This window comes from Carassius auratus, chromosome 19 (genome assembly GCF_003368295.1).
Source record: "Carassius auratus strain Wakin chromosome 19, ASM336829v1, whole genome shotgun sequence".
Classification (NCBI taxonomy): Eukaryota; Metazoa; Chordata; class Actinopteri; order Cypriniformes; family Cyprinidae; genus Carassius; species Carassius auratus.
Window position 1 is genome coordinate 18,507,877 of NC_039261.1, and position 72,089 is coordinate 18,579,965.

The 72,089-nt window shown below is 37.6% G+C and overlaps 3 protein-coding genes and 1 non-coding gene across 5 annotated transcripts; 3 read left to right on the forward strand and 1 right to left on the reverse strand.

The window, feature by feature from the left end:
* Positions 1-20,311: 20,311 nt before the first annotated feature.
* Positions 20,312-24,158, forward strand: nrm (nurim). The gene is made up of 4 exons (XM_026289311.1): positions 20,312-20,510; positions 20,966-21,159; positions 21,605-21,781; positions 22,196-24,158. The coding sequence occupies exons 1-4, from the start codon at positions 20,360-20,362 to the stop codon at positions 22,499-22,501; spliced, it is 828 nt and encodes a 275-aa protein (XP_026145096.1). The 5' UTR covers positions 20,312-20,359; the 3' UTR covers positions 22,502-24,158.
* Positions 20,856-20,928, forward strand: trnak-cuu (transfer RNA lysine (anticodon CUU)). The gene has a single exon. It is a non-coding gene; the product is annotated as a tRNA-Lys (tRNA).
* Positions 24,159-24,496: 338 nt separating the features above from the next.
* Positions 24,497-35,382, forward strand: ppp1r18 (protein phosphatase 1, regulatory subunit 18). The gene is made up of 4 exons (XM_026289309.1): positions 24,497-24,913; positions 25,592-29,245; positions 33,640-33,844; positions 34,679-35,382. The coding sequence occupies exons 2-4, from the start codon at positions 25,679-25,681 to the stop codon at positions 34,705-34,707; spliced, it is 3,801 nt and encodes a 1,266-aa protein (XP_026145094.1). The 5' UTR covers positions 24,497-24,913; positions 25,592-25,678; the 3' UTR covers positions 34,708-35,382.
* An 18,440-nt stretch (positions 35,383-53,822) lies between these two features.
* On the reverse strand, positions 53,823-59,419 carry eomesa (eomesodermin homolog a). Of its 2 annotated transcripts, none has more exons than XM_026289312.1 (7): positions 59,038-59,419; positions 57,672-58,520; positions 57,314-57,468; positions 56,512-56,633; positions 55,834-55,992; positions 55,682-55,743; positions 53,823-54,976 (listed from the first exon to the last, which is right to left on the reverse strand). In XM_026289312.1, exons 2-7 carry the CDS (start codon positions 58,391-58,393, stop codon positions 54,208-54,210), a joined length of 1,989 nt encoding a protein of 662 aa, XP_026145097.1. In that variant the 5' UTR covers positions 58,394-58,520; positions 59,038-59,419; the 3' UTR covers positions 53,823-54,207. The 2 variants fall into 2 exon arrangements, with proteins under 2 accessions (XP_026145097.1, XP_026145098.1); XM_026289313.1 differs by having other exon boundaries at positions 57,672-58,535.
* Positions 59,420-72,089: the final 12,670 nt, after the last annotated feature.

Genomic DNA, 72,089 nt, shown 5'->3' on the forward strand with positions numbered 1-72,089 from the left:
GATTTTTTTTATTTTTTTTTATTATTTTTTTTTGGAGTGGATCCCAGGCCTTTCTTTTTATCACTCCAGTACTCAGAAAATAACTGTCAGATAAAAAGGAATAATATATTTTGAATCAGACAAACCCCACTGTTAAATCTTTCAGTACATGCTAATGGGATTTCTGCCTCATTTGGTTATAGTTATTGAAGTATACAGATACAAGTAGATAGTGTAATAATGTAGCTGGAAAAGTGAGATCATCTTATTGCTGTATATGTTTGTCTTTCATTCATTTATCATCTCTGTTTTCTAGGCTGGACGTCTCTGAAGCGTCTGAACCAAATCACCCGCTCCCAGTGTGTCAGTCTTGTGTTCACATTGGTGATTCTGATCAGTGGGTTCAGCTGGAGCCATCAGTCTGTACAGATGAAGGAGGCTCAGAGTTCAGGATCAGCACTCCGGCGGGTCGATTCGAGTGCAGCAGGACCAGATTGCGATGGGTCTGTGCTGGTGATGTCACTCTACAGTACCGTGCAGTGGATGGACGTTTCCTCAGTGCAGAGCTGGAGAGGCTTCAGTGTGAGAGAATTGGACCTGTGATTGATGTGACCGTGATCTCAGGGAAACTGGAGGAGGCCCATCTGCCTCATTACGCCTGTTTAGCAGAGTCAGACCCCTCTCTTAAAGATGATATAAAGGTCCTCAGTGTTGAAGAAGAGGGAATGTCCTTGGAATCAGTGGAGCTGACTCGTTTTCATGCTAAAATACTCCAACCACATTTTTCTCCTAAAACCGTGCTAATGAGACTAGGGATAGCAGTGAAAGTGCACTGTGATCTACTGATATTCATGACAAACAAAGACCCCATCATCCTCCATCTGTATTTTTTCCCAGTAGATTCAGTTTTTGAAGAAAAAATTAAAAAAGAGAGAAAAATGAGTAATCAAATAAATCTTTCAAGACCTGAAACCCCATTACAGATGAATAAACAACACAGTCTTGAGGTTCCTGGTGCTTTTGTCCAACCCAAAGAGATCAAGATAAGAGGAGACATCAAGCCAAACTTTTTTGAGGTCATACTTTCTGTGGCCAATGACATCGATATGACTCTCAGTCGAGTGGATGATGAGAAATCAGTCTGGACTGCAAAAATTTGCAAAGCTTTGTTTCAAACTGGACAAAAGAATAAGTCACCACAAGTAGCTGTCAACTTTGATAAGGTTCAGTTTTTTGATGAAAATTGGTGTGACTTTATTAAACACATTAAGAATGTGAACGCCATTGCAGACAAACTGCGTCAGAAGAAAATAATTCATGAAGAATTATATACTGAAATCACACTTCCGACTTCAACCAGTGAAGCCAGCATGAGGAAGATCTGTATCGTGGTGCGTAAAGGTAGTGACACTGTAAAAAAAATGTTCATCTCCATTCTTCTGGCTGAAGAACCCAATCTTTTAAGTCACCTGCCTTCACCTGATTCTTAACCTTTTTGCTTGATGATTCTGTTGTGTTTTACATTATTTTGGAAACTCAGGCGACCAATGTACTCAAAAGCTCACCCTATTATGTGGACACTAAATAATGTAAAATATTTCACGGTTTATTTCTATACATATTTTGTCAGTGTTACTGTATCATCCACTTTCTAGGTACATTTATAGTCTTATCTACTTTTATAAAATAAATGTGACATTAAAAAAAAAAGTTTTGTCATGCCTATAGTTAACTGGAAGGTAACTATTGGTAGTAGCAATGTTTTTTAAATAAATACAAATAAACCTGCAGCTTTGTATCAAAAGATCAGTCATTGCAGTGACTATGATAAAAGAAATACATCCTAAACTAAACCTACCTTTAAAATCCTTACAAATGCAAATCTAGAAAGAGCTTAAATCTAATAAAATATTTTTTAAATGTTATTTACAAATACTTTTTTTCCCCCAGATTTGCTTAGTACAGTTGTACACAAAATGCCATTCATAATCAAGTAGCAGACAGGACACAGTTCATTCTGATGGCATGTTACCCGACCAACATCATGTGTGTTTTACCAGCGTGAGGTTTGCAACACTTGTGTGTATGAGAAAGAGTTAATTTCTGAATATCCACGGGTGGAGGGCAGAGGAGGGGTACACCTTTGATCATCCAGATAAGACCCCTGAGAGATACAGAAAAGAAAGTGAGATGAATGGCTTTAAACAAATTGACTCTCTTTCCTACAGTTGCTGTTTTGCATTTTTCCCACCACTCGTTTTTTCTACTCTGAGTAATTCAAACACATGTTCTCACCTGAAACTTGACGAGTATGTTAAAGAACTGGTCGTCAGGTTCGGTAGCAGGCACGTGCAGAAGTGGGGGCTTTTCAAAATTATTCAAAAGTGCCCCTCTCAGACAAATCGCAATAATATTGTGTTCAATGAAACAAAATGCATTTGAATTATAATTAATAGTGATGATAATAATAATTCCTTCCATTTATATAGCGCTTTTCTAGGCACTTAAGTTTGTCAACAGAAGGAAAATAAATAAATATTTCAAATTAATCAATAATAATAAATCAAATATTTTGCTAATAAGATAAAGATATCACTGACCTTAAAATTGCAACTTCCCACTCGATTAACTTTCTAAATTGCTTTGAAGGCCAGATTCGTTACTCCACCTGTGTCTCACATTGATCGTTTTCATACAGACGCTAAACATTCTTATGATGATCACTCATTTGATGATCTCATAGCTGACTATGGTTATGATTATATATCACTACGAGTCTCTCTCTTGATAAAGTGGTGCTCTTTTCTCTTGCTCATCCTCTCCCTTGCCCAGAGGTGAACCAAGGTGAATTGTGGGCCCCTGAAAAATAAAAGATGAGGCTCTTCTAAGAGAATTCAGATTCTCTTTTAGATTACAGTACAAGCAATGTTTGCTGGTGTTCTTGCATGGCTTTGACTAACAGATGTCGCTAGCGTGCCATCACTCTTGTGTTGTGCATTCGCCAAGTTTTTTTGTGGATTAAGTTATTATTACTATTACATTATTATTGAGAAAGTTTATCATATCGAGATAATTCATAAATATGAGAAGGTTTTTTATTATTATGACTTACAGAATCGTATTTTTGGAAATGGCTTCCGTACTCTGGTGATGCAGTACGAGAAAAAAAAAAAAAAACTCTTTTCCTCCACTTCTTGCTTTTTCCCGCTTCTAGCCGTCAAAAGTCCTCTTCATGTTTAAATTAGCAAATGCACGAGTAAACGCTGTGCCAGTTTGAAACCGGCGGCTGACGCATCACGAGAAAAAAACAAGCACATCCAGCGTGATGCGAGAGGGGTCCCCCTAGGGCAGGGATCCTCAGATCTGGACCTTGAGATCCACTTTCCAGCAGAGTTTAGATCTAACCCTAATCAAACACACATGAGCATGCTAATCAATGCCAACCTATGTATTTGGGATCATTAGAAAATCACAGGCAGGTGACTTTGACCAGGGTTGGAGCTAAACTCTGCAGTGCATTGGACCTTCAGGGTAAGATTTGAGGAAGGGGGCCCTATGGGGGATGCAGATTCAGCTGCCGAGGACCGCAATTGCCTGCCTTGCCTGCACTATTTTGTTGTGTTCACAACATTGCACTGATGACTGCTTTTCTAATCTCTGTGAATACAAGGCGGGATTTTCAAAGCGTTTGGCCATAAAAGATGGTTCATTACCAACGTTATTTGGACCAACAAGCATCTCCGAATCACAACCTGTAAGTATGATTATGAAGTTATGTGTTTGTTTTCTCCCGAGCGTCTTATCAGTATATCGCGCTAGCACTATATGTTAATGCTAACGCATTGTTTACCATGAAGTTGTGTGCTCAGTTTGGTTATGTACGTGCTTACATGAGTATGAAAATGTTAGTGTGTGCCATCTTTTTTATTACTTGGATGAATGATAAAAGACGTGTAGATATGATGTTTTTCCCTTACGAAAATTAACCATGGTTTTAGTGTGATAAAGTGTAGTAACCGTGGTTTTTGTGGTGCATTGATTACTATAATCAAAACCAATCAAAACTGACTATGTCAGTTGACCAATCAGAACACAGTATGCTACCGAAAGGTGGGGTTTAAGGAAACTGAATCTTTTGAACAGCTTCGCGCGAACCGTTTGGGGATCTCTGAGAATTTAGGTAATTTTAAAATGATATTTTGACAAAATGACAATGTTTTTTAACCTTGCATGGATTTAAACCTGTTGTACCGGACTTATAAACAGTGATAGGAAGCTTAGAATTTTCATCTTACTTTAATGAGTGCTGTCTCTGTGCTGTGATGCGGTTGAAAACCAGATTGAAAATTGTCCAGGTATCCATTTGAGTTTAAGTTTTTGTTCAGCTGATTAAAAACTACGTTTTCTATCATTTTGCCTATAAAAGCAAGATTAGATATTGGTCTAAAATTGCTCAAAATGGTGTTATCAAGATTGCTCTTTTTCAGGAGTGGCTTAACAACTGCAGTTTTTAAGGAGTTTGGAAATGTCCCAGAGAGAAGTGAGGTGTTCACCACTTCTAAAAGATCTGCTTCTAAGCAGTTAAGCACACTTTTGAAAAAAGATGTGGGAAGTGTGTCAAGATAGCAGGTTGACGATTTTAGGTGCTGCACTATGTCTTCCATTTTTCCATGTCTTCCAATTTTGCTATCAATTGCTTAAAAAATAGACATAGTATCTTTTTGATATTTTGGCCGAATCTGTCTGACCTCTGCATTACATGAGGGTGTGCTAATCGCCTTCCTGATATTGATGATCTTCTCAGAAAAGAAGGAAGCAAACTCATTGTATTTGCTGTCTGAGAGCATTTCACTGGGAATCTGACTTGGGGGGGGGGGGGGGGGGGGGGGTTGTCAGTCTCTCAACAGTGGCAAAAAGAGTATGAGTGTTATTTAAGTTACTGTTTATAAGGTTTGAGAAGAAATTCTGTCTAGCTGTGGCTAATTTCACATTAAAAGCATGAAGGCTGTCTTTATAGATGCTATAGTGAATTTCAAGTTTTGTCTTCCTCCACATCCGCTCTGCTTTTCTGCATTGTCTTTTCATAGTCTGAACTGCTGTTGATCTTCTCCAAACTGATTTCTGTCTGTTTGTTTTCTTACTGACTATTATTGGTGCAATATCATCAATAACATTCTTAACTTTTGAGTTGAAGGAATCAAGGAGAATATCAACAGAGTCTGCAGAAATGCTTGGTGTTAAAGATATAGCCTCCATAAATAGTACACTTGTGTTCTCGTTAATGCATCTCCTTCTGACAGAGACCGATCTAGATTCAGTTGTAGCAGACATCAAAATATCAAAGAAAATACAGAAGTGATCAGATAGTGCTACGTCCTTAGTAACAATGGATGAAATGTTTAGACCCCTACTGATGATTAGATCCAGAGTGTGTCCACCTTTGTGTGTGGGTCCATGCACATGCTGAGTCAAGTCAAAAGTGTTTAGAACCGTTATCATTTCTTTTGTAGTTTTGTTTTCTGCATTATCTATGTGAATATTAAAATCCCCTGCAATTGCAAAACAGTCAAACTCTGAGGAAATTATTGATAACATTTCTGTGACCTCTTCAACAAAGACTGGAGAGTATTTTGGAGGCCTGTAAATAATAATAAACAGAATGCGTGGGGCACCTTTCAGCACAATCCCTAGATATTCAGAAGACAAGTACTGACCAAATGACACTTGCTTGCATTGATAGACATCTTTAAATAGAGCAGCTACACCTCCACCTCTCCTAACAGTCCTGCAGACACTCATGTAAGTGAAGTTAGGAGGGGCTGCTTCATTAAGGATTGTTGCACTGCAGCTGTCTTCTAGCCATGTTTCATTTAGAAACATAAAATCCAGATTGTTTGTGGTTATAAAGTCATTGATTAGAAATGATTTATTTTTTAGTGAGCGAATGTTTAAAGATGCTAACTTGATGGCAGTGCTTTGTGTCTTTACATCAATCTTAGTTTGATGCATAATAGGCCGCAGATTAGATGAGTTTGCCCTTCGGCTTGAGAAGGCCTTAGACTTTCTATCACGTGATAAAACTGAAATAGAGAAAGCTACAGGCACACTGGGTTCCCGCTTGTTCTGTAAGCATTTGTGAATGTTTCTGTTATTATAGCGGGGACCCGACACATATCACTGAGAGCTGCTATCAGTTGTTTTTGGTTCACCTTAATCAGATTTAGGGTTTGGGCCCTGGCGTTGTGGCAGCGGTCGAAGAGCTCTCGCAGGAACAGGGACCACAGGCTCTGGTGGTTGTGAGGCCCGCCGTTTTTTTCTTTATATCTGTGGGCTTGCAGCAAATGAGTGAGAGAGTTTAGTTAGGAGGCCATCCGGTTAAATCCGGTTAGAGAGTTTGACTCCTAATCCTAGGTTTGTGGGTTCGAATCTCGGGCCAGCAATACCATGACTTACACTGTAGGTGCCCTTGAGCAAGGCATCGAATCCCCAACTGCTCCCCGGGTGCCGCAGCATAAATGACTGCCCACTGCTCCGGGTGTGTGTTCACAGTGTGTGTGTGTGTGTGTGTGTGTTCACTGCTCTGTGTGTGTGCACTTTGCATGGGTTAAATGCAGAGCACGAATTCTGAATATGGGTCACAATCCTATCGCATTTATGACAAATAACATCACAAAACCCATGGTGATCCTGCTGACAAAAAACAATAGAAACCAGAGAAATTCAAATGATTTCCACTACGAATACCATTACAAACCATCAACTTTTCTCCATTAAATAATGTTTTTTCCTGTAGTGTGTTTTGGGGCATGTGTGTTTCCTGGGATTTTACTAAAGTGCTATAGGCCACATGCTCTATCCACAAGTGCCCTACGCCCCATGATGTTGGGACATGACACTCATTCATTCAACAGTTGACAGTCAGACATTCAAAATTTAGCAATCCAAACTTGCTAACGATGTGGGAACACAACTTCAGCGAACTTAAAAATGGTGAAATAACAGTTATTTTACCAGAGTATGTGAGCAGAGTGGAACGGTGTGATTTTGACTGGAGCCAGGAATTTTTTTAAAGTCGGAGTGTCATGGTTTTCACTCGCTCCAAGAGCACTCCACCACCACTCCATCAGGAGTTAAATTCATGCCAACGGCCCATTATATAAATGCATATTTAGCAAGAATTCACGTTAAACATATTTAGCTTGATACCGAGGGATCTCTCAAATCAGAAGGTTATAATGACAGCAATAGCTGAGCGGAAAGTGATAATTTTCAACAGTATGTGAGCGGAGTGGGGCGGCAACAATTTCCCCTCCACGCTCAGAGCATTTAAAAATCACTCTGCTCCAGCTCTGCTATGCTCTGGGTTCACCATTTGCCGGTCCGCTCCACTCCATGCTCACTGATACCAAAAACACCGCTCCGCCTTCGCTCCGTGGCTAAAGTACAGGTGAATCTCAGTAAATTTGAATGTCGTGGAAAAGTTAATTTCAGTAATTCAACTCAAATTGTGAAACTTGTGTATTAAATAAATTCAATGCACACAAGTAGTGTGTTTAAGTAGTGTGTGTTTAAGTAGTTTAAGTCTTTGGTTCTTTTAAATGTGATGATTTTGGATGATTTTTACAAAATTAAGGTAAGGGTATAATTTTGTTGCGTAAAAATAGGATTTGAAGAAAGATTTGGTGTTTAATTTGAAGGTGAATACGTACACAAACAAACACAGACTAATAATAAAACTAACATTAAATACGAACTTATGCATCACGTTGATTGAGGCCTTAAAAGATGTAAGAAATAAGAAAGCAGAAAGTATAACATTTTTCAATCCTTTTCTTTTGGAAATGTTTTGTAAGTTATCCCCTGTCCCCCCTGAGTTCCTTTGATGCTGTTATGAATGTAATCAATAATAGTTGAATACACTAGTTACCATCTATTTAAAACAAAAGCAGTACACATTTACAATTAGTAATAGATACTGAACACACAATGTACTTTAAAACCCTTTAAACTTCAGAACTCAAAACAAGAAACTTAGAAAAACAATAGAAATTCTAAAACACAAATGTAATATTTATGTAACTGCCCAATTATTATTTAATAGGTTTTTTATTCGTATTTATTTTTCAGATATGTATGCTTTATATTTTTGTTGTCATTCTTATTCTTAATTTTTATATTTTGACAAAAAATATGCTTTATATCCGCCTTGTTCTTTTTTGCATTGTATTTGACTATGATGATAGAAACAAAGATAAAACGATAAAAGTTTTATGTTTCCTACTGGATATATTTAATGTACAGATCTTCAAATAAAATGAAAGTGAACGTTGAGAGTTTGTGTAACTTTTTATAGTAGTCTGTATTTCTCATAATGGTTTCTGTTTTCTCTTCTGGTTAAATCTGCTGCTGCTGCTGCTGCTGGATTTGTCAGTATCATTTATGGAAATCTCCAATCATATTAAACAAATAATACACATGGCATCGCTGGTTTATCAATGCAGTTCCTTCTTTAACTGATTAATAAACATTTCATGCAATCACTGGTTACTTGTTGCCTTCATTTATATATTTTTAATCCAATTGACTAAAATAACTCTACTAGAATCTTTTATGGTGACCTTGATTACAGACAATAAACAGAATCTTTTCAGTATTGATACTTTGTATTGGGTGAATATTTGCTGTCTGTATTTGCAGGAAGCACGTATAAACATCACACTGTAATGTGAACCTGAGGCCAGAGAAATGTCTGATATTAGTTATCAATCGGTCAAAAAAACATCCCTGTTTGTGACACTAAAGAATGGAGTGGACGAGTATTTAAACGAGAAAATTGTGATCTTCAATTATCTGAGCTTCAGTGACGCTGGGAAATTGCGGATCATTTGAGTCAGTTCGGGAGTTCGGAGCGGGTTTGTGAATCATTTGAGTCAGTTTGAGAGTTCGGAGCGGGATCGCGAATCATTTGAGTCAGTTTGGGGATCGCGAATCATTTGAATCAGATCGGGAGTTCGGAGTGGGATCACGAATCATTTGAGTCAGTTCGGGAGTTCACAGCGGGTTCGCGAATCATTTGAGTCAGTTTGGGGATCGCGAATCATTTGAATCAGTTCGGGAGTTCGTAGCGGGTTCGCGAATCATTTGAGTCAGTTTGGCGGATCGCGAATCATTTGAGTCAGTTTGGGAGTTCGGAGCGGGATCGCGAATCATTTGAGTCAGTTTGGGGGATCGCGAATCATTTGAGTCAATTTGGGAGTTCGGAGCGGGATCGCGAATCATTTGAGTCAGTTCGTAAGTTCAAAGCGGGTTCGCGAATCATTTGAGTCAGTTTGGGGATCGCGAATCATTTGAATCAGTTTGGGAGTTCGTAGCGGGATCGCGAATCATTTGAGTCAGTTTGGGGATCGCGAATCATTTGAATCAGTTCGGGAGTTCGTAGCGGGATCGCGAATCATTTGAGTCAGTTTGTGGATAGCGAATCATTTGAATCAGTTTGGGAGCTCGATACGGCATCACGAATCATTTGAGTCAGTTCGGGAGTTCGGAGCGGGTTCGCAAATCATTTGAGTCAGTTTGGGAGATCGCGAATCATTTGAGTCAATTTGGGAGTTCGGAGCGGGATCGCGAATCATTTGAGTCAGTTTGTGAGTTCAAAGCGGGTTCGCGAATCATTTGAGTCAGTTTGGGGATCGCGAATCATTTGAATCAGTTCGGGAGTTCGTAGCGGGATCGCGAATCATTTGAGTCAGTTCGGGAGTTCAAAGCGGGTTTTCGAATCATTTGAGTCAGTTCGGGAGTTCAAAACGGGTTCGCATATCATTTGAGTCAGTTTGGGGATTGAAATCACAACGTTGATTCAACGTTGAAATCGCGACGCTGTTTCACCGATTTACCTTCATCACGGGTGAATTACGGTCGTTCTGCAGACCTTGGATTAACGCTGAATCAACACTGATAAAACGATGTTGTTTCACCGTCATACCTGGCACCATGTATAAATACACACTTGTAATGTTCAATTAGATCCTAGTTTGCCTTTAGATCAACACAGTACATGATAAAGGCTAACAATCAAATGACTGGCAGCAATGGCTTTACAATCAACTTCAATAAACTACCACATGCTCAAAATTGTAAAACAGCAGTTTTATTTTGGAAACATACTGTATAAAACAGATGAAAATAATCCCAAACTTTATTATGCAGAGTATGCATGGATGTATTGTTAAAAACATGAAGTAGAACAATCCAAATACAATAATATTTAAAGGTTTATGTAAAATAATTTGGCATATAAATTCATATTTTTTGCGGCACTTGCAAGAGAAACCCTTGTACCTTTATGACTGAAACCATTCAGTTAAAACTGAAACTTCTTTGGGATGGCACCACAAGGAGTCGTTCACTTGCAGAGTGCAAACTTCTGGAGGGCACATAAGATTTAACCAGTGAGTTTAGGTATGTTCACAATGTTTCACAATAACTTTGATATTGTGAAAAATATTTAACTGAAAACTGAATGCAAAATAAATCACACAATGTTTTCACTTTACAGTTCAGCAACAGTGGAGTTGGAAACAAAGTGGACAACACTATTCATTAAGTACTTTAAGTGTAACAGTAGTAAACTGAGAACACAACTAGTTTACATCTGTTCTTAGTTTGTACTGCAGTTATACTAGAAGTGAACTTCCAGGTATGCAGGTATACTGATTTAACTTATACTAGTTAAATACTTGTAGCACATTTTTAGGCTATGAAAGTACATTTTGAAGTATACTCTCAGTAAACTACTAGTTTAGTAAAACTGCACCAATATTTATGATAATTTTAATGAAAATGTCATGGCCCCCAATATAATTTGTAGTATGAATATCTGAACATACAAAAATAACATTTTATTCTAGCTTCAAGCAGTCTTTTTTAACGGCACTTGAATGCAAATTTTATAACAAAATAAACTAATATTTGGAAGAAAATCTGAGAAAAAAAACAAGCTATGTCTGAATTGGATTCAGAATTCTAATCAAAACGTACATCAATTTAATCAACACACCCAAATCTTGAAATCCATTACCTTTCCATGGGTCAATAATGCTTCATTGTATGAAATACAACAGTTATTTTGTCCTACAAGCTCTATCCTGATCCACACTTCATTCCAGTCCATTCCACACTTCATACTCTCTTCCCACTTTCAGCTGCCTGGGTTTGGACTTTGATTGTGGTGATTGTGATGTGGTGGTTCTGATTGTGTTTACTATCATCATGAAACGTAAATGTCGGAACAGGAACGAGGAACAGTTCCTACCAAGGTCCCAATGCAAAAAGATGTAGAGACCTTTAGTGCCAACAGATCTGCAGAGGATCCTCTTATCATTCCTGACTGAATCAGTTGATTAAATATCTCCACCTACCGCTCATTTCAATTTCACATTTCGAGTGTGTGTTTTAAATACTACCAAATGGATTCTGAATATATCTGAAAATATTAAAAAAATGTGTATCATGTCTAAAGATACAAGCAGACACATTTTTAACATGAGTCCCGCTGGTGTAATGATATTAATATGTTTGCTCATACTGGCTGTTTTTGGCTCTCTATATATTGACCCTGGAGCACAAAAGCAGGGTATGTTTACACATTTTTGAACAATTACATTTTTTTTGTATTTTTGTAATTAACTACACATTCTGTACAATTATATTTTTAAGAAGTGTAGTTAGTATGCTACACTTTAAGACAAGTCTGTAAAATAGGCCACAATGTACAACTTAAGGAATAATGTCCTGGCAGAAGTTTAGCAGTTTACTTACTTAGATTTTAAAACTGATTAAAATAATACAGGTACAAAGTAATTACAAGGTGTTATCATAAATGATCAATTATTATTGCACAGTTGCATCTAGCAACACAGTGATGTGTGTACTGCTAGATGCCTTTAATTTCTTCTTTTTGTGTAATTTAGACAGGATTTTGAGTCACAGTTGCCAAATAAAATGTTAACAATGGCTACATTTGCTGCTAAGTGCTATCTGAAAGAAAAAGATGTAACGGTAGTCTAAAAAGATGCTAAATCTAGCAACAGATACCACAATAATGTTTATTTATACTTTTGTTGATCTCTCTAATTTATGTGTATTCTGTAGATTTGAGGAAGAGACCTTTCTTCATTTATTCTACCATTGCAATCAGGTTAAATCTCTATCTGCTATAATAAAAAGTGATCTAAATCATTTGTTGAAAGATATATTTTCTTTACTTTCAATTATTAATTATTTTCTCTTGTGGACTGACTATATGTAAACGTATTTTATATGAAATATCATATTGAGGTCAGTACTAAATTAACAATAACCCCTCTTATTTTGGTTAATTAACATTTTGCAGGTTCTGCAAAGGGGATGTAAACTTTTGACCTATGTGAATGATATATTATTCAGTATATTATTACGAGTATTAAATAGAAACATAGTCTGATTTAATTCATTTAGCACAAATTTAAAATAATGAAATATGTCATAGCGCATTACTGCAGCCTTTGTGTTGAGGTAAGGCTTTTTTCCCGGAAGCAAGCACTGTTTGAAAATAAAAAAAAAATCATTATTATTCAATATGTTATAATTTCCCCATCTTATTATGTTGCACATATGGTTTAATGCAGTAAATCAAGTGTACAGTAACACTTGTACTGATATAGAGACTATTCTTCAATGTTTTTCACTGCTCTGGAATGAAAGAGGAAGACTTCGCGTTTCAGTGTATCTCTGCTCTGTGACGCACGCTTCTTCTTCTTCTTCTTTTTCTTCTTCTTTGGTGTTTGTTCACTGACTGGTGCATCACCGACTGGAATACGTTTATGAATCAGGATTTTGATTTTAGGACAAAAATAAACCCTAAAAACCAATGAAAACATAAACAAACTAGAAATGAAAACAAACCGAATAAAAAAAAAATCAAAAGACTATATTATTTTATATAAGTCGATATAACCCAATTGTTTTCTTTTTCTTTAGATTTGATTAGTGGCTGATTTTAAAGGTGTATTATCGCCACACACCAGACTGGAGTGACAAACAAGGAAATTAATTATATTATTTCCATCAATCATGTATTTTTTAGATAAAAATCATTCTGCCAACACGACTTTTACCTTAATATTATAAAGATGTCGACCCGTGTCGTTTATATCTCAGTTCTGTTGCCATTTATCAGACATTCAAGACATTATAATACTATTCCCCTCAGTTCTACTAAATAGGACATTTAAATCCACAGTGTATCGTTTCAATAACAATATATCCGTTTTATCATCAGTTTCATTTTCCTTGTCTCCATGAACACGAATCAAAACAAGCAGAGCCTGCTGAGTTTCACATCAGTCACGTGACGCTATCGTGGAAACAGGTGTTTCCTTCAAAATAAAAGTCAGAGTGTTTCATAAATGAATCATTACATTCATTTGTGGATTATTAAATAAATAACTGACATTATGTCAGGCTGAACATCATACAATATTACGTTAATCTTTTCAGAGCTCAGTCTGCTTTGAATGAACTTCCAATAGAGGACTAAAATGATCAAATATTCCCAGACTGTCAACACACTCCCCTTTGTGTCTGTGTGTGTTTTTAGTTTTGTTTCTACTTAAATGTGTACTTACTCTCACTATATATGCTGTGGCCTTACGTCAGTTGTCACATGAAGACAAGACACACGACCATGTAAGTGTTCATGCTTCTTAATAGGCTATAAACATCTTAGTATAAATTTAAAGCTTAAATATAAAGTTGTTTTCGGGTTCTATACCAATTTTGTTTCTTTGGAAATGTGTTTAGATGTAGATTTGATGCTTAATTTATTTATTATTGCAATTATGATGGTGTTTATTGGTGCACTGTAAAATATATTGTTGGTTTATGTTAAAGTGGGTCATCTTGTTGTCTTAAAGTTAACACACAGAAAAAGACCGGTTTGATCAACAGAAGCTGTCCATTTGACAAAGAGTAAAAAGCTGTGATGAATCATAAAAGGTAATTTCTGGGAGTTTTAAAAATTATTTTCATGGGGTTATTAAATAATAATTTGCTTTAAAGGATCATTTTAAGCCTTGTTGGTCTATTTAAAAAAAAATGGATAGATTGAATTGAACTGAATTGTATCCTGATGAGTAAAATTAATCTTAATTCACTGTGAACACACTGATTTCATTCGATGTCTTCTGTGATTCGTTGATCGGTCTCTAGTCAAACTAGTTTACATGACATTTGAGAGATGTGTTGGACATGTAAAAGAGTTTATACAAGTTATGATGGTGTTTTCTGTGCTTATTATGCTGAAGAGAACATATGTTGACAATGTAAACGTTGTAGCAGTCCTAGAATTAATTTATTTTCTTCTTATTTATTAATTATTTGACATTTACATTTAATCATTTATCCTCTTCATTTAATATCAATAGCCAGGCTAGCCAGCACAGCAGTTGTTCACGTTAAACGTAACTCTTTTAGCATGCAAATATAACAAACAAGTCACAATGACGTGGTTAGTGCTCAATGAAAGCAGCAGCTCATGCATCCACCCATAATGTGATCTCAAGCTCCTCTAAGCACGAACACGTCAGCATAACACAATCTTTTAGATGGAAACAACTATCATACAGGATCTACGTGTGTCAAACATTCAGATAAAGTGAAAGATATTAGTCTCATGAAAGTATTAACCTGTATCTGTCAAATGAAGCAGCTCTTGTGTTCTCCACAGGTTCAACGGCTTCTGTTTACTGCTCCTTTGGAGCCTTTACAAAAACTGCGGTCAGTATACAGACATTTTTGTTTGCATATTCTAACCATTCTTTGTATTCAGTGTCAGAGTTATTTCTCCGTTTCGTCACTCAGTCTTTGTTTGACATTCTTTAGCATGTTGTCATCACACACTCTTTATTCATTCAGGAACTGAACTTGTACATCTTCTAAAGCTTTATTCTACTGTCATCAACATGTAATGTCAAAACAGGGCACTCCCGAATGCCATTATTTGTACATATATTTTAATCCAGTTGACTAAAATACCTCTGCTAGAACATTTTTTGATGACAATTACAGAGAATAGAGAGAAAGACCACATGTTCTCTTCAGCACTGAATGCATATTATACTCTGTTTTTTCGCAGAAACCTCCCCTACACTTAAAGTGGGGCTAAAAGGAGGCAACGTCACCCTGCCATGTGAGTACGAAGGCAGTGAGATTGCTGATCTGAGTTTAATCAGTGGGTCAGAAATCATCCCCGTCTGTCAGACTGAAGAGTGCAGCTGTAGAGTCTGTAAGATAGGAGCCTGTGACGTCGTCATCAAGGATCTGAGCTTCAGGGACGCTGGGAAATACACTTTGAGAGTCTATCATCACGATGTTCAGACAGAGCTGGAGCCACACATCTGGACGTACCAGCTTTGTGTCGATGGTAAGGTCAAAACTGGTCAAATTATCAGCATCTAGACTGGTTTTCTTTTAGTAGCTGTGTTGATGTTGCATCTAAGAGACCCTGAATGGATATGGGTTTTCCTATCGCTGATTTTTTATGATTATATTAGTTCCTCAAGTCCTATATATTTGCTCACGGCTTCGATTGATTGTAATAATGACTCATGTCTACAGGTGAGGTTTCTGTGAAAATGGGCGAGGAGCTGGAGTTGGATGTTCTGGTGTCAAACGCTGATGAAGTGCAGCATCAGAGCAGAAGAAGCACAGGTTGGAAGCAGATCTGGAGCAGAACTGAAGGAGTTCAGAGCGAACGGATCACCATCAGAGATGGAAACCTGATCATTAATGAGTTTACATTCAGAGACAAAGGATCATATGTAGTTCTGGACCCTGATGGAAAGATCTTGATCATGGTGAAAGTCAGAGGTGAGAGTAACTCTGTTTAAATCCACTTGCACTGCTGAGGTTTATTAATCATAAACTGAACAGCAAACTGGTGCTAAACCGTGACTGATCTTTCAATATCATCTACAGCTGAAAAACTGAACTGACGGGAACTGATGACACAAGACCACGGAGCAAGTAAAACACAAGGCATCGAGAGCTTTACTAATGTTTTAAAAGTAACATAAGTAATATCTGTGCTCTCTTCCCATGCAGATTTCCTCCTTCGGTCTTAAGAATATCAGGTTTCCCCCCCCAAAAAAACAAAAAACCCTGTCTGTGGTTCTGGATCTGTGCAGATTCGCTTCCACAGCCAACAGATCTGACTGAAAGTCATACAGCGTTCAGTCAGCGCACAATGTTACAGTGTTTCAGGGCACATCACAATTAGTATTGGATGCTGCTGTTTTGCACATTGTAATATAACTATTTATTATACTGGACAGCACCTATTATTCCATATTGGATAATTGTGCCTTCTGGTCAATGTGTTTGATGTTTTATATTATTTAAGGTTTTTATACTGAATATAATATAATTACACTGAATACTTTACATGGTGTTTGATAACAGGTCAAATCATGGCTGCGTTATTAACCGTTTTTGCGATGTAAATCCGGCTCGGCTGCTGTTTCTTCAATGGTCAAGTCCTCCGGTTATATTTGCTTTCATTTAACCATAGCAGTGGACAGCAGATACGCTAGTTATACTGCAAATGGTATTTGTTACATTATTATCATTTATTGTTGTAGTCACTAATAAATAAATAATAATGTACAGTCTGAATGCACTGTAAGTCGCTTCGGATAAAAGTGTATGCTGAATGCATAAATGCTAATGTAATTACTGTGTAAACATACTGGTTTGTACAGTTTACTGCATTTTGGTATTCGTCTAGTTATTTACCTAAAAGTTGCACGCATTCGCACAAAACTGTGTAATGCTGCAAAGTAAGGTGAAAAAAAGCGAAAAGTGGTACTAAACAAGGACTGGCTCTTACGTTTTCAGACTGAACGATCCAGTCCTGAGCCACATTATCTGGCTCGCCACAAAATAAAAATAAAAAACTAAATAAAGCAGAATTTCTCCTATAGGGAGGGACTGCAAATCAAATTCACCCACCGGTGATTTCTAATGATCCTGAAGACATTTATGAGCATGCTCAGGTGTGTTTTATTAGGGTCATAGCTAAAGTGGATCCCTGTCCTACTATTACAGTAGGATTGTGTGAGATGGTACTACATTTGATGAAGAAATTACAATAGTGATCGAGTACTCAAGTACTCGACCGCGACAGCGATGATCGATCACGTAAACGATGATCGAAATTATTATTTTTTTTTTTTGATTGGTTATGGCAGCACGTTGGGCGGCGCCCTGATCTCTGATTGGTTAGCTTCCCACTTGATGCCTCAAAAGACGTAAGAAGACAGATAATCATGGCCTCAGTCACATAGTGATGGCTGGCTTCCCTTTGAGAAGAACGATGAAAATACAGTTCAGGGTAAGCTGTGTAGCGCCAAGCTGTCACACAAATCTACAACAAATACAATGCGCTATCATCTAAAATGTGTACATAAAATATCTGGCGATAACAGAGCGGCAACTCAGCATTGAACATTCTCAGACGAGCATTGAATCACTTGCCGTAAGACCTAAATGCAACGCAGCAGGCAGAACCGAGAAGACGACAAAGCTATTCGCTAAAATGGTGGTGAAAGAGTAGCTGCCCATTAGTTTCAGGGACAGAGAAGGTTTACTTGTCCAGTGGTACCTGGCTGTTCCTGCAGCATCTGTTCCAGCGGAGCGAATTTATTCCTCTAAATGTGAACAGGCTGCGCACTCGGCTCTCATCTGAGCACGTAGACCGCCTTATCTTTTTGAATTTTGCATGTTTCACCGGTCGTGGTAAATATAATATCCATTTTTTAAAATAATATTATTATTTTAGTTTTGAGCTTTAGCCATAGTTAAATTATCTAGGCTATTTGGTCTCTGTTTTATACCTTATAATAGTTGTTTGGTTAAACTTGAACTTTTTTCTTTATCTTTTAAAAACTATGTTTCACCGCATGATCAAAATATTCTGCTAAAGTTATACTGGAAGACAATGTTTTGTTAAAAAATGCAGTTGAATAAAGTAGCAAAAAAAAAAAAAAAAAAAAAAAGTATTTTTGTGGGTTAATTTTTAAATCACAGACAAATAATGAAATGGTCTTTATAAAATAAAAATGCACTGGATATATTTGTAGCCTAATTACATTAAACATATTCACAGAGATGACGAAATCAAAATTATTTGTTTGTCATAGTTTTTATCTATATTTTAAATCTTATTCAATTATTTAGCAATAATCAGTGATTTCCATGCTGTTAAATAATATTTTGGTTGACCAGAATGTGCAAATTGAATACAAAATATTAATTAAATATTAGAATACATAAAAAAATAACGATAGTGACACTAATTTTAATTTATTGTACTTTCGTGTTTGTAAAGCGCAATCCGAGTTACACTTTCGATCAAGTTCACATCTGCATTGGATGAATTTTTTTTCAGATAAAAGTTGCAAGAGTTATTCTACATCTGATTAATTAACATGAACAATTATGCTGAAATTCGTTTCATGCTCACATAAGCAATGCCCGATAATGATATTGCTCTTAAATGTTTTATTTTTCTATTATTATTGTTATTATTGATGTTATAATAATGCAGCCGAGCTTTTTCCCCGTCATATTTGTGGGCATAATGCAATTCATATGGCTTCGAAAACGCGCAGGTGGTTCATGGATAAAATAAAACTTAACTTAAAAATAAAACGTAATTACACCTATTACATTTAATAACGTAGATGAAAATATAGCACAAATATGCCATACATTTATAATGAGAACTTTATAGGAATCTATAGTAAAATCTGTCCTTCTTTCAGCACGCTGTCATGAAAACGCATCAGCGGGAGCTCGCGCGCTCTCTCTATCTCTCTCAGTCTAAGCATAACTTAGCATCCTTTTGTGCTAATACAAGTTGTAATGTTACGTCTGATATGTATCTCAGTTATCTGATTTATCATAGGATGTGTCATAGAATTACCTTCCATTTATTAGTACACTCTTCACCTCAGGCAGATATTTATTGCTCCTTTATTAATAACAATTGCTTGATCATAATCATAATCTAACCTGTCCTTATCATGTGTTCATGTTTTCATAGACGGATTTTCATGTCAGATTTGTATTTTAATTTTTAATTTTTTTCATTTTCATAACAATCTTCAGATTTCTTCATTATATATATTATGGCCATGCCCCGCCCCCCGCATTAAGCCCCACCCCCGATTAATCGATTAATCGTTTTTGAAACCTATCTATGATCGAAATGAGAAATTTCCCAAAATGCCCATCCCTAATATGAATGTATGTTCATGTAATCTGTATGTACTGTATGCACATTATGTCTATAAAGAAAATGTACTAACTTCTTTAAAAGTATGCACAGAGACATGCACCAGATTAACTACAATATAACAGCAATAAAAAAAGCTATTTCTGCAAACTCTGTCTACTGAAGGATAAAAAAAAAAAACTCTGATCAACGAATCAAAAGTTAAATTAGCTAGTTTTATGCAGCAAACATGCTTTATTGTACATTATTATGTTCATCTAGAGAAGCATTATTATGTCTGTATAAGCTAAGTTTAAGAGAACCTGTAAATGTCATCTGTTTTATGGCATATAACACTTGATTTAATTAAAATGTCTTCAATGTTAAATGTGTTTATTGAGAATTATGATGAATAAACATCCGTAAATCTGAGAAATCACGTGTTTGTGCATTTTTTTCTAATTAGCATACGGATTCTCTTTTCCTTTTCTTTCTCTTTCATCACTTTCGTTTTTTAAGTTATTTCTATTTTTACTTTCGTTACTATATTTTCTACATTTTTTACATAGGCTACTTTGTATTGCCTGTGTAAGTTATATATGTATCTTTCTCGAAAGGAGTAAACAAAGTAAGAATGTCATGTACATATTATAATACATTTTCTTGCAGAACTGTTTGTGTTCAGTGATATCAGATCCGTTGTCACAGTTTCAGAACAAGAATAAATGGTTTCAGTGACGTGCAATGAGCGAACATGATTTCCTGATTGACTGCATTAAGATCATGCAACTAAAACCACAAAATATGAAGCGAAAATAAACCGACTATTACTGGCATTATAGAAAAATGTTGCTCATGCTACTGGCATTATAGAAGAATGTTGCTCAGATAGATAGATAGATAGATAGATAGATAGATAGATAGATAGATAGATAGATAGATAGATAGATAGCACAGGTGCACATTTGAAAATCATGACCATTTCCGCCCACTGCTGGTTTTGGCGCGTTACTGCAGCCGCTCCTTCCGGAAGTTCCGTGTTTGTCCGTTGGAGATATAAATATTATCATGGCGTCGGTGACTTTTCGCGACTGTTTTCTCTGCGTTTCTGCTTTAATTACCTTTGTGTCCGTGTTCGTGACCGGTGCAGACTTCGTTCGCTTCGTGTCGTTTCGTGCCATCTATCACAACCTGAGCGGGGCCGCGCCTCTGTGTCGAGGTAAGGGAGCGCGACTCGAACTACACACAAACTTAGAAAGTTTAATAATAAAGAGGTTATGCCTAAATATTAATATGCGGTTTCTGAACCCATGTGCACATAAAAATATTAAGGAAGAGTCTTTGTTTAATTGACTTACATTTGCTTTGTAATAACTAGTAAGGCTGTTCAAAGTTTTTACTTTCGCGGTAACTTCGATTCAGAGCAGCCTTTTCTTGTTTTTAATGTTGATTTTAAATGCAGTTCACTTATTGAAGTATTTGTAAATTTTATTTCATGATTTCTAAATATTAAAGCTTTATAAATATGCTGAAAAGTTTGTGAATGAGCGCAGGCAAGCGTACAGCCCGGCTAGCTCAGTCGGTAGAGCATGAGACTCTTAATCTCAGGGTCGTGGGTTCGAGCCCCACGTTGGGCGAAAAGTTTTTATTGTGTCTTGTGTCTGTGTTTCTCAGACTCTGTGCCCTGGTCCGTGGCTCTGCGGGATGTGGTGGTGCTGAAGGCGGTGGCTGTGGATGTTTTCCTTCTGTTCCTCTTCAGTGTCCAGCACAGTCTGCTGGCCTGGACTCCGGTGAAGCAGGTCTGTCAGAAAGTGTTTGGGGTTTTATCCAGATCCGTGTACTGCTTCACCACCGCCGCAGCTCTGCAGGTATATCTCCGTTAATGCATATATATTGGATGCAATCTGCCTGATTTTCATAAAAACTAGTGTGTGACCGCATGCAACAAAAACGTTTCTGACATTAGTGTGCTGCATTATAGGCATATTTAATTCTGCAAGTGGTGTACAGGTATAATAATAAAAATAAATGTAGCTATTTAGCTTTTTTTTCCTGGGGTTTAAAGTTATATATTTATAATGTCTAGTTATAAATCATTTCAAAACTTTAACTTTTTTTTTTTTTTTTTCATTAATTTATTTATTTATTTATTTATTTTTCTCTAAACTTTTCTTCATATCCTCCCAGCACTCTTGAAAACCCCTTTCCTAAAAAACAACCTGTAAACCATTTGTAAATAAATAACTAGGCAGTTAATTTAATAACACAAATGTAGCAGTGAAATGTGACACTACAAGTTCGTGTTCTGTGTAGATGTTGATGCAGTACTGGCAGCCGGTCACCAGCGCCCCCTGCCTGTGGTCAGTGCGCACTGCACCCTGGGATATCTGGTTCCCGCTCATCTGTTTCATTTTACACTTCCTGTGCTGGGCCATCATCTGCAGTATCCTGCTCATCTTCGATTATCCCGAACTACTGGGCATCAAACAGGTACATCTGCATCTACAATAAGCGTTAAGAACAACGAAAGCTATATTTTAATATGCACATTTCTAAAGTTAAACCTGTTGCATACCATCTACTACATGCATTCTGTAATTTTAATCCAGTGAAAGCTATTTTAGTGTAACTGCACAAACATCCAGTTTCAGTTGGAGCTTCTTGTGTCAAATCTTTCCTGATTGTGATCAAATAAAGGTCAGAATAACGTCAGTAATGTCTCCAGATGAACTCTTACTGGACTGAAGCAGCTCAGCTTTACTTGATTCTCCATCACTCATGTTTTAGAGTCTCAAATCTGATCCTCACGATCTTTTGAGGAGCGTGCATATGCACCAAATTACATATTTCACATTTTATGTGTCATATTGCACTTAGCGTTCATCTGTCCTGTGTGTTTGTCAGGTGTATTATGAGTGTCTGGGTCTGGGCGACCCTCTCCTGCTGAAGTCTGAACGAGCGCAGCGGCTCTACGCTCACCTCAGGCATCCCGTCTGTGTGGAGCTGCTCACGGTGCTCTGGCTCCTCCCCACGTTCCCTCTGGACCGGCTCCTGCTGGCCGTGTACCTGTCCGTTTACCTGATCCTCGCTCACTCGCTGGACACCCAGGACTGCAGCTACCTGCGCCGCCAGCTCCGCAGCAAACTGCAGCTCTTCTCCGCACCACTAGAGGGCAGCGATCAGAGCACCAGCACCAATAAGACCGACTGAAGGACAGTCATGGTCAAATAGTAGTGTAATGCTGCCTTCAAGTTGTTACGTAGAAAATCATTTCAATATTTCTGTTCACTGAAAAAGATTTATCACTAGTGCAACCGAACGAACAGCAAGTGATGCAGATGTAGTGAGTAACTGAGGCTTTACTGTGCATTTGATCATTTTTGTGCTGAAACAGAGGATGATGGGAAATGTAGTTTTGTTGCACAAGCATCTTGCCTCTAAACCAACTATATTGTAGTTCATCAACAGTAAACAAATGCACACAAACTAAATTGTGATGTTAACAGTTAAAACTTATTATAATAAAAAATAAAATCAAATAGCTTGCACCTTGATGCTTTAATTGTCCTGCCACTTTCTGACTTTGGGTGACATATGGTCATACTGATGTGACTTGAAGGCAGCATTACAATTAAAGCTATGTTTGGGATGAAATACTAGAATACTGCATAATACACACTATAATCTGTCCAAAATATATATATATATTTTTTAAAGTACTTGAAACATTATTTGCATGCATCAACTTCAGAATGCAAAATGTGATAATAAATGCAGAATATTGCATTTCTTATCATTACTAAGCATTTTTTTATGGTAAAACAAAGCTTTTTGAATCATTTGAACCAATTGCTTAGCAAAATGATTAACTTTTTGTCCCCCAGAGCTCTCAAAACAACTTATGTAAACGCTAACTACGGCCAAATATAAATAAACCCCTTTTATAAACCAGTTGCAAACTAGTCTGAATGCAGTTAACACATCAAATATCTCTCTATATAATAAAACATGTATAATATTGATCTGAGATCAGGTAAAAACCATAGTTCATCTGAAATGTTTTGAAACAGTTATGATTAAACTGTGAAATCGAGACTTTAGCAGTTTGTTATTTGCTGGTTCAAAACAAATGATTCACAAAAGCTTCAAATCTTCAATCAAATGTTTAATTCAGTAAGGTGTTGGCCACTTATCTCGGAAATTAATATGTTTATTGTGTATTTTTGAGCAATATGACAGTATGCCACTCCAAAATCTGCCAGTATTTGAAGTCTTCATCCTTTGTTCATTTTTTTTCTATCTGCAGTGTTTACTATAACTTTCAAAAATTAGCATTTACAAATGAATAGTTATATAGATAGCCAACTTACTTGGGGGGGAAAACAAAGACAGATTGGATGAAGTTATTTTGGTCATTTGTATCTTTTTATAACGACTTTTGTACAACCAGAGTTTTGCATCTTAATGCATGTTTTTATATAACACATTTATTTTTGCAAATACTTTAGCATCGCACAACTAAGAGGTGATGGGGTCAATGCTGCGTTATGTACCGAGCTCCTGTGTTTTTCATGGTTAAGTGTCATACTACTGCAAAACATGCCTTTATTTTATGGAAATGTTCAATGCTTGAAGCGTGTTTACATAATGACCTCAGAATTTGGTACAGAATGTATTTTTATATGGTCAATAAACTTGAAATTACTTTTGTAGAAGTATGAAAAAATGCACTGTTGTTAGAGCTAAAACCGTTATTAAACTTTCTTTATTGACTTGATTATATGGCTTTTTTCTGTACCATAATGTGTGTTTTATAAGGTTATCATATTTGCTAAATAATGCGGAATAAATAAAATGCTGCAAGAAATAATGTTTTTTTTGGTCGTTTATTATAATAAGAAATTAAAAGTATATTTCTAGGAAATCGGATAGAAAACAAAATGGGTCTATTATGAGATTAATTTATGTCAACTTTTATGCATACAGTGAAAGGAGAGCGTATTTTGCATTAACTTCTATTTATTGTTTTAACGTTTGTGTGTGATATTTATATAATATCTAAAAACGACACCAATTAATGCATGCATGTTTGGACTGCAGCTGAGCAGTTACGTTATCTAAGAGCTGACGTTTAATTCCCGTGCATCCGTCACCTCGCGTGACGTCACTCCCGTTAACGGCTCCGGGAGGAGGGACTCAGATGAGGGGGAGGTGGAGGGCAGCAGACGGCGCTTTTAGTTAAACGTCTTTTCTTAGGCATTAGTTTGTGTGTGTGTGCCTGTGATTCTCCTGCTGGAGTTTAATGTAATTATGGGATTACAGTCCTGCGCCTCTAAAGCCGGTAATATTTACTACACTGCTGCTACGGTTCACGAGACCGATATAGTCTTAAATTCAAGGAATCACAGAAATATGAATTAACTGGAGGTTTCTTAATCGGAACGTGTTAGAAAGAAGGTTGCTGCTTTGCTTTTGGGAGGATTGAAGGGATTATCTGGACTGGTGATGCATCTTTTTGTGGTTAAACTAATGGAAAGATGAACGTCGAGCGCGTGGAAACGAGGAAAACTTTATTCCATTGAATCAGGAATTCAGTCAGACCACACAATCTGAAGCAATAAGGTTAGTAAAAACTATTATTTAAAGCATTATAGATTGATTCTTGTGTTTCAAGTAGATCAGTGTCAAAATATAGAATACTTTGAACGTTTTTTTTTTTTCTAGAAAATTATTTTATTCAACAAATCACCATTCAAGAATCCACATGCACGCAAAAAATGCCTATTATTTGCACGTATTATACGCAATTATAACACGGACGTATCCTATGCACGCCAAAGTCAGTTTCTGCATATAAATGGAATGAAAAAAATGCCATTGATACGCATTTGCGTATTTGCATGTAATGTAATACAAGAAATTGCATGTAAATGTGTGCTTTAAAAATTAATTTGAAAACCCAGTGACCTGAAATAAAAAGCTAAATGTTGCACACACACCAAAAAGTGATCAGTCAGTGTACCGTAAATATACATTCTCTTTTCCATTAAGATTTATTTTAAAGCTAATATCTTGATGCTTGAATTAAAACAAGTTTACCCATTTTAACTTCAGGGAGACTTGCATTTCGCTGGATATTGCTGATATAAGACAGTTTATCTGACAATGTGTACATATCCGTTATAGATTTACCTGTAAGAGCATCAGTGTTTATTCTGACAGCAGTGTTGCACTGTTAACTGCAGATTTACCACATAAAAAAATACAACAGCTTATGTGTACATCATTTTGTTTTGACAGGATTCCTGGATGTCATTGGATAAAACTGCATTTCTGCAAAATTTCTGATTAGTAAAATAGCACAGTTTCAGCAGGTACTCTGTGGTCATGTCTCTCTCTGCTTTACCGGAATGGAAACAGCTGCTACTGGAGCGAAAGCGAAGAGAGGAGGAGGAGAGAGAGAGACAGGAGAGGGAAGAAGAGGAGCGGCTGGCCAGCATGCCGGCTTGGAAGCGAGGGATCATCCAGAGAAGGAGGGCAAAGCAGGATGAGGAAAGAGAGAGGGAGAAAGAGAGAGATGGAGGACAGCACACTCCAGATATATTGGGTATTACTGAGGACATCGTCACGGAGCAGGTGGAGCGTGAATTCACACTTCACCTCCAGAATGATCAAACTGGGTATAAAGTGCATAAACAGATATCCAAAGAAACCATAAGCCCCATCCAACAGAACCCCTTCATCCGTTCTGAGAACAGCTTTAGGAGAGATAACAGAGGGAAGGTGGTGAATAAAGATGGAGAAAATGAATATAAAAAGTCTGCCAATAATAGAAGGAGAGAAAGAAATGAGGAAACGGAGAAGGAGATTTGGAGAGGACGTGATGTAGAGATGTGGGTCGAGAAGATGGGACATAAAAGTGAGGGAAGAGAGCGAGACAGAAGCATTGGGGGAGAAAGCAGTGAGGCAGAGAGTAGTACATCCCTGTTTTCTTCAGTCGTAGGTCTTCGCACGATCCAGGCAAACAATATTATCATTATTGAGAAAGACAAAAATGGTAAGCAAAAACTGGATAAGAGAGAAAACGAGGCTGAGGAGGAACAGAAAAGGATGAGGATGGATTTGAGGGAGTTTCTTGCTGGCGGAGGGAGCGTGACGGAAATTACGGCCTCTGAAGTATTAATCATCAAACCTCCCATGACGAACAGGAGAAGGGAAACAGAGATGGTAGGGATCCCAGAGAGAGGGAGCGAGCATTTAGAGAAAGAGGGGATATGGTCCTCTATGCGAATGACGTCGAGGACAGTCATGCAAAAAGCAGAGAGAGTCCTGAACCACAGGACTCTAGAGTGTAGTGGTCGGGTCAGTCAGCTGCTTAGTAAGTTCGGTGAACACCCAAAACCTCCAACGCGCTCCAAGAGCATTGAGTGCTTCAACCAAACAGGCAAAAACCAGGCCAGATACAGCACAGGAGACCCGTTTGTGCAGGAGGACCAGAGTACTGAAGAAATGGACACAAGTCCGACATTCAGGGGACTTCCCAAACGCTCCTTTAGCTTCTCTGACCGAGTGGTTTGCCAACAGGAGACTAGAGATTGTGAGGAAAAGACAGATTTTAAGAAGGTGGAGAGGTCGTATTCTGAACGCAGGGTCAAAACCAGGGTCACCGATCAATCAGGAAGTGAACCAAAGGTCACCAGGCGATGGGGACGACCCAAACCTGATGAAGTGATTCATGAAAAGAGACAAAAAGAAAGAAGGGTTGAAAATAAGAGGAACGACTCTGTTCATGGAGAGACAGAGGAATGGACGTCTAGTGTAGATGGAGAAGGCTTCATTTTGGCCTCTGTCAAAATGCCTGATGAAGTTGTGTTTGCACAACGAGTCCCTATCAAACATGATGAGAGAGAAAGCAGCTCAGAACGAAAGATTAAGAAAGTGAGAGAGGAGAATGAGAGAGAGATAATTATAGATAAAAAGATACACCGAGATAAGAGCCAAGTGCAGAGAGAGACGACGGTAAGACAGAGACCCATAGAATTCCAAACCAAAGCCACAACAGAATCTGAAGAGAGATGTAATATGGATGAAATAACCGTTGCAGTTTCAAAACAACCCCATGGCATATATATCCCAATCTTGGATGACAGTATTATAGATTTCCCTGCAGAAATACAGCACCAATGTGTCGACACTCCCTCTGCGGACTCTAGTTGCCCAACTACAGCCTATGCTGAACAAACAGTCCTTACCCAACACACAGAAGATCTAGTCTGTGAAATAGTAAAAGTCCAATCAGACAGAGAACTCAAGAGGGCAGGGTGTGAGTTTTCACATGGAGACATGGAAAGGATATCTGATGAAATGGGTAACCAGGATCAAAAAGAGCATCGACAGTATCAAAGCTTTCCAAAACAAGCAACTGAGGAAAAACATTTTACCTCAGAACCCCAACAACAAACTGTTACACTGGCCCAAAGCAAACTCTGCACACAAGAGAGAGTTACCATTCCCAGGACTGTATTTTATGGAGTCGATATATCAGCAGAAAGAAGGAGGGCAAGTCACCCTGCTGGGGATAAACAAGATGGAGGACAAGTGGAGAGGAGAGGGAGCTGGAAGGCTGGGCGACCTCTGACCCGAGTGGAGTCTCTGAGAGAGAGAATTCGCCAGCAAGAGAAGGAAAGACGAGATGATGACAAAGAAGAGGGCAGCAGAGAAGCAGTGGGAACTGCGAGAGAACAGGAAGAAACCACATTACAGACTCTCAGACTGTTTGACGTCACACAGGACGTTAACATGACAAAGGCAAGCCCTCAGCTTCCTGTTCCTGTTTCTCTGTCACTCTTGCAGTCAGCTTCGACAGAAAGAGAAGTTGGGGAGCTCTCAAGAGATGTATTAGAGAGCAATATCTGCCCGAGGGAAGCAGAAAGGAATGTAGAGGAGCGAGGGACGTGCATCGCCTGGAAAACACAGGAGTTTAACAAAAGAGAAGAGGAAAGAGAGGAAGAGTCGTTAGAGGAAGGGTACCTTCCTCCCTCTCTTTCTCCCTCCCCACCACTTTCAGACTCATTGGACGCCATGAGCCGGATCTATAACCTAAAGACTGTGGGGTCCAGGACTGTGTTTATCAGCGAAAGGAAAGCTAATATGCCCTCACACAGCGGAGCTCAGGGTATATACAACCCCATCAGACAATCACCGTCACCAGACATCTTGCCAGAAACTGCTAAGCTGTGGAATCATGGAAAGGATAGTCACAAAAACGAGATGATGGAGTCGACGGGTGCTCAGATGGTACAGCGGCAGGTGGAACGATTACAGCTGAGACAACAGGAAGCAGGATGTGGTACCCACAACGACAAAAAGGCACAACCAACCATGGAGAGCTGTCCGCTTGTAGAACCAGAAATTAGGGTAGCTGAAGGCCAGAAGAAACCAGACATACTAAGAGAGACGCAGAAATCCCAAACATCTACAAGTCCCAGATTTCCACAAGCCCAACAGAAAGTCCAAAGTCAACCCCCTAAACCCCAGCAGGTCAGGTCATTCACAATCAACGCCCGGAACACCGAATCAGCAGAAAACTCTCAGAAACCTCCAGAACAAAACTCTCAATCGTCATCCTCTCCATGCACCGCATCCCCCTCTTCTTCTCCATCTCCACCTCTCTTCTCCATTAGGAGTGCCTCAGGTGGACCAGGTAAGAGAGGAACGACCATCACAATCACCCCTAGAAGACCTGCGGGGGCAGCCTTGTCTGGTGACATCCCACCAGTGACCCCTGCAGTGCCAAAAGCAGCCCCCCAGGGCCATATGACCACCCCTGCTCCCAACAGCACCAAGGAGCCAGGCAAGAAACGGTATCCCAAAGCAGAAGAGATTGAGGTGATTGGAGGCTACCAGAACCTTGAACGGTCATGCTTGGTGAAAAGCAAAGGGACACCGAAAACAGTGAGTGGGTTTTTCTATTTAGTATTAGGCCAATACCACGGAGCATGCTATAATGGGATATGCTAGCATTTTGCAATGTTTTAGATGTGTGGTTATGGTTTAGTGAGTTTTTTTTTATTATTATTTCAAAAAAGAGACAATTACACTTAGAATAGATTCCTAAGAGCGAATCAAAGTGTGATCTCTCAATACTCATGCCAGAATATCTCTGTCGTCTTTGATTGTGGCCAAAGCAGTTGCTCAGCGTTAAGCCTGGATTAGGCTTATCTCTCACGCCATAACAGTCCACAGGTGAAGATAGTCCCTGTGTGAGTTAACATCTAAACCCTCATGAAAAAAAGAAAAATTGGAAAATTACTTTCGGAAACACCCGATTCATTGTGCATTGTGTACAAAACATTCATTGAGTAATTAACAAACAAACCAAGTCATAAAAATATGATTACTCCTACCTTTAAAATCAATCAACCAAAAGAGACCATTACACTAAATACCTGACTTCAAAGTAGAATGCATGTCTATGAATAGACTGGGGTTAATCTATTGCAGTCATGCCTTCTTCAGTACCTTTCACCCTGACACTGTCCTGCCTGACCTCGATGTCTGTTAGTCAAGAATAACCCAAGGCAAAGCATTATGTAGCTTTAAGTCTAAAACAGAATAAGAATAACAGTGTCAGGATGTTTACAGAACACTTTATACTCAACATCTCTACAAGCATGAAGAAACATGCTATTGTGTTGCACTGTATATGCTGTTTTCACGCAAAACAAACCTAACCTTGACCAATGCAGTCTGATTGTTACAAAAGACAAACTCTTGAACTATCAGTTTCACAAATCCTTTTCTAATCCCTAACCCTAACCACAGGGATTGCTTAATGGACATCTGACTTACTGAACTGCACATCATTATTACTTCCAGTCATGTCTTATTTTTATTCTTAGGTTACACTATAGGGGGAATTACAGTACATAGAGACCACAAGTCATTTATAATGGCATCTGATTGCAGGATATGTCAGGGAGGCTGAAACACATGATATACTACTGAATGCTTGGCTTCCTCTCAATATCTTTGAAGTTCCTCCCTAGAGCTGAAAAGAAATACTAACACACAATGCTGGAAACTTTCACTTCTGGAAACCTCTGCATCTCACCCATCAGCAACTACTCCGAGAGATATAAGGTCCTGCTCCTGTCTTCCGATATGAGGTTTAATGGCACTGCTTGTTCTCATCAAACACAGCTCATTGTAGTAAGTGGGACACAGCAAGCACAAAAGAACTCAGCAGAGCAGAAAGAGGGAACGAGAGAATTTGGCAGCATTCTACTAGGAACAGAAGGATGACCTTTTAATTTAGCTGGGTTTTCACAGGGAGTTAATAGAGCAGTATGTTTGCATTGTGGCGATCAGTGTAACCACATACACTAACTTCTGCCAGGAACTGGAGTCAAATGTACATGAAGGGAAGATGACAATGAAATCGGACTCTTGAGACAGAAGACCACAAGCTTCTATAATAGTGGAGAAAGCATTCAGTTTTATAAATGAAATAGTTATGTTAAGTGAATTTGCAAAATACAGAAAAACCTGTAGTTACAACTGCATGTCAAAAATTATAATACGTAAACTCACTTCATTAGCATAAATGTAGGCCAATGAACTATGGTATATTATCTGGCAAAGTGTTTCTTCCTTAAACTGGGATTTGTAGGGGAAATACATAAAGTTGATGAAATGTTAATAGTTTTATAAAAAAAAAAGTTAAAAAATAAAATAATGGAATTTAAATTATTAAATCATATATATATATATATATATATATCATTTTAAATCACTTACTAAAAAAACAAAATGTATATTAATATGTGTTTACCTCACAACTGACTAACCAGCATCACAGAACTGTGAATAATTTGGTAAATAATTAAATATTGATAGTGTAAATTATATATATATATATATATATATATATATATATATATATATATATATATATATATATATATATATATATATATATATATAAAATATATTTATATATATATATAAAATATATTTATTTATATTTATTTATTTATTTATTTATTCAAATTAAAGTGACAAAAACAAGATATTAAAAGCAGAGCATAGCATGAAAAGCTAAACTGTAGACATGGATGAAGGTGATGAGTATTATATATGTATTCTTTTTAGCTATATGTGTTTTTTTTATAGCTGCAAGATTTGGGGTTCTATAAAGTAGTCTTTTGACAACTCTGGCTACTTCCTCCTGAGCTGTGTCACTTCCTGTAGCACGTACAGTACAGAAGATAATGCATAAAACCAAGAACAACCTAGGGTTATCAGTTATATGCTGTATGATGGACAGTATCACGTGTACATGTGCTACATTTAACAGCGAATGTGTGAAAGTGTGTTGGCTCCAAGAGTCATTACCCCGGTTTACACTCTGACCACATCTAACATTCACTCTCCTTACAGTTCACGCTTGTTGACTGTGTTTGGAGACAGTTTTCTGATCTGTGACTGGGCTCACTCGGCCTGTTGTTTAGATTGACTGTGAGGATCAGTATTTTACACACTTCTCTGGCTGTGTGCTAAACGTTCTGTTGCATCTAGAAGATCACCTGTGTCTTGTACTGTTTCCACTCTTCGTACAACAGAAATAGTATGTAATGTGGCAGTATTACCGCTTGCCCCCTGCAGAGCGATTGACGTCAGACTCTTCACCGGCTCTTAATCTGTCAGAGGGGGTGACGCTACACTTTCCTCTGTTGAACCTTAAGCCATTATAGTGCTGCTCCTCTCTGTATAACTTCATGTCCACGGTGTTATTTCTGTTTTATCGTACAGCATGTTTGAGGGTTCACTGCTATGAGCTATCAGCATTAACCCTAAAAAAGCCTGACATAAGAAATAAGTCAAAAAATGTAATGTGTTCAAATGCAAGTGTTTAATTGTTATATTCTACCGTAAAAGACATGTGTGCAACAGGTTTAGCAGCAAAGTTTTGATTGTGTTGATCATTTGGATGCCTTGTTCGAATAATATACAATACCTTCAAAGGGTTAATGGCAGGTGATTTCAAGTATGCTATGTATTGATTATTGGATATACAACCAAGTTAAGAGTTAATCAAATAAATCTATTCATAATTTTTGTGCAAATGCATTTAAGTGCTTCTGAGCAGCTGTAAAGTGTTAAATGTCACCTTTGCAGTATAAGTTGCTTTGGATATAAACAGTTGTTAAACAGCTAAATCCATGACTTCTTAAGACCAATTAAAGAAAATGGAAGGGGCACAAAGAAACTGATCAAAATTAAGTGAGTTTAATTAAAACAACAAAAAATATCGACCAGTGAGGTCCGAAAAATGACCTTTTCGAGGAGAAAACAGGTGTATTTTCCTGACCTCATTGGCATATATTTGTTCTCGTTTTAAGCAAATCTCTCTTAATTTTGATCAATTTCTCAGAAGACATCAAATCTTCATTGTGCATTTCAAGTAAATGTATCTTGTTTTGAGGAAGTTTCAATAGTTGCACTGAAAAACAAGATAATATATATATTTTTTTCTACAGTACATGCAACATTTAATGTCATGACCTTATGGATTGAATATTTTCTGCTTTGATTTAAGATACGTTTAGGTAAAAGCTTTCAGCTGTGGTTTAACCTTTTAATGATGTCTGTCCTGCTCGAACAGTTACACCTTTGAAGAAACTCTTTGAAATGTCTTAGTGCCAGTTTTGGGTGGAACGCATTGCTTTATAATTATAACTGTAATTTAATTTCTTTGCCCTTGAAAAAGTAAGGGATTACTTTTAATTTCCCTGTAATTAATTTAATTACAGCCACTTCTGATGTAAATGCATTGTAATTGCAGAGCTGTGTATACTAGAACACATCTATAAAATGTAACATCTAATGTTAAAATATGTGTTTTAATGTAACCTTCTCCCTTTAAATCCTTAAATCAGTTCAAGAATAATTTAGACAATTTTCGATTATTTATTTGAAGGAATTAAAAGTGCAGATTTCTGTCTATCCTTGTATTGTTCAACTGGTTGAAGTTTCAGCGAGAGAGAGAGAGAGAGAGAGAGAAAAATGGTGCATGGTTTACTTTGAATTAAATGTGAAATTGTTCCGTAGAAAAGCTGAAATAGTATTTTATTTTCAAACATACTACAATCATTATTGTTTCAATTTGCAATTTTTATCAGTGTATGCATTTACACATTAGTTCAGCCAAACCTTCATGCTGTTCCAAACCCGAAAGACTTTCTTCTGTGGAAACAAAATAAAATAAACTCTTTTCTAATTTTTATCATGAGCACTTGGCTTTCCCAGACTGTGCAGTAATGTGTTTCCTGACCGCTGTGCTTTAGGTGAAGGTGTGTTTCGACGAGGCTGAGCTGGAGAGAGTGTGTGAGTATCCTTCAGAAGACTGTGCGCTAGCATCGCTCCCGTCCTCTCCTCACGACGAGCAGGACACCGAGGGACCGGAGGAAGACGAGGACGAGGAGAGCGCGGCGCTTGTCTCTCGCAGCGGTGTGAATGAGAGCGCAGGGAGGGCTCGGTTCCTCAAAGTGGGTCAGTGGCTTTGAACTACATCATCAACATATAAGCAAAACCAACAAACCTTATATTCTTTTATTAAAAGAAACATTAATAAACTCTTTGGCCATTCTGTGACAAATTAAAGAAGTGACAGATTTAGAATTCTGTTAATAACTTTCATTTCTGATGAAGTCAAACAGGAAGTGAAGCATAAGCTACACTGACACTGAAAGTGCACAAGTTAAATGAGGTTTATTCCCCTCGATGAAGAAATAACTGTGATGTGTTTTTTAAATGCATCTTTAATTCTGCTGAATGACTGCATGTAGACGTAGATGTGTGTGTGTTTGTGTGTAATCTGTAGTATTAGAGAGCTTGGAGAACACATGTTTGTCTATGCACGTGTGCTTTACTAAATAAACATAAAGCTCATATTTTGACTTTATCATTGTTTTTGCGTGCACTTCTCTTAAAGTGATAGCTCTCCAAAAAAAATGAACATTAGTTGAAAGTTTACTCACACTCAGGCCATCCAAGATCAGGATGAGTTTGTTTCTTCATTAGCTTTGGAGAAATGTAGCATTGCATCAGTGTCTCACCAATGGATGCTCTGCAGTGAATGGGTGCCGTCAGAATGAGAGTCAAAAACATCAAGGCATTGCTTCTTGGCTAAAATATGAGTTCATGATCCATAATAACACTTGCTCGAGTGCAACTTCCTTAAAAATAAAAAACTGAATCTGGCACAGTCCTGCTCCAGTTAAAAAACATTAGGCCTAATAAAAATAAATAAAAAAAGATTTCATAAAATTGATGAAAATGATTTTTATTGTGATTTAAAATATTTGTATCTGTCTTTTCCCCCAGATGAATCCTGTAAACGACTTTCCAAATGACAAACCATGGCATCCTTTAAATTTGTAATCCTTTAAATGTGCAGGTGTAAGTAATGAAGTTTTTATAAAAATGCTTTTAAATGTTTTTTTTTTTTTTTTTTAGTTTTACTTGTCCGAACAGAGAATCAAAGATTCTTTACAAGCACAATATTTTTAGAAATTTTTTTCATGAAATTATTTTGAGAGCATTTCTGTTTCATGTTCAGAGATTTAAAAAATAAAAATAATAATAATCATTTTAATTTTACTCTGTGCTGCTCTGATTCACAGAAACATGTCCTCAGGTCTGATAAGATGGTTTGCACAATTTAACATGTTTTACAATAAAAAAAAAATATCTTTATGTTCTGAATGCTTTATTATAAAATGCTTGTGTTAAGAAATAACTGGAATAGACTTCAATGATATCATTTACAACATTTTTTTTATTCATGAATGAAAATTAAAACCTCTTTATCTGAGTGTCACATGTTTAGAGTTCACTCTCTTTTGTGATGTATGATTATGATTAATAAAGCTTAGATTTAATATGTTTATGGAACAGTGGAGTGATAGGATAGGTTTCATCATGTGATTGTAAAATAGGATTCTGACACTGCATATAGAGTATGATTGAGCGAGAGAGCATTGTGTGTATTGCAGTGAGACACACTTGAGTTTTTTGCAATGTGATCGAATAAAAAACGTCTTTTGTATATGGTTTGTACTTGAATACCAGTTTGTTTATTTTAACTTTACAACAAAATGAAGAAGCACCTTCAACATGTTAATAAAACATTACAGTGTGTGTATTTGATGTGTTTGAGTGACTGTATTTTATCCATCCTAGCACACACTGGCTCTATTGCAGCGCCACCTGCTGGTTATTCATAGTAACTGAGTGTTTCTTCACATCAGATCATCTGAAATATTAATGAGCTGTCCATCTGCACAGTCCCTGTGGACAGTTACACTGATAAATCAATGTAATCCAGTCTAATGCCTTTGTCATATTTAATTAGAGCTTGTTTCTGCTCACACCACTGGTACTTTAAACCTAAATAAGCTTTCAGGTGATATTTTTGAGTATTTGTAAATACTGTGATACTTCTCTAATGTATCACAGAAGTCACACTTAATATGTAACTGTATGTCCTAGCATCGACTTATTTCAACAGCTGTACAACTGAAAATCTCATCTATGGTTGACGATTCCTATGCAGTGTTGATCAACAATCAATATCTATAATTTTAAGAGTAATGAAATCCTCTTTCAGATGTGTCTTACAACAAAATAACATTGTTCAGAGACACACGTACTGTAGTATGTAAACAATGATAGGCCTAATCAATGCTCACTGTATACAAGTGTGAATGTGTTAGCTTGCTAACCCTTACGAAAAAGAAGTTTATTCAAATGTGCTATTAGTATGCTTCTTTTAAACAAAAAAATAGGAAAGTATGCTTTTAGTTTACTTTTTATGTACTTCTCACAAATGGGCTTTATGTACTTCTCAGAAATATACTTAAAATGACATTTAAGTATACCTGACTTATACTTACAAAAAGTCTAAATATATTTGAGCTATTCCTGGAATCTGTGTTTTCATTATTATACGATAGAGGGCGCTACAACACATCTTCTGCACAGAATTTCCAAAAAAACACAAGTGAAGAAGAAAAAGAAGAAAACACATGCAACACGATCATCTGACATGAAACAGCATCAAAACTGTAACGTCATGGAATGAAAAGTCTACCGACGAAGAGGTAATAATTACATTCAAGTTTTGTGGTGTTGATCGACTCCATATACGTCTTGATTATCATTCTGAATCAAATTCATAGTCTTTTTTCAGCTTTTTTTTTATCAAACTTACCCACATTAAAGTGTTTAAAAAATGCATGAAGCTAGAATAAAATGTTTTTGCTTAGAAGCAGATACCTGTTCTTTCTTTGAATGTTTTGTATGTTCAGATATTAATGTAACAAAATATATACACATTAAAACCTAAATAGGGACATATTAGTATATTTAAATTTAAAGTATGTTGTAAAGTTCACTCAATGAAAACTTATTTGCAGTATAAAACTAATAAACTTGTAGTTTACTGAGACTATACTTCAAAGTGTACAAAGTATTTAATTAGTAAACTATCAGCAGCATACATATAAATGCACTTTTAGTATAGGGTTTGGATCATCCAATCACTGCAGACATGTGATCACGTGAGGACATCCAAATTGAGCTTCAAACTTTATTCGGGATTTGGAATACTAACAGACCAAATCAATATCGTAGCCTACATATGATAATTAACCTATTTTAATGTTAGTAATTTAATCCTTATTTTTTTATATTTTACGTCTATAAAGTTTCCCCGCCGAATCATTTAAAATGCCTGATGAGCGGGAAAAAAATGTAACGGCTTTATTCGCGTATCGTCAGTTAAAGCACTTTCTCCCCAAGATTACCCAGATAGCATACATATCTGGGCCTCATCTGGGCCAACTATGGCACATCTGGCTCAGTTCTGGCAGCGGCAGAGGTTACATGGGCCATCTCTGGCCCACACACATCAAGCCGGTTTTAGTTTGAGTTGTGGCATTCTGTTTATGGGCCAGATCTGGCCCGTGTGCGACAAACCGGCTTTAATTTGAGTCGTGGCTTGCTGTGTGTGGGCCAGATCTGGCCCGTGTGCAACGAACCGGCTTTAATTTGAGTCGTGGCTTGCTGTGTGTGGGCCAGATCTGGCCCGTGTGCGACAAACCGGCTTTAATTTGAGTCGTGGCTTGCTGTGTGTGGGCCAGATCTGGCCCGTGTGCAACGAACCGGCTTTAATTTGAGTCGTGGCTTGCTGTGTGTGGGCCAGATCTGGCCCGTGTGCGACAAACCGGCTTTAATTTGAGTCGTGGCTTGCTGTGTGTGGGCCAGATCCGGCCCGTGTGTGACAAACCGGTTCTAGGTTGAGTTCTGGCTTGTTGTATGTGGGCCAGATATGGCCTGTACCAGGTGACCAGATGTGCCATTTTCTGAAGACACGTCCTGGCAGATCACCTTACTTTACCAGTCAGTAGTTCTACAACTATTTTGAGTACTGGACGCCCATAATATTTCAGGACACGTAATATAAATACATACACACATTTATTTGACCTACACGGACCTGTTATGAAGTTGCAATGTTATTCGATTTTTTTACATTTTTGTACCATGTCCTCTGGTGTGACACCATGTCCTTTGAACTTTTTCGGAACCACTACACATTTTTTATGCTTTCTTGTGCATTAATATGACACCCCTAAATTATATATATTTTTTATTAAAAAGTGCATGTTAAGCTACATAATCCTAGAAAATGTTACAAATGTGTCTTGCTTGCCACTAATGACAGGTTAGCTTGGATTAGCAAGGTCATTAATTGACAGAAAAGGCTGAAACGTCCTTTGGTGTGATAAAAAAAAAAAAAAAAAAAGTCCTCCATTGTGACATCTGTATTGTCACACCACAGGACAAAGTTTCTTTAAAAATAATTTTAAATAATTAAATAATATTTGTTTAACTCCTTTTTTATACTTTTAAATGCAATAATTACATTCATTAAATTAAGCTCTAATCATCAAAAAAAAAAAAAAAAAAAAAAAAATTATGAATCTTTAGAATATATGACAATTTCACTTTTTTAATAAAAAAAGTTACAAAAAATGAACTTTTTTCATGATATTCGCATTTCTTCAAGATGCACCTTATACACACACACACACACACACACACATATATATACACGCATACATACATATATGAGTGTTCGTAAAAGCAACAATACAAAATCTTAAACTATAAAAGTGCCACTTTGTCCCACTATTATGTGCAGGCCTGGCATTTTGCACTGGGCTATAAAACTACAAAATGAATTTTAAATTAGCAATATCATGATTGAATGACATTTTGAATTATGTAGTGATCTAATTCTATCCACCAAGAAATTGTATGTGAATGTGTGAGACTTATGGTCATGGTTATAGGGAAATATCAAGAAGAACAAAGTGCAGTAAACGGTAAAACTGTTTGCACTACAAACCAGTACGTTCATAATTAAGACAATACATTTAAAATAACATGGTAAGATACAGCAGTTTGCAACAGTAAACAGCAAAACAAGCTGTTTGTACAGCTAATATAGCTGGAATGACACCGAAAGCCAGACACATTAAATTTACAAATGGCCGCGCCCCCTCTTACAGAAAAAAAATAAGGGGCATATGTTTATTCATATTTTTATTTATGTAACGTAAGCGTGTGACTTTTAATTCGTGACGTGCTTTCATGGGCGTGCGCGCGGACCGGATGGAGTTGGCATGGAAACGGAGCGCAACACTGCAAATGTCACGAGGAAACACCCCGTTTCTCGCTGATTTCACTGTTTTCAGGTGAGTTAAGTCCATAAAATCACACAAATACTACTTATAACTGTTGTTGACACTTCTCTTACTTGTATTTGACTCGCTTCTGTTGTTTATTTAGTTTATAGGAATGGTTTAATGTCTTCGAAAAAGTCCGTTAGCGTTTCTACCGTTTTCAGACGACGTATCGTCAGGTATGATAACTCTATTGTGCTCTTATTTATGAAAGTTTGGGCTTTTAATCAAATCTTCATCTGTAGATGATAGCTTTTGACTGTTTTGTTGGTAATCTTTCAATGGATGATTGGAAATTGCTAAATTTATTTAACCTTAACATTTACACTTTACTCTTTATCGATGACGTCACGTTATCAAGGAGCGCGAAAATTGGCAGAAAACTAAAGTTGTTTTGATCTTTTATGGTAAACATAAAACTGTTCTGCGATTTCAAGAATAATAAAATAATCCTTCTACAACAGAAGGGAGTGTCCAAGATTTCAATATGTCTGAAGGGAGCTGCTGACAGAGATGTAGGAAGCGCTGAAAAGGTTAAGTAACCTAATATGCATTTTTTTCACAACATATATCGCAATGAATCTGTTATTTTATTTATTTATTTTTTGCATTTCACTTGCTCTAGCTTGTTTCCATCTAATAAACCTGGAACTGCAGACTAAATATTGTTGGCTCTGTGTCAAATAGCTTGTTTTGTTCCTAGATTCTTCAGTGCTGATGGCCTGCTGCATCCAGCAGAGTCGGAGTGAACCTACTGTAAGACAACATCTCCAAGATGCTATTGACCACAAGACTAGTACAGTAAGTCAAACCTCAAATATACAGTACACTACTGTTCAAAAGCTTGAAGTTGATACAATTTGTAATAATTATCTTCTGCTCACCTCTGTAGTAATTATTTAATTAAAATATGTAAAAAGAGTAATATTGTGAAATATTATTACAATTTAAAATAGCTGTTTTCTATGTGAATACATTATAAACTAATTTATTCCTGTGATGTGCAGCTGTATTTTCAGCATCATTCCTCCAGTCTTCAGTCTCACATGGATCCCTCAGAAATGCTGATTTGCTGCTCAAAAAACTTATTATCAGCGTTGAAACAGTTGTGCTGCTTCATTTTTTTTGTGGAAACTGTGATGCATTTTATTTTTCAGGATTCACAGATGAATACAAAGTTCAAAAGACCTGCATTTATGCATTTAGCAGAGGCTTTTATCCAAAGCGACTTACAGTGCATTCAGGCTATCAATTTTTACATATCATGTGTTCCCAGGCAATCGAACCCCCAACCTTGCGCTTGCTTGCTAGCGCAGTGCTCTACAAGTTGAGCTACAGGAACACTATTTGAAACAGATGATTTTGAATAATTTGATGCATGTAACACTAACATTCAAATGTTTGGAGTCTATGTAACAACGAATCCAACAAAAAAAAATTTCAGCACGTCTGTATTTTAACATTGATCATAATCAGAAATGTTTCTTGAGCAGTAAATCATCATATTAGAATGATTTCTGAAGATGTGACACTGAAGACTGGAGGAATGATGCTGAAAATTCAGCTTTAATCAAAGGAATAAATGACATTTTAACATAATATTCACATAGAAAAGAGTTGTTTTGAATTGTAATAGTCACAGTGTTACTATTTTACTGTAATTTGATTCAATAAATGGAGCCGTGGTGAGCATAAGAGATTTTTTTATAAAGGCATAAAATATCTTACAGACCCCAAACTCTTGAATGGTTGTGTAAATTACAATTATGATGTTCCTCCCAGTTAAATTTTATTAAAATGTATTAAATGTTACTCTGGCATATGCAGTCCATTCTATAGAGACTGTGTCTGTTCCCCCAAAACAGACAACAAATAATATGTTTATTAAGGGATCTAGAAAAATTATTTCAGTTTAAACCTACTAGATTAAAAATAGTACTCAATGTACTCCATTGATGAAATAATAAAAAGTGCACATTGCCTGAAATGATATGAACAGCAGCTATGCTAATCTTTCTCCCTTTGCCTTCCTGTTTCTGCAAATGTCCATCCCAGGGTTATTAGAAACTGCACAGCACAGGACTTGCAGGACTTGCAGGACTTCAGATGATACCAGTACTCAAAAGACCTTAGATGATGGCAACTATAGATGGACATACAAACTACCGCCACTGCAAAAAAGGTAATGTTAATTTGAAAGAGCTGTGTCACAGTATCAAGGGCTCCCTTATCAGTTCTGCTTTCATTACTGGAGAGTAAAAGATAATTTTTTTTAATGTTTTTATTAGTACATATACGTTATCTTGCACATTTTATCTCTCCAACAGATTCTAATTTGAAAGAAGTTTATAAAGCATGTTCGCTACTCCCAATTCAGAAGACTGAATCAGGCTGTGTATCTGAATGTTCCTCATACTCACTCCTCTGTGCCGCGTCTGAATTTGGGATTTTCCTTAGCTGTCAGTTATAAACGTCAAAATTAAAAGAAATAAACGTTCGAAATATATCAGTCTGTGTGTAATGAATAAATATAATATACAAGTTTCACTTTTTGAATGGAATTAGTGAAATAAATCAACTTTTTGATGATATTCTAATTATATGACCAGCACCTGTATATCATTGCTCTTTTGTTGATTTTGATTACTTCCATTGTCCTCATTTGTAAGTTGCTTTGGATAAAAGTGTCTGCTAAATGTAAATGTAATGTTAATGTGTGTTTAACTATATTTATAAATATTTATCTGTATTTTTTATTTTGTAATAATGTAAATGTATTTGTTTTATATCTATACATGCAGTTGTATTCATGTATGTATATTTATTTGTCACATTTTTATATTTTAATAAAGCAGTTTAGACAACATGAGTGTTTTCTTTATTCTGGATGAATTACATATTCTTTTGTGTGTAGAAAGGGTAAATATGGGCCATATCTAACCCAGAAGTCAGCCACAACTGGGACGGATCTGGGCCACATCTCAGAAATGGCGTGGTTGACATCTGGGCCAGGTGTCGCCCATGCCATTTGTGAGATGTGGCATGGATCTGGTACAGTTGTGGCTGACTTCTGTCTGACAAAACTGGGCCAGATCTGGCCCAGATGTCACCCACACCATTTCTGAGATGTGGCCCAAATCTGGTTCAGTTGTGGCTGACATATGTCAGCCAGACTCAGGTTGAGTCATCGCCGTCATTCCGCGCGGTATGTGGGCCAGAAGAATATGGGAGATGTGGGCCAGAACTGGGCCACATGTCATTTGCTATCTGGGTATGAAGCGGACAGCGACCTTATGTCATTATGTAAGTATGTTTTCTATTAGGCTACTTATAAATGTATCGTAATATTGCATGCATGTATTGAACATACCATGACATTCGTTGAAACAGCATATAGGCCTACCATAAATAATATATCAGTACAGTAATACCATGCTATATTGGCCTGTTGGAGTAACTTACCATGGTATACTGCCATCACAGTACCACAGTGCTTCAGAAGGTTGTATTGGTAAGGGCGATAAAAATTCAATTTTTATGCTTTGCTATGATTTTATGGGGACTTAGATTTAAGCGGGGACACTTTCTTTCCTATCTGATCTAGTTTGTGAGAAATGTGTTGATCCAAATCAATTACCCATAAACACCACTAGATGGCAGGAAAAGACTGAAAACTGAGGAAACAACTCAACGCTTCAGTAAAGAGGAAAGATTAAGACTGCTTCTGTTATTCGGAGCGAGCATAGGCCTTGTCCTCGAGTCTGTCACGTGATCCCAGGAATCCATCCATCAAAACCCAGTTTCTAATGTTTATATAAATCAACAGCCGTTTTTAGCATGAGTGTTAGGACACCTGCTCGTGATGGGCCAGCTCTGGGACCTTCATCAGCTCTGCTCTTGCGCTATAAATACTCTGTGCTGGTTAGGAACTTCAGGTGTAAATATATGCTCTGACGATGATTCAGTTATGATTCTTCACTAAATGATCATATCAGACAAATTAACTGGGTTAGATCAAACTAGATGTGGTTATTTTGGTTATACTCCTCATCTGAGTCCTCAGAATCATCATATTTACTAAAAACTAGTATGAACCAGTTGTAAGTGGAGGGATATTTTACACCATAGTAAAATGCTGTCAAAAACAGCAAACCAGGTTTTGCATTCATTGTACCAGGCATTGTATTTTGAATAAGAAATAAATGCATGATACTTTAGATATATATTTAGGAATGGTTTCTTAAATTCTGTTTATTGCATTGCAATTTCCTCATCAAAGTGATGCATAACTTCACAATATGAACAGGTGTGTGTTTGTGCATTGACACTCCGATGTAATATTAGTTTAGCAGCAGCTTGATTTATAATTCAATGCTTTTGCAAATATTGCATGTTATTTCTTGCATTTTTTTGAATTCCTCTTGTCCTTTGAGGCCTGTCAAGGTAATTTCCACATAACGTGATTGTGCTTTTTATTGTCAATTTGGTATGAAACATCTGCTTAGAGCATAAACACATGTTCATTTTTAATCTTTAGGAAGCTCATCCATTCATTAACAGATTTCTTTACTCTCAGTCCCTCTCTAATGATCTGAAGGCTGCTTGTCATGTCGTCTGAAGGCTCATCTGATATATTCAGATTTGGTCAAGTTTTCTCAGTGTGTTTCTAACAGCTGTACCAGACAGAAACGTGCTCATACACAGATAGACATAAGTCTGTCTAAATATGACAGCACATCGCTCTGTGCACTGTAAGATGTCAGATGTGGCTTTCTCACCGTGCAGGGGGTTCAGTCTTCAAATAGTTATTTTCCCAAAAGGCAAATCACACCACAGAAGACGGATAGCACAGACACTCTCACCAGTGAATTACACCTCGATTGTAGTTCTGTTCAGATCCTTTAACACACTCTGAGTACCAGAGGTGTGTGTGGATGGGTTGCTTTACCTGAGCACACCTTTGATGCACAGATGTGAATAAATAAATATAAATATACTGGATTAAACCCGTCTGGCACCCAAAAAATTGTGTTTTGGGCTGCTACCACCATTATAAATAAATATACATATTACAAATAGCTTTCAGTATTTTTCTAAATGCATGCACTTCCATATTTCCCTTAATGCACGAATTTGGATATTCTCCTAAATGCATGAACTTCAGTATTCTCCTAAATGCCTGCATTTCTTTCAGTGCCAAGCTTGTAGAATAACACATTTTATTGTCAACAAGCTCTGCTATTGTTGCGTTGCTCTGAAAAGCATTGTTTTTGGCTATTATTTATGTGTCATACAGAGCTGCTGTCAGAATTTTGTCTGGATGCGAGTTGCCAGACATCACGATGAAATGCAATGGAGTCTAAACGCTTCAGTGCCAGAGGCTTCAGACATTCACGTGTCGAACCGTTAGGTACAAACACCATCAGCCTGCGGTAAAGACGATTGAGTCTTTGAGGAATACTTGACCATCATTTTTATTGATTTCTTCTGCAACAGAACATTGGATGGTGTCAAAAGTGCCCCATCAAAATACGATAAAGTCACAGTGCTTTTTCTTTGTCTTTTCTAAGGAGCTTCATAGACCCTTTATATTTAGTTTATTCGTTGAATGGAGTACAACAGCTCCTTTTGTGTTTCTGTGAGGAAAGTAAATCTTGGAGGATAGTTTGGGAACAACATGAGGATGAGAAAGTGGCGATTTAACCCTTTAAACAGCATTTCTCTGGGAGCGTTCAGTAGTTTTGAGCTTGGATTAATTCCAGGTTGTTTATCCAGCTCTGTGCTCCAGAGACACCAGCTGTCCTGGTGCTGAAGGAGCTGTTTTTATCCGTCTGAAGTGATTTCCAGAGGGTTTGTGGTCTGGTGTGGTTTAGTGTTGTGGTCAGGACTCAGAGCTGGTATCTGGAAGGTTGCTGGTTCGATTCCCACAAGGACTGACCTATGAATTATCCCCATTGTGTCTGTTATCAAGACACTTAACCTCAGGTTACTCCATGGAGACTAACCCCATCATAAATTAATGTGCTGCTCTGTGTCACAAACACTGGCTCTGGTGTGGAAATATACACTGCATCCTTGTACTTGATAAAATTATAAACTTCCATCAAGACCCTCAAATTTTGAACTGTATAGTGTATTTTACAAACCTACATTATGAGTGAGAAACATTTTAAGACACATATTTATAATGGAATAGTTATATTTGAATGTAAAAACAAATGCTTTTATCTGAAGTGTCTTATAGTTGACCTATACCTCAGGTTTAGTCCATCTCTAGAGTAACCCGTGGTTAAGTGGCCTGCACAGAGACATCACACCTCCATCACTCAGGAGATTATACTCTCCTGCTAACTAAACTAAGACAGATGAACTCCCACAGATCAGTCTGAACCAGTGCATCCTCTGGTTCTCCTGTAGGTCTGTCATAACTGAGGCCAACAGGGTCAACAGTTCAGCTCCAGAGGAGCCACCATCTGCTCCAAAAGGCATTTGATCACACTGCTGGCATGATGCGCGAAGTATATTTCAGCATATTAAAAATACCTCTCAGTTACACTAGCATTTAAACGTTTATTTAAAGACAATATTGCTTTCATTTATCAAATATGCATTACATGTATCAAAAGTGACAGTAAAGACATTTTACATTTTAGGATGTCTATTTCAAATAAATGCTGTTCTTTTGAAATTTCTATTCATCTGTGAATCTTGAAAAATAAAATGTATCACGGTTTCCACAAAAATATTGTGCAGCACAAGTAATGATGCTGAAAATGCAGAAATAAATTACATTTTACATTATAGTCATACAAAAAATAGTTATTTGAAATATTTATAGTACTTAATTTTTTTTTTAAATTGTTACTTTTGATCAAATAAATGAACTTATTTTTAAAAACATTTTAAAAAATCACACCGACCCCAATCCTTTCAACAGTGTATGTGTATTATTTCATATAACGATATAACCGGTGACTAAAACCATTACAAAAAGTGCAATAATTAGACAGAAAGCTAAACTTTCAGATGTATTTGTATTATTTGTGGTGCTTTGGAATTCTTGATTCTGATTGGTCAATGTTATTGTTGTTCTGTGTTGTTATTCCCTACATTGCTGTGCTAGTCTTTCTTCTAACATGCTGAAATAGTATACACAAAAATAATTAGTTTATATAAATGTATCTGATAAGTAGCTCTAAAATGCAGAATGGTCTGGAGCAATATCATGTGTTAAAACAATGAAAGCCAATGAACAAACCTGAGTGTGTGTGTGTGTGTGTGTGTGTGTCGAGTGGGTTATCCAGGATGGAGGTTATCAAGTGTGTTGCATTTGTTCCCCGGGGTGATGGAGAGATAGCACCCCTCTTTCCCTGGGGCTCTGGAGGGATGGAGGGATGATGTTTTTCTTGGACCCTACAGGGACATCTTAAATCTGTTGAACGCTCCTCAAAGTGCCAGTGCATTGATTTCATCCACCGCGACTTTCCAGCCCACCGGCTACGGACAACGCGCTCCCTGTACACACACACACACACACTTCACTGGAACATGTTTGCAGTCGTGTTGGAAGCTTTAGTGCTCCGTGTGTCTGCTGGTGTCTCTGGGGAGAGCCACAGGGGGCGCTGGTACCGAACAACAACCCCGACCCGCTATCCTGACCCAGAACTGTTGAAGTAAAAGTGTGGCTGCGTTCCAAATGGATTATTGGCATGATAGTAACTGTACAGTGAATAGTAGGCTTACAGTATATGAATCCGTGCCCATTATGCATCAAGAAGCCATATGCTGTATTGTTGTCACATGACCTCCGAATTAGCATTTTTTAATTCAACAAATGAGATCATCCCAGATTTTTGCATTTCTAACTCAATCTTAGGTCAAATTATCTTAAAGATACATTGCAATCCTTCCAAACCCATAAGACGTTCATTCATCTTTGAAACACAGATTAGAATATTTTTAATGAAACCTGTCCATCTTTGGTACAACCAAAACCTTGAAGAACCAGAAAGATCACAAATGCATCCTAAAATGAATCCATATGAATCGACTGGATTGTGAAGAGATATGTTTGCTTTATATGAACAGATCATACTTGATGCACTCTATCATAATAATGCAATTGATACAATCAAATAAACTACTGCATTAAATCTGTTTACCATAAAAAGCATTCATATTTCTTTGCAAGAGTTCCTATGAATTCAATTAAAAATGCTTTATGACCTTTTTTGGATCTTCTATGTTTCAGTTATCAGGACTTTTAACTCTCTGGTCTCATTAAAAATATGTTCATTTTTTTTACGCTTAACTAAAATCTGATGGGTTTGGGATGAAATGAGGGTGAACAAATTATAACAGAATTTTCATTTTTGGGTGAACTGTTCCTTTAAATTTTATTTGATTAGATAGAACAAGAGTCAAGAATTCTTAGATATAATATTTAATTTTTTTTAAAAGAATCACTTCCGCTTCATTTGTCATACTGGAAATAAAGGGTTTCATAGGGTGAATTGTATTGAGGGATACAGTTGTGCAGTGCTCTCTGGTTGTATACTGCACCTTTGTCAAGTGTTTTTCATGCATAAAGAAAGTTTGCATACTATATGCATGTTAGGATGCTGAACATAGCCAGTGTTTCGTTCTTCTAAATCAGTGCTGGTGATCAGTCTAATGCAGAAGTTTGATTTTATAGTATATGTGTGTGTCTGTGTGTGTGTGTTGGGGTTGTTCTCCAGCGGTAAAGCCTGGACCCTCCCAGGACGGCAAGGGGTGTCTGAAATCAATTCAGTGTTAAGTGCAGGTCTGAGCAGGGGACAGTTTCAGTCCCCAACACTGTTATTCACGCACTGCTGACCCAGACCATACACACACACACACACACACACACACACAGAGAGGGCAGTACAGCCACATACACAGGCCAGGATACAGCTGGACAATCTGTGAGATCACGACCCAACCAAACAGACCTGACCTCCTCAAATCAGCCTAAAGAGTGAGATGAATCTGAGAACAGACTGATCTCCGTTCTCTCTCACTCCCCACACCTCCTCCTGAAGCTACATGTCCACTCACTCCGTCCGTGTTAGAGGACTGTTTCACTGTCTGTTGCTGATGTTTGAGGCCCTTAAAGAGATAGTTCACCCAAGAATAGACACTGTCATCATTTGATCACAGTTTATTTATTTCGTGAAACAAAACAGATGTTCCACAGTTATATATATATATATATAGAGAGAGAGAGAGAGAGAGAGAGAGAGAGAGACAGAGAGAGAGAGAGAGAGAGCGAGCTTTTTTCTTCAAACTAGTCTTTTCTGCTCACAGAGCCTGTTATTATTTGAGAGAAAGAGAAGGGGTTCTGGTATGAAACTCTAGATGGTGCAGTCCGATAGGTCTAAGTCACTCTGACCTGATGACATCATCATCACATGCCACAGCTGATTGGTTATCTCCTGTATCCAGCCAATAGTCTTGCAGCTCAACATTCAAATATATGACTAGTGCTTGCTGTAGCAGTTTTCACCGTGCTTTATAAACCATCCAGACTCCCCAGCTCCACCTGTATAGATCTGCTATTCTTTTTTTTATTATATAAAATAAAATGCTGTTTTGCAGCAAGAACTCAGTGCAATTAGTTTTTTTGCTAATCTTTCACTTTTTTTGTTGCACTAAATTCATGTTTTCATAAGTTTTACACCTTAAACCTAAAATCAAATGTGAAGTGCAATGACGATTTACTAGTGCAAAGTCATATTAGTCCTAAGACAAAGGTGCTTCAATCACACAATGACTAGTGAAGTACTAATAAAGTTCGTCTAATCTCCTAATCTTATTGCCAGACACATTTGGTTGTAGAATAAATGAATCATGGGTGATCAGATTTGCATGAGGCAATGCAGACAGATGTCACAGTTAAGTCCAAATTCACTGTCTAATGACAAGAAATTACTTTTAAAAGAGCTTTGCATGTTAATATCAACTTTCTCATGTTGCTGCTTTACCGTTCATGCTTTAGGCCAACGATGCAGTGTTTCTCAGAGCTCCTGCGGTTTTCATGATGTTGGCATGTGCTAAACTGGTTCACACATGAAGCCAGTGCAGTATAAAAGCGGTTTGGAGTGAATCCGGATCACTTCCTCTTTGGGAATCCCTGCAGGTGTCTGATGGCCCGGGATCAGACGGGTCATGTTTTTCTCTCCTCGTTTACATGCTGTGACTCGACATGCAGAGCGCAGGTGAAGTGTCTATTGATTAGTGGAGTTCCTGCATTAATGCGTGTTAGTGTTGCAGTCGATTGACTCGTTGTAAGAGTACAGTTCCTGTCCTCCCAAAGCTCAGGGTCATGTGTGCATGTGATCCATTAGCTAAACGAACAAGACAAGATCAGTCATCCTCCAGTTCAATCTCAAAGCACAATGACACATGGAGAAAACTTTCCTTTAGAGGTGAGGAAATAAAAAAAATTGTCACGCAACATAGTTTCATCTCTACTGGAATGAGTCACTAAAAAACCAACTACTACTTAACTACTTACAACTGAGGCATATAAACTGAATGTGAGCATGTGTGCTGCGTTTCATTGACATCATCTCCATATAGGCCCAAAATCACATTTTGTTACCATTTATTTGCTGACGAGTGAAGTTTAATGTTTCATTAAAATATTTCCTGTTCTAGCAAGAAATTAAATACTTTAGGGCTTTAGTTTATGTGGCATAAGACATGATTTTCTATTTGATACTGTTAGTGGTGGGCTATTTATAATGTTGGAGAGATACATTCTTAACCTATAGATTATTGGGTTATAAATAAATATATATATATATATATATATATATATATATATATATATATATATATATATATATATATATATATATATAAGCCTCTGCATACAATATTATTCCAACAATATGTTTGGTCTGTTTTTACGAAAGATAATAACTATAATTTTTAAATGTGCAACACTAAAATAGTTTTTGTCATCTTTCAGGAATACACGGATAAATCTATCTTATTTTGCATGATAATAGGCCTGTTTACACGAATGTGTTAGACTTCTGGTTTATTAGCCACTATAAGCAAAGTTTGCAATATTAAGCATCAAACTGATAAAGGTAAAATCAGAGATTGTCATACTATAGAGAGATGAGATGGTCTGTATCACTTACTATTGGAGAAATCGTAACGGTCAACATTGATCACATGTCTCTTAATAACCAATCGCATTACAGCCTTGACGTCACTGAATTTCAGTCAGAGTTGTGCGACTCTCACGTTGCGTTCCAAAGGGCACTTGAGAGTGAAAACAATCATGGCCGCCATATTGAAGGGTTGTTCCAAACCCAAGTGCTTAAAACTGGCCACTTCATAGGGCCCTTCAGAATGAAGGATTTCGAAGGGTACAACTGATGGACACTCTGGGCTCCCATGATCCTTTGTGCAAATTCTTTGCTTGTTGATGATGCCTCAGTGTGGGCACGTGATGATGGCACAGAAGTGCACTACAAGAAACCGTTGTTTGGTCCCCTACACCCTTCAACCTTTTAAAGCTCTCAGTGCAGAGGGTAAACCCTTTGAAGGGATTAGGGCTGAAGGGATTTAGAGTCCTTCTGAATGGACCACAGGGTCAATCGCCATTTACAGTAATTAATGAGAGCTGCCGTAAAAATAGTTCAAATCAAAACTATTGTTTAAAACGTGTTGAAGATTTGCCGTTTCGCTTTTTTGGCTAATGGTTGCAGGCTTGTATGGAAGCCCATTTCAGCAACTGAATGAAAATATAAAAGGTAATAGCGACTTTTAATCTCACAATTCTGACTTTTTTTCTCACAATTGTGAGATTATATCACAATTCTGAAAAAAATGAAAAATTGTGGGATGTTAAGTCAAAATTGCAAGAAAGAAAATCTGAATTGTGAGATAAAAAGTAGCTATTTTTTATTCAGTGGTGGAAATGTGCTTTCAAAGGCTTGCTTTTTAGTGGCTTTGGACAAAATAACCGGAAGCGAATAACACGCATATATACATTACAAATGTGTGCAAGCTGTGACCTTAAAAATAAGGGGACTTAAAAGCTATCAGGCTTGACTGAAGGACACACTGTAAAAATGAACCATGGGTCTTGTAATGCCATTTAAAAAATGAAGGTGATAAAATAGCATGTACCTTTAAAGAAATTGTGGTTCAGTGTGGTATAGAAAATATTGAGAACTTTTCACTAATAAAATCAAGAGTTATGTTTTCCTATTTTTTTAAGGTTTGAGGTTTGAATTTAGGAACTGATTGAACAAAAATAAATAAAAAAACTTAAGGAAAGAAGGGCTACCTATTTAACTTTTCACCTATTTTTTTTTTTTTTTAGATTATTAGCTAGTTTATTTTTTTTTTAGTCAAGGGACATTCAGGCTAATTTTCATCTGAGCACATTTCACTAATAATATTAAATTAATTGTTTCATTAATTAAATAATTTAGGAAATTTTACATGATTTATTCAGGTAGATTCCATTAAAATTGTCATTATAACACTGTTACCAGAATTAGATAGCTAATACCAATATTTACAGTGCACTATATAAGGAAAAAAAATATCTTCAAGAAAACCCACAGTCGCGGACTCAGAGTCAGAAACCGCTCGTGAACGCGCGGCAGCAGCGAGGCGCGCGCGTCCGCGCAGACGCTCGTCACCGCCAGGAGTTGGTGCACGCTGCGCGCGCTGGATCAGTGATCCGGTCTGGGATTCGTTGACACGGGTGATGAAGCAGCACAGACACTTTTAGCCCCTCTACCCCCATCAGTACCCCGCCCGGGGCAGATGATCTCCGCGCCATCAGGAGCGCAGCATCATTAGCAGGTGTTAATTGGAGTTAGTCGGAGTCTTCACTTTCTGTCAAGACGTCTGACAACAGAATTCATTAGACTTAAAAATACCGGGGCATTGAAATGAATCGAAGAGGGATTCGCTGATGAGGAAGGATTGTGAGCTGACAGACAGAACAGAGCTCCGAGAGGGTCCAACTCTCATTAAAGATGTCAAACACGGCCCAACCTCGTGCATCTCGCTTAGAAAGTTTATCAGCACGACCTGCATCTCATATCTAATGCGTAACATTCACACTTTCATTGAGCTTCTTCCGAAAAATACAGCAGGAAGGAAGTCTCTTGCCTCCTCAATTAAGAAAACTGCATGCGTCAGAAATGTAGCTTTAAAATCGCACGGTCTTTAATGATAGTTCAACATAAATCAACTGCGCTTTTGGAAATAAAGTCTTCAAAACAACATCAGGTTTAGTTAAGGATTTATTTGAATAAGCTGTTGATGTTTATTGAAGTTCTTTGGGTTTATGTTTTCCTAAAACGCATATAAATGCTGTACAGAGGCTTCTGTTGCTCGCTGCATAAATGTGACCCAGGAGCATAAAACCAGTCAGTTTTTTAAATTGAGATGTAGCCTATACATCATCTGAAAGCTGAATAAATAATATTTCCATTGGTGTAAGGTTTGTTAAGACAATATTTGGACAATATAGGCCTATAGGCTGTTTGGCCGAGATACACGTATTTGAATATCTGGCATCTGAGGATGCAAAAATATAAAAATATGGAGAAATTTGCCTTTAAAGTTGTCCAAATGAAGTCCTGAGCAATGCATAATCAAAAATTAGCTAAGTTTTAAAATATTTGCGTATGAACATTGCAAAATATCTTAATATCCTAATTATTTTTTGACATAAACGAATGTAATAATTTTGTCCCCTGTCGTGTATTGTTGGCTGTTGCTACAAATACACCTGTGCTATTTATGACAGCTTCTGTGCTGCAGAGACACTAATGCGTTATTTCTCGGATAAAATGTAGATCTGTTGAACGCATTGGAAGTATACAAGCGTGCGGTCACTGTACAGAAGCAGCTATAAATGTGTTCAGCAGGGCTTGAAAAGTAAAATGTATTTGTGTCACTTTCATCTAAAGCGCAGAAAATAGTGCCGTAATACGCGAAGAGAGCAAATGAGGAACTGCAGTGACTTCCTCTGTCACATTCAGCCAGAAATGCGTTTCGTATGATCCGAAATAACTCCGGGAAAATACAGACGACTAACTCCTGCTCGCCAGAACGCGTTCAGAATAAAGAAACGCCACACGCAAGGGTTAAAGAAAGACACAACGGTGCGTGTGTGGTTGATCTGGAGATCGTCACGAAACGAACAGAATCTCGAAGAATAATTAGAATACACGATAGTACAGTGCAACATTTAAAAAGAACGATTCTACTGACGTATTCGATTTAGAATGTTATAAATCAATATAAAATTCTAAAAACAATATTGATCTTTTCTTTATAGCACGAACTGCGGATGATTCTAAAATGGCTTTAAGACGTAGAAATAATAATAATAATAATAATAATAATAATAATAAATCCAATACATTGGTTATATTTCAAAATAAACCAAAAATGCATTTTATTTTCTGTGCGCTTTACGAAACGCTCGTTTCCGAGCAAACTTGTTTATTGAAATATGACGTGTTAAAGGTTTAAAAAAAAACTACGTAGAATAAAATATTAAATTAACGAATAATAGTTTTCTAATGAACCCTAGTTTCAAAATAGAATTCGTTAAATAAATACACCAGCTATTAATCACATAAGAAATAAAAACTACTTATATTGTTGAAAAAAAAATGTAGCAGTGCAAATAAAGACAAAGAAACTATGAAAAGCACATTTTATTTCACCTTTCATAACAGTGCCATTAGAACATTTGTACAAGATACATCACAATCTAAAGTGCACAAATACTGTACAACAGAGGGATCTTAAATAAAAGGAAAAAAATCACATCGGGCTTCATAGAAAAATATGATTAAAAAGCATGAAGGGGCATGCTTTAAAAAGAATCCAAAGTAAAACCCCCATTAAAATGAAGCTTATTTCACAAATAAGCAAAAAAAAAAAAAAAAAAAAAAAGAACAAGCACAACCGGGAGCACGAAAGCTTTGGCCCTTGCAGATTAAAAGATTAAAAACACAACATGGGCAGATCACTTCAAACTAAATAAAGAGAGAGAAAGAGAGAGTTGACCCGAGGAAGCAGTTCTTAAGGGCTGGTGTAGAAGGCGTAATAACCCATGGCTTTATGGCTCTCTTTATTATACTCCTCAGAGCTCAAGTCCTCACACTTTATACTGGGTGAAGCGTCTGTACTGGAGCCTCCAGGAGAAATGCGTCGCCGTTTACACGCCATCAAGTATCCGCTGGTGTCCCCCGAATCTACAGCCTTCAGCACCGGAGGGGCCTCCATCCAGGAGCCAGTGCTGCCAGCCGTGGGGCCCGCCGTCGAGCTCTCGTCCTGCAGCTTGTCTTTAGAGGACAGCAGGTCGTCGGTGTACGCCGGAGGACTCGGTCGAGGAGACCAGGGCAGGCCGGTGGTCATCTTCCTCGGATACGAACTTCTGCTGCTCCAGCCGGCCGCCATGGAGGCGAAGGCCGAGTCGGGGTAGTAGCTGAGCGCGTGTGGACTCTGCAGAGGAAGTGGCTTGATGCCATACGGCAGGAGGCTGGAGGCCGAGTACTCACTGTCATAGGACAGGTCCAGTTTACCGGACGCAGCGCTCTGCTGGACGAACCAGCGCTGAGCCGAAGCCGAGCCTGCAGCCGAGTCCTCGCTCTGAGGAGAGAGCAGGCCGTTGGTCTGTGGCACGGCGCGCTCGCTGGCGTAGAAGCGGTGGTTCTGCGGCAGGTTGTTTACAAACTGGTCTTGGAAGAAGGGCTGCATTGCATAGCGGGCGCCGGGGACAATCTGGTGCGACCGCGGAGAATCAGTAGGAGATGGGGTCAGTCTGTCGCTCTCTGGAGCCGTGTACATCCTGAGAGAGAAGCGGCAGAGAAAGAGAGGATGTTAGAAGTGTATTATCGCTCTGAAGCACTCATCAGCTGCTTAAAATATGATGCCTAGAATATCACTCGAAGCACAGTGGGGGAAAAACATGGTGCAGAAATTACAAAGAATACATAATATATGTGTATATTAATAAAAATATAAAAATGCTATTTCATAGATATATAAACATTAAATTCATTAGGTTACACAAACTAGCAATGAAAAATACTTAAAGCATTTCTTATACCATTACTGAAATTAAAAGTTGTTATTGTAATATTTAATTAACCTGAGCAAACATCAACAGTTGCATTTATATAAATGCATAATTTTAGTTAATAATGCATGAACTGTGTTAACTAATAGGACCTCGTTGTAAAGTGTTTCCTTATAAATATTGTAAATCCAGTCCCAATTCATCTATGTTCACCCGTCATACAACATAATTTTGTAAACATTGCATTGCAGCATAAATGCATAGAAAATGAAACTGGAAAATGTTACATTTTGTATTATTTAAACCGAAAGTTTTCAGACTCTGAAAGTAAAGTGTGGAGCTTGAGGGTTAAGTGTGTTATGTTTTTATTTAGAACTTTTACTGAAATAAAGGGACTGAAAAAAGGAAGGCCCCTTATATTTTTGGAGGGGTTTCATAATTCGCTCTATCACTTTCTGTATGAAATGCACTTACGAATCATAATTGTCTCTGAAGCCTTTAGCAAAGGGGTTGTGGTCGATCTTGAGCTGTGTGATCTGCAATTAAACAGAAAAAACAGCAGGAGTTCAGAAGCAGCGCAGAATGCAGAAGTGGCTGCAGGGAGCTGCGGCTGGGTTTCTGCTTACATCTGTGTTCTGGTAAGCCGTTACAGCGATGAACTGGTTTTCAGGGAATGTGAAGGTCTGTGTTTTAGCTTCGCTGCTCATGTCCTCCACACCATCCTCTGTCACCTCCACGATGTGCAGCCGAGGCTGGTATTTGTGCAGGGACTGCAGGACGATCATCTATTTCAGCAAACACACACACACACACACACACAGAGAAGGCATCAGTGTTTGTGCAGAGTTCATGGCCAGCGCTTGCAGTTTGACGAACAGAGGTGTCAAAGCCACACTCAAGACCTCTGAGATGACTGGAAGTTTCTTCACACACACACACACACACACACACACATTTATCTTTATCTTTAAAATATGCCAGATACATCATTTCTTTGAAACGTACTAAAATATCACACGGTAAATAAGTTATATATAAAGGTTCTGTTTTACATTTATTTTTGGTGTTGGAGACAGCATGATTTACACTCTCAGAATAAAAAATAACATCACTTTACAACATTATGTCAGCTCAATCTTTTTTTTTTTTTTTTTTTTTTGTGCAACAAAAAAAAAAAATGCATGCATGAAAAAAATTAAATAATGCATGCCTTTATTATATCTTCCATCAACAATTCTTAACATTCCTAATCCGAATTAATTTAGCTCTACTTGTTTACCAGAGTGTGAGTGGTATTTGTTTACCTGAGTATTGTTGTTATTTGCGCCCTTGTTGTTGGTTAGCTTCAGTTTTCCGAACGATATTTCTTGCCTCATCCAGTGTGCTCCAGTGTTTGGTGACTCTGGGTGAACATAAACCTTGTTTCCTACAGAAACAAACAAGAATATTTATGTTTTGTGAGGTATTAAATACAGACAGAAAAAAAATCCACCGAGAGAGAGAGAAGAAAAAAGCAGCAGTGAACTTTAGCATTAAAAAAGCTCCTTGGTGGAAAACAGATGTATCGTGACTAAGAGCGATTTGTTTTGAATAATTCTAATACATAGAGCAGAATAACACGTCCACCCCCGCGCGCTCTCGGGAGCCAGTGTGCGGATCGCTCACGGTAAATATGAAACTTCTTTCAATGCTAAATACACTCATTATAAACGAAATGTCGTCTTAAACGGTGATTTTATTTTTATTAGGGTAGAATAAAATAAACGCGCGCATACAGAAACATTTTTGGAAATCGTAACATCCTGTTTTAGTTTTAAAATACCTGGTAAATTATTTTAAGAAATTCGTTGATTTGCATGCATTTCCATTATTTCCATTTGTTTATTATCACAACATAAAATTAAGATTGCAATTCCACTCAAAAGAAAAAAAATACAAATAGTCTAATTAAATATTTTCGATTTATTTGATCGCACAGTTTGCATGCATGTGTAATTAAGTTTATAACAAAAACGCATCTCATTTTTAATTGAAGATATAACAGGTTGTCATATTGCTCGAATTATTTTCATATCATCTCGGGTTATTTTTTTGTTCTTTCCTCACCTTGCATGTTGTTGTCCGCTTTCCCGCAGGTGACCCATTTCCCGCCCTGAAACCTCCAGTGGTTCGGATCGGCCAGAACAACCTCCACAAACACGTTATAATGCGCCGTCAGGTTCAGTCCGGTGATGTTAAAACTCAGAAAGGGGAACATTCGCCTGCGAATATAATCGTTCATACAACACAAATAACGAATTAGGGCAGATTCGGGTTCGTTTTATCACCCGTCGAAAATTAATTCGTTTTCCAAACCATGCGTATAATTTTATTAACTTATATTTTGAATATTTTTTAACTCATGCATTTATGTTCTAAGGTTACTGCTATGTTTTTAAGCGAAACTTCAATTTCTCATTCTCACCTGCCCTGTTTGGTGATGATCATCTCGGTCTGATGGCGGTGAAACTTGAGCCACAGTGGTCTGTTACACAGGTAAACCTGCGCCCTCGCCGCGGAGCCCGAACCGGGGATGGGCATCGAGCTCAAACCGGTGCCCGGTCCGGGATAGGACGGGTACAGACACCCGGGACCCTGTCCGAACTGATACCCGCTCCCAAACTGACTCCGACTGGCGCACACGGCGGAGGAGAACCCGGCGGGCGGAAGAACCGAGCCGTAATGCAGAGACGACGAATACCGGGACCCGTTCGAGCCGCTGTACACCGACCCGGTTTGGCCTCCGTACGGGAAGAGAGAGCACGGGTTGGGGACGTCTGAGCTCGGTTGGGTGGAGGATATGAAATAGCGGTCAGTGCCCAGCTCGTCGATGTTGTAACGGCGGGCGCTGGACAGCTCATCATCTCCACCGATCACTGGGGAAGTTTTCCGCGCGTCCGGTGCGGCGGATGCCGCAGCTTTATTCCCGGAGAAGCTCTCGCTGTCAGCCTCATCCATCAGCGCGGTCCCGCCGCTCAGAAACTTCTTTGCCCCGGAGCTCTGCTCTGTTTCAGTCCGGTCCATGTCCTGGAAGTCTATCTGCGCTGCCCCCGGGCTGTTGTTGGTGCTCTCTGAGGACGACGACAGGTTATAGAAGGTCTTGGGTAAGTTTACAGATGCGCCAGGGAGGATGCTTTCTAACTGCATTCTTCACTGCACTGATGAAGATCAATCAAATCAGGTGGAGATCGATAAGTGGATCACACCAGGACGCGGATCCGTGCGCCCCGCAGCTTGACCTCTGAAGCGACACCTCCGGACTTTCTACTGTAATCTGTGAGTGACAGAACTGTTTGAGAGAGTTTATATATGTGATCCGGCTCGAGGGGGCGGGGCTCTGGCAATTCGTGGCTTCTGACTGTTTTCTCATTGGCTCGGAGGCCTTGGTTTAACTACACCATTTAAAACGAATACATTTTCTTGCGCTTGTTTACATTTCAGGGCTTCTGTTTCTATTGACTTATAATGTATCCTTGGTATTACTAGGCTATTCAAAAACATGCTTTTTTTATATGGCTGCATTTGGAATATTTACTATAATTGTGGTTTTTGACTTAAACTTTCCTCACAGTATATTTCAAAATTCGTTTCCAGCCAATTAATGAGTGTTAATTTGAGACTGACATTGAACCCACAGAGAAAGCTGACACCGTTTTAGAAGAACCGAAAACAAAACAATTAACGAGTCCTCCAGGCTGACCTGAGAACGGTTTTATCTAAATACACTGGAGCTCCACTGAACTTGGCAACCCAAATAATTAACAAACGATTAACGAGGAAACCAAACTCACCACAGACTGTCAGGAAACACCGCCATGCCTTGAGTTTCTGCTGGAGCCGGGGTTAAAGTTGAACCTCTCCGGCTCAGTGTGTGTTTGGGGTAAATTCACTTCTTTTCAACGCGCAAAAAAATAAATAAAAAAAAATAAATCGATGTCAGCTACCTGCAGCAGCGTAAGTTCTCTCTGCTGTTGACAACGAAACGCACAAGTAGCCGAAATCCAGTGAGATATTAACGTGTAATTGCTCATATCATTTCCCCCAGTGAAAAGTGTTGTGCATTTACATATTTACGAGCCTAATCTACGTGTTCTGATGTGTGTGTCTATTGTGAACTCTTGTTTCAGCGTCTACATGGTACGGACGAAAAAACCGCAGGAGATTGTTTTCGGCGTGCACGACGTGAGTGTGGTTAGAGGCGCGCGCACGCGTCACCTCAGGGGTTAAAAAAAGAAAAGAAAAACCTTGTGCCTATAACAATTCTAATATGATTAGATTTAGTTCTTAAAAAAAAATATATATAGTTTTTTTTTTAGTTAAAGTAAATAAAAATACAAGCATTCGTTTATTTATGTGTATTATTTTAGAATTAAAATTAATAAACAAAAGCAGGCGTATATATTTGTTTACAATTCCTAATTAAATAATAATATAAAATTACTACTTTAAGCTAATGAATAAAGTCTTTATCTCTAATTTAGAACTCATATTAAGCTAGTTTCTTAAATAGGCGTATGATTATAAGCAAAACGTTTGCTGCGGAATATTACGTTAAAAAAATAAAAATAAATAAAAAAGCTCGAAATAAGCAGGTTGTAATTATCAAAACGATTCAAACATTGTCCGAACACATTATCTACAAAAAAAAAAAAAAAAAAAAAACGCAGGTCAACAGATGGAAAAACAATTGAGCCCCAGTTCACCATAAGGTAATATCTGATTGTCTTTATCATCAGGCGGTGGTAATAAAAAAGAGAGGGGCGGGGGAAATCCCACCCGGCTCAACCCCTCTCCAAGCTCGGGGAAACCGGCCAATTATTTTTCCGTGTGAAGGAACCGGTGATAGTGAAGGAAGAGACAGCCGGAGGATAGACACCGCCTTATTAAAACCCTTCTGTAGCACAAATATAATCAACTAGAGACAGAGAGGTTAAAAAAACGTACACTTCCATAATGTAGCCTATACTAAAGTGCTCTAATGTCGCACACTAATTTTATTAATATAGCTACTAAAAATGTGCTTCCAAAGGAAACTTAAGATCAACAAAGTGTACTCAACTGTGCTATTTTGGGACACCATGAATATAAACCATACATAAGTAAACTGAAGTGTACAACAAATGGTTCCATGAAGAATCTTTAACCTCCATGGAACCGTTTCCATTCCACAACAGATTCAGATTGTAAAATCACTCTAAAAAACATAAGGTTCCAAAATTAGATTTTCACAGCAATGCCTAACTTTTTTTTTTTTTCACTTTAAAGAAATAGAGGTTACCAAATGCAGTTTTTTGTAATGATTCCATTTTAAAATATGCACTAAAATAGGCTTTTAACATACTATATCTGTATTTAAAAAGAAAAAAAAAATGCATTTAGTTACCACTTGAGTGTACTAGAAAGGATGGGTTGAAGTGTACTACAAGTGATAATGGTCGGTTACCCGGAAAGGGTCACCCGCTCAACACGAGAGCTCTTTAATGAAAAACCCCACCGGGTGTCCTCATCAAACCCATCCGCTGACTCTCTTTAGCTCCTGATTGTAATTAAAACTCCTCGATGACAGCCACGGGCCGCATGACAAATTAAAGAGAGTCAGTTATAGCTACATCTAATAAGTCACATGTTGTGATTATATTACACGCAAAAATAACACTGTCATCCATTAACCTCTTCACACTTTTCATTTGGCCCATTTGACCTCGTTCTGTTTGCTTTCAGAGTGATCATATGATTTCTCTCACACATCATGCCTTAAATCAACGACATCTTCAATCTTTAAATCCTGCTCAATCATTATCAGTGTAATCAAAACCAAAGTTGGATTCAGACTTGTCATTTCAGCTCAGTCGGTGTGTCTAAATTATGAAATCAAATGCTGAAATCATCTCAACTGATAGGATAAGAAGGTGTGATGTAAAGACGATCCACTCAAAGCACACACACACACACACACACACTCTCTCAGGCAGGAATGATTATGCGTTCTCACCTGACAGATCCCGGGTCCCAAGTGCCTTGTAGTTTTTAAGGTGTGAGATTCACAAGGATCAGCTCCCAGCTAAGAGGAATACTGAGACGAGAACGACTTCACCGTGCACAATACAGAATTCTGCGTTCTGCAGAAGAAATGAGCTTTAGACTGTCCGACTTAAAAGTAAAGGTTGTTTTCTGTCATCTACACGATTCCACGAAGAACCTCCAGAAGCTTTCCATTCCACAAAAGGTATTTTAGATGGTTCTTCCTGCTCAGGAAAAAATGGCTCTTAAAGAACTGTTCAATGGAAGGTTCTTTAGGAAGCCAAAACCAAAAATGGTCCTCCTACACTTTTAAAAATAAAGGTTCTTTATTGGCATTAATGGTTCTGTTAAGAACCCTTAACATTTACATTTGACAAAATGTTCTTAATAGTGGGAAAAAGGGTTGCTTGGATTATTAAAATGTTGTAGAAATTTTTTTTTTTTTTCCTAATCACAGAAAGGTTCTTTGAGGAACTCAAAATGGTTCTGTTATGACATCGCTGTGGGTACATTTATATTTAAAAGTGTATCCGTCATATAATTAAAAGAGATCATGAAGCGTTAAATTAAGCTTTTGGGATGGTTTCAAAAATGAAGATTCTTTATTGGTGTCTATATGGTTCCATGAAGAATCTTCAACATTCCACAAAAGGTTCTTTAGATTCTAAAATCACTTTAAAATATAAATGTTCCAAAAGGAGATTTTCACAGCAATGCCATGAAAGAACAATTTTTGGAACCTTTCAGTTGACTGTTCTTAAAAGAACCATTTATTTACTGAGTGTGAAGAACATTTTAATCATTTAAAGATTTTTTTTTTTTTTTTTCACTTATAAAATATTAGAGGTAGTGATTCCATTTTCGGAATCTTTCAGTAGTGTGAGGAAAATTTGAATCATCTAAAGAACCTTTTGTGGAATGGAAAGTTTCCATGAATGCCAAAAGCTCTTCAGAAGCCAATAAAGATCCATTATTTTTAAGAAAATGGTTCTTCTGTTGCAATACTGTGATGCTTAAGTAAATGGGTTGCTTTAGTTTACTGCTTTGTATATTTAGGCCAAAATATGTGTGCACATTATCTATGTGCAGATGTGTGTTATGAGCAGGGAATATGTGTGTATATGTGTTTGCATGTGTGCAATCTAGAGATGTGTGAAGAATTTGGGGAAAAGGGGCTAAAAATCTGTGAAAAGACAGAGAGGGGGTCTGGAGCTCAGCTGGAAACTGATTGGCTGCCAGCCTGAGGAGGAAATAAGAATCTGCTGTCCTCTCCGGTCTGGGACCTCGGTGACCAGGCGCAAGATGTCTGCCACGGCCCCCGAGGGCCCCGCGGTATCCCCTCAACACTCTTCTGCCTCTGAAAGTGTCTTTCTCATTTTATTATTGACTCAAAATGCCACCCAGTCTTTACTTCCCTCGCTCGCTTTCTCTCTCGCTCTCTCCAGTCCGAGCACACAGGAGAGAGTCGGGCGAAAGGCTGCGGGTGAATCAGGGTCAGGCAAAATCAATACTGTGCTTTTAGATGGGACAGATACATAAGGCACGGTAATAGTCTTAAATGTTCTTTAGTAACTCTCAGAGGCTTTGAGAAGGGTGACGGAGTTTGGAATCCTGAAAAATCACGGCTCTTTTTTTACATTTTCCAATCCAAACTGTGAGTATTTTCATTGTGGTTCACAGAGCTGAAGATCTGGGTCAGTCACAGTGATTTCACTCAGATAAATGTGAACTCATGAGTATAATGCATATTTCTAGGCCCCTCAGATGTCATGAAAAGAAGTACATAAAAAATTAACTATATATTGTAAATTTAGTTTTTATAGGTGATTTATAGATCAAGGTTATTATTAATGTCATAACGCTTTGCGTGAGCAGCGTAGTCAACTTCACTATTTGTGCTAATAACATTCCTATTTATTTTTAGATAGGACATCTAAAATTTGTGCTAATAATATGGCTATTTATTTGTGCAAATAAAAAAAAAGTAAATTAAAATGATTAATTTACATTTAATTTAAAGGAGTTTATTGGCATGATAATGTGTGTTTACTTACAGTATTCTCAAAGTATTACACACAAAACAAGCAGGCCTAATGGCATTTAAAATATGCTAACAATAACAATAAAAGAAGTGCCAAGTAATGAATTAACAAGGTAAATATAAATATCATATAGGTTATGATTTAAAAAATATACATACACTTCCTTTTTAGTAGAGCTCAAAAATGATTAAAATATGATTTTACTTGGTAGTGGTAGACAATTAAAAGTCGATAAAGCTTGCATATGCATATTATTGTAAATCGCAAATTAAATGAATAATATAAAAAACGATATTATTTGAGCGCTTTTACGCCACTTTGACCTATGACGTCACGCCGCTGCACGCACACCTGACGTGACAGCGTCATATCAGCGCATGGCTTGAGGAGGGGTCGCCACGCTAGAGAAACGATTCTCCGCGTGTATCATACCGCGGCTCGGTTACTGAGGTCAGTGACATACTGGAAATACATTACCTCTCAAACTGCTGTCAACGACGCGTTAAACTACGGAGGAAAACAGGCCATTTACAGCGTCCCGACGTAATCAATACATTATTTAATTTCAAATCGTTTTAAGTACAAACTACTGGCATTATTGTTTACATGCAATTGGTTATTGTCAGCATAGTAAGTATTTTACTACAAAACAATAATACTGGGCCACAGTGGTTTTATTTTTGTTAATTTTTTTACTTGTATTTTTTTAGATTGGGTAAATAATAGGCATTTGCAAAAAAATAAAAATAAAAAATAACAAGTTGAACATTTTTATTTTAGTTTAAAGAATCCTAACTTAAAAACGAAAAAAAAAATGCCTTGGCTGCTAACTAAAATGAAAACCTTTTTTTCACAAGTTGAATTTTTGTAATTCAATTTTTATACTTTAATAATTTCGCTGTAGCCTATTTAGTTTAAACACCTTTAGTTTTAGTTAACTATAATAACCTTATATAACTTTATACGTTTTTTAATGTTCTTTTATTTTCACATTGTTTTATGTCTATACTTTTAGTTAAAGTTTTTGTCATTTTGTAAAATTTTAGTTTTACAATAATACAATAATAGTTTTCATTTATTAGTTTATTTAGTTTGAGTTATTTTAGTACGAAAGAAAAAAACTTAATTGGCTACTTACTAGAAAAAAAAAAAATTCATAAAAAGAAGTAGATTTTTTTTTATACTTCAGTTTTTATACTTTAATAATTTTATTTCTACTGTATTTAGTTCAAGTTCCTTTAGTTTTAGTTAACTATAAAAACCCTGGTAATTAGTTACATGCATTAGCGCTGCTACAGGTATATTTCACGGTTGGCTGCACAAAACTCTATAAAACGAACTATAAAGGTGCAGCTTTTTCAGTCATGAGGAGTATGGACTGGTTTTTGAAGAGCGTATCCATCTCTCATCGCTAGGGATGTGAGAAACGAAGCTTTTAACAGCTTTGAATCAATTTAACCTATTGCTTCGTAAAATAATTCAGTGTTTCGAAGCCAAAACGCCACACACTGGTGACACCTGCTGGTCAAAATAGTGTAAAAGCAACAAGAACTAGGCCCTTATTCTCTCTGTTCTACTCTAGAATTTATTTTTTGTAAATTATAAATTTTCTGGCAACTCGGTAACCCTCAACATCTGACCTCTTATTGTTAGTTTTTATAATAAAAATCTTGTTGGATTTCACGTTATGAGATTAACTGGGCTTCTAATCATGAATCAGTACAAAACATTTGATTAACCTCAGTTTTTTTAATATTAATGCATAAAAGTAGTCCAAAATCAGTTAAAACCATAGTAGAGACTGTTTCATGGGTTCACTTTGAGATCAACGCCCCCTAGAGGCAACCATCTGAGTTTCGACATGTTTCTGAAACAGTAATGATGTAAAGAAGCCTCATTTGCTGAAATCATGTGACTTTCACAATTTGATACACGTCCGAACCAATGGTTCGAAATAAAAAATACGTTACAATTTCAAAGTTTCTTGAAGCAGTGTTTCTTAGGGACTGGCGAGTCCACTTATTTTGTTTTCGATACAATACTGATACTTTTAAAGTTTATTATCGTTGTTACCAATACCGATACCGATATGATACGTTTCCGATACAGTTAAGATATGTTTACTGTAGTGGTAAACTTGAAAATTTACAAACAATAGAGCTGAAAATATTTTGTTTCTTAAGGGAGTGCCAGCGACTTATGTTGCACACATAGAATGCAAATTTATTGTGACGAAGTATGATTTATATTAACATTACTGATTATAACATGGTTGATATGAACGTTAAATTAAATAAATGTAATTGCACAGATTATGTAGGCTACAATTTCAAATAGTATATTGTGAAATAACTCAAACATATATGTTTTTCTGTCCTCTGATAAGCATTGTTCTGGGCTGCTGTTACCAGAAGCATCAGTGCTTTCTTGTTATACTTTTGGGAAACGCAGCCCTGTTTGAAAACAGCGTGTTTGATTGGTTCTGTCTTACAACATTTGCTTTGTGTTCAGATGAGCTTTATTTCTGTCCTTCACAATTGTTCACGTACATAGGTTACAGTTCATTGCATTTTTTTTAAAATAAATAAAATCACTAGAAATGAAGCACACCTTACTATCGATATTTTTCATTTGAGTTTCGATACTTGTGATACTCGCACCAGTATAGATATCTCAATCCTTCAGGATCCCTAGTGTTTCTAAAGCTTCCATCACTCCAGCGAACCTCAAGACCAGCAGAAACCCAAATAAAGTTGAATTACAGCTCATACGCATTGATTCATTCCAACTGAGCCCGCAGTTTACGTTTCCTCGTAAACCCGCTCCCGTTCTGACCTGTTCTCCATGTAGCGTGACCACCCATAAAAGCTGCGTGACCCCCGGTGGCCAGAGGTCAGGAAGTACTGCCATATTGTTGTCAGAGTCCATCAGCGGCGGACGCACATGAAAGCGGTGCATTCCTGCTTTATGATGCGATCGGTGCGAGATTCATGAACGCCGTGGACAGGATTAGCGCTGTACGTCTCATTAGAGGATCCTGGCGCTGAGAGCCACGGCGGGAGGCGAGCTGAGAAACACTGCCATTAGGGCGTCTCGTCTGCGCTCCCGTCTGCTTTCACCTGTGCTGGTCTGCGCTCTCATCTGCGTTATGGGGATTTATTTCGCACATGAAGCACACCCAGGCCCGTGGCATCTGCTGTCACTCGCTCTTTAAAGAGATGGATGTCAGTGCTTTCTTTGAGTATCGGATGCCTGTTTGCTGTCAGAGCTTTTCGGGTGAATATTCAGTAATGTTAAGCGACCCTTAAATGTTCCCCGACTTCTCGTAACACAAACCCCAAACAAATCAATGCTGAAAGAGAGAGTTCACCCAAAAATGAGAGCTCTGCCGTCAGTAACTCGCTTCAAACCTGTTTGAGCTGCAACTTAAGAGAAGATACAGTCTAAAGTCAATGTGTCCGGTGTTGACAGTTTTATGTGAATTTTAGACTAGCTGATCTTGTCCAGTTTCTCGGTGTTTTACCCAGTCTTGTTCTTTTAGTATTTAACAACAAGTAAAAAGGCTAATCACATTATAAATCAGGAATAAATAAGCCAAAAAGGCTAGTTCTGTCATCATTTACTCGCTTTATAAGGAGCTTCTGTGCAACTCAAAAGAAGATGCAGTGAAAGTTCACATGGTCCAATGTTATACGTTTCTTAGTACATATGATCAGACCCAGTTTCTTTCTATTTCACCCAATCTTGTCTTTTTCCTAAAGACCGAGATTTGATTGAATAAATAAGATCATTAATTTTCTCTGTCTATATAGTCATTAGTGTCCAATAATGTTTCTGTGATGTGATCTGGTCCAGACTCTCTTTTTCTCCCAGTCGTGTCCTTTTTTCCCACTGTACTATAATTAAAAAGGCTAACCAGCCATAAACCAGCCAAAGATGTGCATTCTGTCATCATTTATGCACTTTAAACCGATATTACTTTCTTCCACAGAAGTGGAAAGAAGATTAATTGCAGATTGTCCGAAGTAAATGTATACAGATGCTGCTGAGAACACACCGTAAAAATGGCTGTGCAACTGATGGGCCACATCTTTTGAAGCCACACAATAGTTTTGCATGTAAATAATGACAGAATTTACATTTTTGGCTGAACTAACCCAAGGCTTTCCAAAAGAAATTGAGAAATTTGGTGTTTGCGTTTGATTTGGTGTGTGAATTGCCTTATATTTGTGAATTCCAGCTGTGTGTGATTCTCTCTAAGATGACAGAAACAATAAAGCCTGTGGATTAGATGTGTGTGCATATTGTATATTGTGTATTGAATATTCTGCTGGTTTTTGCACATCTCCTCGATCTGATCTCCTGTAGTCATCCAAGGGAACTGGGGCCATCGAACACCACATAATAACATTAACAAACACATGGATGAGTCCTGAGTGTAACCTCACGCATGAGATGGACCGTACGTGGATATCCTAAAGCAGTCACTCTCTGTCTGGCCCCGGTCTTGGCCTCCTAACCTCAGCTGACCTCTGGCTGACCCCGGGATGGGTTTGATCGCGGCCCGCCGCTGACCCATTTCTCGCCTCTGATCTCTCTCCTCGCAGTTCGGCGGAGCCATCGACCGGCCGGGGCGCAGGATGGCAGGTGCTAAAAGTTTGACAGCGCAGGCCAGAGATACATGTTTTGAGGAGAGAGTGATGCGTGTGTGTGTGTGTGTGTGTGTGTGTCGGCATCTGCACCAGAATCGGTGCCATTTTTGTATTTTTTTTAACATATTCTGTTATAGCAATTTGTTTTCTGTTATATACGGGTTTTTTTCATTCTAATATTTATTTTTCATAAATTGTAATATATTTTTTAGCTTTATTTTAAGTAGCATAAGTGTTTATAATATTTTGAGTTGAAGTTAATAATAACCTTGATTGGTACTCGAATTACTCAAATATTGTTTACTGCACATACACTGATTTATATATGACTTTTAGTTAAATAAGTTTGAGACGTTGTTGAGATTTCCTCTGTATCTCTTAATAAAACTTTATCTAAAATTTAAATGGAAACAGAAAGTGTAAAAATGAAAACCAATTTATACTATCAAACAACTCTAATGGTATCAGTGATCCTAAGAAAACACTACTCTGAAAAATGTGAAGTTGAGCACATTGCATTGTGGGATACAGTATACAGTGAATGCAGTATTTTCTGTGATGCATCAGAACATTAGCATACTGTGCTCTGTGTGTCTACTAAATACTGCAGAAACAGTTACAGTAGATGGTGATCTGAAATCAGTCTTTATGAGTCTGTGTTTTGAGGGTAGCATACTAACTGGCTGAGATAATTCACCGTTATCCTCTCGGTGTGTGTGCATGCGCGTGTGTGTGCGCGTCGGAGGGTCATGCGGTGACTCCCGCGTGCGGTCCTTCGGCGGCCTGCGAGTGCTGTTACTCAGGAACAAGCAGGGCTTTTATCACATCTCCAGCTCTGACTCAGAAACTGCATTTCGGCGCTCTCTCTCTTTCTTCGGGACGGCGAGCGGACGCAGTTCTCCGCAGCAGTTCAGCGCAGGAGCAGCCGTGTGCATGGGCCCATCTCTGTGAGTCAGAGGTTTTTACACCTTTCGCTACGAAACACACACACACTCTGTCTCTCAGCCTACTCAGGCATATGCTGCTTATGTCGACATGTTTATTGCTTTAAAACTGACCCCACAGAGAGAGAGAGACACGTGTGGGGAATCCCAGGCCCCTGTCTGTCTGTCTGTCCCTCAGTCTCTGGAGACGTCAAACCAGTGCTCCTGTCTCTGAAAGCTCCTGTGAGGTCAGAGGATCGAGGCTTGGATCCTAATGATGGATCAATGCAAGTAGTGAGATGCTTTTATATTCAACGTCAGTGTACTGTGTGTGATCTCTTTAGTGACTTAAACTGCTATCATCTTTTTGCCTTTAATGTAATCAGTTGAGAAATGTCAGTAGACAAGATAAAGTACAGTAAAATGAACAACAACAAAAAGAAATGTAACGAATAATATGAAGGAATTAATAAACATGGATTGTGTAGTGTAAACATTTACCAGAAATGAACAGTAGTATTAATCAAACAGGTGTGATATATACTGGTAATGAAAATAGTAATATACAGTTGAGTATACAGTGTATTTGGATGTAGTGTAGGCACATTTCTCATAACACGACTGATTAGAGAGTGACATTATAGAAGGTGAGGCATTATTGGTAATAAAATTTAGGAGACAGAAGAAATTATAGGAAGGAAAAAGAGAGAAAGTAAACATTCAATGTGAGATTTTGTATTTTTTTGTGGAATTGAGATTTATACATTATATGAAAGCCGAATAAATAAGCTTTCTGAAACTTTACTTTAATTTATATATGCATAATTTATTATTTTCTTAAAGTATTAGTATATGATACACTTGTTATATTTATATAAATGTTTTTCCATTTTATATGAATCCATTTTTATTATAATATTAAATTGTTCATAATATTTAATTAAAAGCTCATATTAAAGTCATGGCCATAAACTACGTCTTCTACACACTTCTGGATATATGTAAGTTTAGTGCTTGAGTCTTGTCTTTTTTCCTGGTGTAATAAATAAAATAAAAAAAAATAATTTATGCAGTTAGCAGACGCTTTTATCCAAAGTGACTTACAGGGCATTCAGGCTAACAATTGTTTCCAAAAGTTATAAAATGTCCTGGTAATTTCTCACTAAAAACAGTGGGAATGTTGTCTGTTATAGCAGTTATCACATCAGTTATTTGCCGTAAAATAACATACTTTTCAGTATAGGCCAGATTTTCCATATCGGTGCGTCCCAGCGTAGCATATTCTCATTTCTAGATGTCCTTGTCATCAGAAGCGTTTTCCCTGGCGAGTCTCTGGTCTTTGATGAGGAGAATCTCAATATTGAAGGTGCAGGACAGCAGAGGTCTGTGTATTTATCTGAGATGCTGTACAACAGTCTGGACGGGCCGCCTGTCGACTGGACTCAGATCAGTATCAGACGCTGATCAGACGCATACACACACCCGACAGGCCCGATGACAGCAGGCGCTCCTGATAAACAGACCCCCCTTCAACACACACACACACACACTGATACACACTGACGGTTCTGTCCAGTTGGACTCCAGTATGGCCCGGCGGTCACCTGTGTCTGTTGTTTTTAAACACTGTCTATTCATCTATGTTCTGAGACTCTATCAATACATCATATATTCTAAACTTTTCCCAGTTCAAATGCCTGTAAACCTTTAAAAAAATTTTTTTTCAAAACATTCAAACAAAGCTTTGTCAAGCTGACATTCAAACTGTCTAGTTAAATGAATCAAATGTGACAGTTAAAATTTTGTTCTAATTTCAAGTGATTTTAAATTTGAATTGCATTCCGCATCCTGTTTCAAATTCAAATAATTCCAATTCTAAAGATTTGTTGTCTAGTATCCATATAGGGTGGGAAATTGTCTTTAGACAAACGCTAGAACAAATAATAAAACACAACCCAACAGCTACTATATAAAATAAGGAAATAAATTACATAAACTGTTTCTTTTATTAAGAGTTACACAGGTTCTATCTAAGAGTTATATTTAAAACACTTATGGTGGTAGGATTTACCATCATATCTTACTGACCCCAAAGTGTGCATATATTAGTAAATACATTGTACATACTGTATTAGGACCCATTAGTGAGATACCATCCCAGTGCTGTTGTACCTTTATTTCTTAAAGTGTACTTGGTCTTTTTTTAACCAATGTTATACTATACTGTCTACCAGATGGAAGTATCTGAAATGAAGTATAAAGAGGATGGGAAGGATCTTTCACAAAAGTTTTGCCACCTGAGTTTAGTGTTTCTTTATAATTGAGAAACGGAATGCATTTCTCTGCTCTTCTTGCAAAAGAATCTCAGTTAAACTTGATGCTTCTCAGCTAATTTAACTCAAACTATCGAACTTAACATTGTCCTGCCCCATCACGAAGTCAAATCCACGAGAGAAAGTCCAGGCTGTTCTCAGATCAGCTGCTGTGGGGAGATTCCACCAGCACATGACAGGAGTGTGTTGCTTTGGATCGTCTGTTGGGTGTTTGAGTTTCCTTCTGTGCTTGTAGGTTAGCCATGACGGGAGTCCAGACACATGCGATCTACCCTGAACATGCTGCCTGCGAGAGGGAGAGATAGGGAGAGAGAGAGAGAGAGGGAGAGAGAGGGGTCTTGGCTTGGGAGGATTTGGACCCCTCAGCCTAGAAACAGCCGGCCCAGTTTGGACTCAGACCTGGTGTTAATGTTCTTTTTTTCTCCAATACAAATCTGTTGTGTAGCAACCCCCAAATTCTCCTTTACCCACAAACCGCATGTGTTTTTAAATGCACGGCAACACACACACACACACACACACACAGAGAGAGAGAGGGAGAGTTGTTGCTTATTCAGGTATTCATGCACGGCTATACTAGATCAAATAAGTTCTTCAGTTTCCTTATTCACTTAAAAAAAAGTTAACATAAATTAAACTTTGGTTATTATTTTCTCAGCCTCATGTTGTTGTACCCCATTGACTTCCATTGTATGGACAAAGAAGAAATGTCAGTATTATTTTATTTTTCTACAGAAGAAAGAAAGTCATGCAGTTTTAAAATGACATGAGGTTGAGTAAATTATGAAATATTTTTAATTTTGGGGTGAACTGTCCCGTTAAATCGTGTTTTGCTCTTATCGTGATTGATTTATTGGTGCACGTTATTCTAA

Coding starts and splice junctions, on each gene's coding strand:
- nrm (XM_026289311.1), top strand. CDS start 20,360: ATGGCGTCGGTGACTTTTCGCGACTGTTTTCTCTGCGTTTCTGCTTTA. Junction 20,511..20,965: donor GGCCGCGCCTCTGTGTCGAG/GTAAGGGAGCGC, acceptor TGTGTTTCTCAG/ACTCTGTGCCCTGGTCCGTG. Junction 21,160..21,604: donor CCACCGCCGCAGCTCTGCAG/GTATATCTCCGT, acceptor TGTTCTGTGTAG/ATGTTGATGCAGTACTGGCA.
- ppp1r18 (XM_026289309.1), top strand. CDS start 25,679: ATGTCTCTCTCTGCTTTACCGGAATGGAAACAGCTGCTACTGGAGCGA. Junction 29,246..33,639: donor GCAAAGGGACACCGAAAACA/GTGAGTGGGTTT, acceptor GCTGTGCTTTAG/GTGAAGGTGTGTTTCGACGA. Junction 33,845..34,678: donor GGCTCGGTTCCTCAAAGTGG/GTCAGTGGCTTT, acceptor CTTTTCCCCCAG/ATGAATCCTGTAAACGACTT.
- eomesa (XM_026289312.1), bottom strand. CDS start 58,393: ATGCAGTTAGAAAGCATCCTCCCTGGCGCATCTGTAAACTTACCCAAG. Junction 56,634..57,313: donor AGCGGACAACAACATGCAAG/GTGAGGAAAGAA, acceptor TTGTTTCTGTAG/GAAACAAGGTTTATGTTCAC. Junction 55,993..56,511: donor CAAATAACAACAATACTCAG/GTAAACAAATAC, acceptor TTGCTGAAATAG/ATGATCGTCCTGCAGTCCCT.